Source organism: Choloepus didactylus, chromosome 20 (genome assembly GCF_015220235.1).
Source record: "Choloepus didactylus isolate mChoDid1 chromosome 20, mChoDid1.pri, whole genome shotgun sequence".
NCBI classification, from domain to species: Eukaryota; Metazoa; Chordata; class Mammalia; order Pilosa; family Megalonychidae; genus Choloepus; species Choloepus didactylus.
The window spans coordinates 6,668,986-6,741,074 of record NC_051326.1 but is presented as its reverse complement, the minus strand read 5'-3'; the positions used below and the strand labels follow the sequence as shown (position 1 = coordinate 6,741,074).

Below are 72,089 nucleotides of genomic sequence, written 5' to 3'. Positions count from 1 at the left end.
AGCATATTATGATAAATTACACTGCTTATGGTTTGAGAGGGAATACATGATCTTACGCCCCTTTCAATCTAAACATTCTTCTAAGTCTGAGGCCCATTGTGGTATTTAGTTGACTTTTTAATTAATAATTTGCATAGAACTATACATAAGACATTTCTTTGAATATAGGAAAGAAGTATAAATTGGAATCTCAAAGAAAATGAATACAAAAGGCAAGGTAGCATGGCACATCAGAGGAGCCACTGAACCAGGAGTTAAGACGTCAGAGTCCCAGTTATGCCTCGGCCTTGCTCCGTGCTGGAACGCTGGGCGTATCACCCAGCCTAGCTCTGCCTCTTCTTCCCCATTTGTAAGTTGAAGGGGTCAGACTAGGATAACCTCAAAGTCTTCTTCCCAATCCTAAAACTGAAAGAGTCTGGTAATAATTCAACAGAGGGCCAAACATACTCTTTGCACACATACTCGGTCCCTGAATATGAAAGCATAACATTTGTGCTATTGAATATGAACCACTTCAAAAGAGCTTAACTTTTATAACTGGGCAAAGAGATGTGTAATGAAGTAATTTTAACAAAGCTGAAAATGAGAATGAATTTGCATCCGATGAAGTAAATGAAGGGAAAGATTTTGATGACTTGCCAAAACTAAGGTTAAGCCAAGTTGTTCAATGAAAGTTTAGCAATATTTATTCAAGATAAAAGCTACAGGATTTGAACAAGATGTTCTAAATTTAATATCAAATGGAGACTTAAAATGGAAACTAATGTACTTACTCCCACAAGATGAAGAAATGAAAAAAATTGTAATTTCAATCAAAACAGTGTTAAGTAACCTATGGAAGTATTTCAGCTATTTATGACTAAAAAACTGGTAAGCATAATACATAGAACTATTTTTTGTAAAACAAGCTGAAAGGATAAAATATCCTTGCTTTCCCAAAATCAGGCCATAGAAACACTTCTATAATGTTCTTAGTACAATATACATTAATAGTGCTCTTGAATTATGTTGAAAATCTAACCAACCTTCCCACAACTTTGATTCCATGGGAAAGATGACTTAGTTTCTAAATAAAACTTAGTTTTAAATACACTATCTGATTATGGATCATTATTAAGTTGAGCACTAAAGGCTGAATGGGTGACCAGATGCATTTACCCCTCTGCCTTGTACCTACACACTAATGGAATTTTTCAAAACAAACAGTAAACTAAAAAGACTGCATTTTAGACTGGTACACTGTAGGCAAACAATCAAAAATGTGTTAGTAAATGAATATTTAGCGACATTTGAGTCAACTTAATGAAAATGCTAAAGTATTGTAAATAAAAATGAATAGTATAGAGTAACAACAATATTATACTCTGAGAGTACAGGTATTCTTTTGACAGTTTGTGTCATCTTTAAAAGCCCAGCTTATATTTTACCTTCTCCAAAAAGCTTTTATCATGCGCTGGTACCAAATAATGGAACCCAATACAGGGCTATCCAATGCCGAAGCATGTTCTTTTCACTATCCTCGTATTAAGCTTCCTTCCAGAGTGGGAAAAATCTCATATTTTATTCAGAAATCTCTGAATATATTCGATGAATATTTGCTTAGCATCTACATGCTCAGCTGCTCTACATAAACTGAGAAAGTATCGTCCCTGCCCCTAAGAAGCTCAGGGGTTAGTTCAGGGATGGAGACAGCAATGAGTGGCGAGGCAGAAAAGAAGGTGGGCAAGGAATAAGATACATACAGAAATGACTGATAAAATGTAGTGAGTGGTTTTGGAGAGCTTCAAACCAAATGCCTGGACAGAAGGTGGTGGACAGAGGCTGGGGATTGATGCAGGAGTACGGTCTTAGCATACTTGAATGAGGGAGAGAATCAGAAAGGTGTCATGGAAGCAAGGGAAGTGTGGACCTGGTTTTTATAGGCAACCCCACTCCTCCCACTTTCAGGGTGGGGGACAGTGCAATAAGGGGCACCTCGCTTCTGTTCCCACTACCATGTTCGAGGCACGTGCCCTCTAGGTGCATGGCCCAGCCTCTGGACGGCTGATCTGGGTAGGATACCCGAGCAGGCCCTGGAAGCAGACTTAGAGCCCTTTGGGTGCAAAATTCTGGAGTCCCAGTTCCTCAGAGCATGGTGGAGTATGGAGAATGAGTTAAGGCGCACGGGCTCTGGAAAGGCGCGTGCCCTCTGGCTGTATGGCCTTTGCACCCTGTGGGGTGAGGCCTGGCCACAGCAGGCCAGAGTGGGCCCTGGAAAACATGGGACCCAAGATTGGGGCCAGGGTTGCCCAGAAGTTTAGCTCTTAAAGTCACAATCAGAGAGCACTCAGCAGACAGTGTTGGGGTAGGAAGGAAGAGGCAGGGAGAAAGGAGGGCATTCTTGGCAGAGGGAAGGAAATCACCAAAACCTGAAGAGAAGAGTAGCAAAGGAAATGGTCAGGGGGTAATTGAAATGTGTATTAGAAGAAGAAGGCACACATTTTCTTTATTTTCTACAGGGTCTCCCTATTACTCCCTTCCTCCAAACTCTCCCTCCTGGAAACCTGAGCACTCATTCGCCTCCATGTTACCTTCCCCTGGAGGCCTTCGTCTTTCTGCGGCTTACAGGGCACGCTCACCATCTCACCTCTGGACCCTCAGATCACAGGGCTCTGTTCCCAATCCTCTTAGACCAGGCAGGGCACTCTTTCCTGTTAGAGTCACACACACACTGGTCTCCTCTCTCAGTCCTGGGGGCAATGACGGAGGCAGACTCGTCATTTTATGTCTGAAACCCAGCACAACGCCTGGTACACGATAGGCACGCAACACATGTGTTGCATAAAAGTGACCCAGAGAAAAAGCTGACAAAGAGCAAAGCCTATGAGTATGTGTTCTCGGTCAGCACTGCATAAACACCTCTTAAAACATCAACCCCCATTTTTTTTAGGATGAAGAACTAGAACTACCCAGGGCTCATTTATTCAGCACAGGAACTTGAGAACCCCTACTGGTAAAGAGATGAATCAATGGCAGCCCATGAGCTAAAGGAGCTTACAGTCTAGTAGAGGAGACGTTCAAATACATATTCACAACATCATGTGGCAAGTACCAGATTAGAATTAAGCACAGGGTTAATTCTATGGGAATACCAAAGAGGAAGTGGCTAGTCCCTCCAGGATGATGGTGGGGAGCTTGGTGGGGAGGGGGCAGCGGACGGTCAAGGATCGTGGTGGCCGACAGAGCTGGAACCAGGAGGATGGGGCCTCCCACGCTCTTTTGGATGTGAGTCCTAGCACGCAACCTAAACTGTTGATCCTAACTCTCCCGGCAATGTTTATTTGAACATTTCAGCATTTTGCTGAATAGCAGGTGATTAGGCATGAATTTACCGAGAAGGGATCAGTAGGTGGCACAGTTAGAAAACAGCCACCACCTGTAGTCAGTGGTCATTCCTACAAGGAGCAAGATGTGAAAAGGCGGCAGGAGGGATGGTTACAAGAAGTTTGCAACAGATTGGAATGCGAGTCAACAAAGTGCAAAGCGGAGGACAGGGAGCTGCCTCTGGGAGCTGCTCACCTGGAATAAACCCAGTTCTTCGGAAAGGCTCTCCAGGACACAGAGGTCTGCAGGCACCCGACACTCAGAACAAACCTTTTCTTCCCCCATGCTTGCAATCTTGGAAGCTGCCTGATTTACCATGCAATCAATCTGTGAGGCCATGACCCCTCCCTCTATCCCGGAATAAGCTGTTATGCAAAATGGTGCAAGTTGGCTCTGCATTGGGCCAAGGATTTGCTGTTTCTGTGGAATGCCAGGCATCTCCCTGAGGTTTGGTTTCATGCCTCTGGAAGAGGTGCATGTTCTCTCCGATAAGAAATGGGCCTGGAAGGACGGTCCTGAAAGAAGGCAGAGGGGGATGGATGATGCTTAGTAAGGCTTAGGGATCAGAGCAAGTTATTCTGAGTACTGGGAGTCATGGGGTGTTCCCGGCAGGGAGGAGAAGCCAAACCGATCTGGCAATTCTATGTAAGCTTATGGCAAACTGGCAAAAGAGATTTCAGAAAAGGGCACATGGATCTCCAAACTCCAGTAATTTGTTGTGATTTAATTTCTCGTTCTTAATATTTACTTTCATACCTAATTTTTATTCATAATTTTTGTATTTTTTTCTTAAGCTTCAGATCCCGCCATCCCCAAACCAGATCCTCCGCATAGAAGAAGATGAGACAGATGAATTTCTTACTCACAAATTGGACTTTGGAATGTCCAGACTCTAAGATGAAGGTCAGAGTTGTGGACATTAAATATGGGGTCTACTAAGGAGAGCGAGGAGACTGTTGGGAAGTGAAAAATTCAGGCAAAATGTGTTTTTGTCTCTGGAATTCCACAACATAGAGGCAGCGCTAATAGATCTGCACACTTAGCTGCCTTTGGAGTGTAGAGTCCTGGTCTCCTATACATGCTAAAAAATTCCACTACAGAGAAAGAAAAAATCATCAGCCAATTCTTAAAAAGCCAATATACCAGCTCTAAAAGATCTTTAATGGGAATTAAAAGACTTCTTTTATTTGCAACCTAATTCCCTATCTTATCCAAGCATTGCCTTTTTAAATCAGGTCAAGATGAGACCCAAAATACCTCACACCACAAGTTTACCAAAGTTTGTATGGCTCAATACCAGTTAATTATCCTCACTACACAATTACAGTACACACCATGCAAACCACCAGGCCTGAAAGCCCAAGCCACTAGATCTATGCGATGAAAACTGTAACACCTAATATCAATGCCAGTGGTTCCCAAAATCTCACTCCGCCTATGTAATTTTGGTCTCTAAGTACCAGTCCCCAACCACAACTCAAGTGTTCCTGGCCAATGAACTAACATTTGGGGTTTTAACTTGAAATAATCACACCTCTGTCCCCAATTTAAGTCCGCCCAGCGGACACAGTCTGCCCTGGAAATCTTTCCGCCTGGTAAAGAGGATACCCAACGGAATGGTCTCTGTGGGCAGCCAGATCTGAAAGAGGCAGAACACAGAAAGAGCTGAACCACACTTCCCACTTCCAAGCTCACCAGTCAGATAAGTCACTACTTTCCCCGAGAGCAGGAGGGGGTGCAACTAGGAAGGACACTGAAAGGTAAAGCACAGGGGGTGCAGGCGTCCATCTAACAAGCAGCTCCAACAAAAAAATACCACGTCTTAAAAATGTTTCAGTCTGCAGATCAAGTAAGTGCACTTCCAGAAATATATCCAAAGAACAAGTCTGTGATGCAGAACACTATGTACTGATATCCTCATTTTAACCTTAAGGAGGGAAAAAATCAAAACTGTAAGGTAAAAGAATTGTATGCCCCCATTTAAATGTTTTGTAAGTGTTTTTAATGACATGAAAAAGAAATTCATGTTGTACTGATAACTTTTTTTAGAAAGGCAACAATATTTTGTTACAAATGATCCCAACGTGTTTTTTAAAAAAGTAGTTCTCCCAAAATTATAAAATAGATCAGAAACATTATGGAAGTATTTTTATTATATTACTATGTATTTTACAGATGTTTTATAAGGAATATATGCTAGTAATATCATCAGGAAAAGGTTAATTTTTTTCAATTTCTTCAGCTTATCCAATCTGCTGTGTTTACTAAAAGTATTAATTTTATAAAATCAAAATGAATTTCATATTAATCACTCTTCAGCCACAAGTTAAATCTGTTTCTAAACCTGGGTAGCATGTTGTCACATAAATAATAAATGAGTATTCATATCTATATGGAATCCCAATATTTCCACGATATAGAAGAGAAATACATATCATGTCCTACTCTAATTCACCTAAAAAATTGGAACAATTATCAAATATATTTATTGATCCTAGCGACCCTACTCAATGATCAAATAAACTACTTTTGTGGAAAATACAGTGACATCAACTTTTATTTACTCATGATTAGGGTTGCCAGATAAAATACAGTATATCCAATCCATTTTGAATTTCAGATAAACATTGGAGATTTTTTCATTTTAATTATGTCCTATGCAATATTTAAGAGGGTCAAGGCAATATTTGGGACATAGTTTTACTTAAAAAAATGGTAAATATTTATCTGAAATTCAAATTTACTGGGCATCCTGCATTTTTATTTGCTCAATCGAGCAACTTATTCATGACGTCATTTTAGAAACCCACATTCTCTGCTCTGGATACCCATTACTCTAGTTCCAGCAAGGACTAGATAATTGCATTAACAGGAAGTCAGAGCTTTCTAATTCAGGGGGAAGCATTCCCAGGGAGGATGCATGAAAAGATCCCATGCTTCTTAAGCTTGCTATGTCCTCCACACTAGGATTGCCTTCGCAGACCCCTCCCTGGCCCCATCTTGGCTGCACAGTCCCAGATAAAACAAGAACAACAGGGAATCCAAGCGCCCTCATTTCCACACTAATACTAAATGAAATACGTGGGAGGCCCCAGTCCTCTGCCAGCTCTGCAAACAGCCAAGCAAGACGCTGCAGGCGCAGCTGCCCAGCATGGGCTGTGCAGCAGGGGTTCTCTAAAGCACAGAAAGTGGGAAGTGCCTGCTACCACTACAAGAAGCAAGGACAGCATCTGTCTTCCTTCATCTTACTCCAAAGACTCCCACTGCACATTGTGATGACAGTAAGAGGGAGAATGGACACGGAGAATGGTGCCGACAACGGATGCATTATTATTCCTTGGTTACTGTTCCATTGTTTACAAACAATAAATAAAAGTAGGGAGCAAAAGATGCAGTTACCCAAACCTTCTGCCTAATGGAGATGAGGCCTCCCTCCCCAAGGAGACTTTGGGAGCTGACTTTCTGGGTCCTTTGACAAATGCTGACCCCAAACCCAGATATAAATGTATTCATTGTTTGATACATTACTTCCAGAAGAGACCAAAAATAGAAACACACCAAAAACAGATATGCAAGTAATTTAGAAAATGATAATGCTATAAAGAAAAATAAAGCATCATATGGAAACAGCGAATTGTGGAAGGGAATTCTATTTTAGGTAATGTGGTTCGTGGAGGCTTCTCTGAGCAGCTGACATTTGAGAAGAGACCTGAAAGAATGGAAAAAAGAGTTGAGAGACTCTAGGAATATTGATTCCCAAGAGGAAATGGCCAGCAAAAAGGCCCTTAAAGACATCCCTGTAGCCTTCAGGAAACAGCAACGACGTTGTGTCTTGAGTGTAGGGAGCCACTGGGAGAGGAGGAGACAGATGACATCCAAGAGGCAGCCATACAGCAGATCATGTAGAATGCGGCAAGCTCATCTTTACCCTAAGGATGGGGCTCATCCATGGAAGGGTGGAAAGCAAGGGAATGCTAGGACATAACTTATCTCTTAGAATGATCACTCTGGCAACCACATGAAGAAGAGAATAGGGCAGGGGGATGACTCCTCTAATTCTACTTTTAGAATTAAGACTTAGCAAGTCCATACAGAGAGGCTGTTACAAAATCAAGAGATAATGGTAGACTGAAGTAAGACAATAGCAATAGAGAAGGTAAGGATTGGTGGGATTCTGAATATATTTTGAAGGTAGCATTGACAGACTGTGGATGTATTTGAAATGGCACGTTAAAGAAACTGGAGGATGGGTGGAGGTTGGCTTCAGGTTTTTTACTTGAGGGACTAAATGAATAGAGGGTCCTTCTACTGAGATGAAGAATGTTGGAGAAGCAGATTTTGGGGTGGAGATGGGTGCTGGATATCAAAAGTTCTATTTTCAACTTGAAATGTCAATTCAACACCCATATGCAAATGTTGTGTGACAAGTTGGATTTAGGAGTCTGGAGTTAAAGGCAGATATTAGACCTGAAGATACATAGATGGTATTTAAAGTCAGTCCCATGGATTCATACAGGGAATAAATACAGAAAGAGAGGAAGAGTTAGTGACAAATCCCTGGGCATTCCAACATTTATTAGCACAGACCAGGATCATGAAAAAGAGATTTAAAAGAAACAGCCGATGAGTTAAGAGGACACCATGCAAGGGTGAACCCAGGAGGTAAGTGAGGAAAACATTCCAAGAAGGGAGCGAACATCTGGCCAAATGCTGATGTTCAGCAGCATGGTTAGTTCCTGCTTGTCGATCACAAAAAGACCACAAGACTCAAGCTGAAAACTCACACCTCAAGGTTAGTTCACCCTGCAACTGTCCTGCAAGCACACAGTGAAGACAAGCACCTGCGTTCAACTATCTGAAATCCTGATTTGATGCATACCCAGAAAGCACCGTCATGCTTTCTATATAGTAATCTTGCAATTTAATTTGCTTTAAAACACTTACTTTTGGGCATTTAACTGCAAAGCCAATATTATCCTGGTGTCTGTTAAGCATATTTTTTAAACCTATCTTTTAAAATACCTTAACGCTTCGTTATTTATCACTTCCCCTGGAAGGCTGGGGAAGCCCTGTCTCAAGTTGTCTTCACCCAAACTGGATTTTTAATTAAAATTTTCTTACCTATCTAGGCGGATTGTCCCTGCTTCTCCAAGTGCCCTGTGGCTGGAAGTTTCCATTCAGCCAGCCCCAAGCATATCCCAAGAAATAATTCCCAACCATTAGGAAAAAGCCCTCCACTCATTGTCTCCAGTCTTTTTTTACTGCTACTGGCAAAGAGAGGCATTCTCCGTAAAGAACAACAACCATCTGAGTATGAACATCCTCAAGCAATTGTCTCCATCCACGGAGTACTTCTGAAAACGGCTGGCGCATCAGGCCCTCTCCGGCGAGAGGCTAAATGTCTGGGCTCTCGGTTCACACGGACCTCCACCATCTGCTCTGCCCACTGAACCCCTGTGAGTGTGAGAAAGGTTAGGCATTTAATTCATCTTCATTATCACTCGGTCTTGTGAGAGGACAGCATGGAAACTAAGATGACCCCGTGAGGCCTTTTCCCCTCACAGAATCACAGCTGGCTTAACCTACTGGCTATCCTGATCGGGAGAGGAAAATCCCACTGCTACATGTCCTAAAAGGACCATTCCCTTCTTTTCCACAGTGCTGGGGTGGGGGGTGGTCCTGGCACTGGGCTTGACTCAGGAAGGCTGACTGGGCCCCAGGAAGCTACTTGCCAGGAGTGGGGTGAGGAGTCTTGGACAAGGCCCAGCCTAGGCGCCATTTTCCTCACCTACCCCATAGGAATTCAACGCTGCCTACCCCCAGGCCTGCTGCAGGAAACTCATGGGATCCTGTGAGTGGAAAGAGCCTGCCACCTGTGTCGACCCTAAACAAAGCAAGTCAAACTGCTGTGAGCTCTACCTACCAAGGGCGGTGGCCGTCTCATGGTTGCCCCTCAGAGCAAGGGCAGAAATCATGATTGGAAGGTAATGCTTTCATTTTAATATAAGCATTTCAAAAATGGCATATCTGCACCAAAGAGATATGTGACTGGAAAAATAATTGCATACTGGTGTTTTAAGTTTATTCATTTGATACTACCCCTGAAGAAAAGCACAGTTCCTCTCTCCTTAAAAGCCCTTCTGATCAATAATGTGTTAACCGTAACTTCAAGGAGGTATTTAAATCAGCATGATTCTCAAGTCCCTTCTTTCCAGAGAAGTTTCACAGAGTAACTTTCTAACTATTGCTTTTGTCGGGCCAAATGAACTTGCTATGCTAGAAACACATTCCTGCAAAACTGTATTATAAGACACTGTCATCATAACAAAGTGGAGAAAAACAGAGCCGTTTTTATTAATAACAGCAGAACTCAATTTCATTGGTTTTAATTTACCATTTTCACATTTTGCTATGACATGATCCAGATATAAATTGTTTTGATGAGAAGCCATACACTAGGGACAAAAAAAGTTACAACTCTGCTTTTTTTAAAAAAAAGTTTTGCATAAATCAGTGAAGGACACACTAATAAAGATTGGTCTGGAACATTTCTCTTTATGACGATTGACTTATCAGCAATAGTCACTGCAGCAGAGTTGGAAATTACATAATTGCCAGAAACTGTAGATATTTGACTTGGCAAGAACCTTAGGTTTATCTGATTTATTTTTGTAAGAATTTGGCCCTGTGGATATTTAGAAATGTTTAATGAAAGAACAGTAGAATATAAATGAAACAAGCAAAAAATCCTCTTTTCAAAGGCCGCATTTAACTCCATCGTCACTGTTGTGATAACACAAATAAACCAACAACAAACCGGTGGTGATGGTGTTGGGCAAAAGTATGACTCTAAATTAAAACATTCTGAGCTACTACCATCTGGACATTTTCTCCCTTTGCATAATCATTCTCAACCGTTGTCTGCCTATTTATCAGTGGGTGCTGCACAACGTGACCCTGAGCCTTGAAACACATGCATCGAAATTAGGAACCCAGAGCCCCAAGGCCCATGTCCTGACCTGACTGCTCAATGTGGAGGCCACCCACTGTCGAGAGAGAAAGAGACAGAGTGTTGCTAATCCCAGACCCTGAGCTCCTCTGTATCCCCAGAGCCTGATCCCACGCTTGTTACAAACCCAATTCTCAATAAGTGTTTTGTTGCTGAATCAAAGCATATCCAAAAGGTGGACTGACAAAGATAAAATGAAATCAAGTCAAAGGAAGCAGCTGGATATAGTAAGAAGAGATTGAACGAGAAGACCTGGCTCTGGTTTCATCAACTTCCCGTGTGACTTTAGGAAAGTTATTTCTGCTTCATAGGCCTCGGTTTCCTCAACTGTAAAACAAGTTTGTTTTTCTTCAAGTTATTTGAAATATCACCTACTCAAACCCATAATTTTTTAAAGGCTCACTGACCCAACCAGAAATGCCACACTTCTTCTTCGATACAACAAACTGTTCATATTCCTCATTGTAGTTACTTTCATTGGTTGACTTATTTTGGTGATGCCCCTCAACATAATTCCCTCCATTAGCCGACTTTTTGTTTCCTCTTGATTTTACTACCTGCCATAACCTTGATATCACCCTGTTTTCTAATGGGCAGAATCATGTAGCAAAGAGTTCAAATTTTGAAGTCAGACCAACTAGTTTGGATTCTGGTTCCACTGTTTGATCAGAAAGTTTCTAAGTGTTTTTGCAATTTGCATCTGCAAAGTGAGATTCCTATTTCCTTCACCACTGAAGTGTCATAACTCTGAAATAAGATAAACATCTGACACCTAGCAGGTTCTCAATTCATGTTTCTACTTATAATTCATCTGTTGCTGGGCAGAGCCTATTTCCGAAATGTACATATGCCCCTTCTTTATAGCTTCAAATCCTGATGTCTGGCCTTGAATTAAATGAGTTAATATTTAAATGAGTTTAACAGATCCTGGATAGAGAAAAGGTTGGTCATTTCATCATTTAGTCATGCATCCTTCATTTCTTCCAAAACATTTATTGAGGCCTAAGATGAAGCGGGACAGCATTATGTTTCAGAGCACAAAATACAATCAAGAGGCACTTGATGTAGCAGGAGAGACAGACATATAAAGTGACAATTAAAATATGGCATGATACATCTGATAACAGAGAAATGCACATGATGTGATGGAAACATGAAGGGCAACTAAACTTGCTAGGAGCTGCCACCAATTTGGTAGTTTTGAAACTCTCTTGCCAACCCCCCTGAGGGACTGGGGGGAAATGCAGAAATATTAAACTTCCCCACTGCAGGAATCACTGATATTCTCACAAGCACTGGGGACTACCAATTTAGAAGGCTGATCCCTCAGTCTTGGGGCTTGCCTTTATGAAGCTTCTTACTTTAAAAGAGAGGCTAAGCCTACTTATAATTGTGCCTAAGAGTCACCCCCAGAGACCTCTTTTGTTACTCAGATGTGGCCTTTCTCTCCAAGCCAACTCTGCAGATGAATTCACTGTTCTCCCTGCTGCATGGAACATCACTCCCAGGCATGTAAATCTCCCTGGTAACATGGGACATGACTCTTGGAGATGAACCTGGACCCAGCATCATGGGATTGAGGAAGTCTTCTTGATCAAAAGAGGGAACAGAAATGAAACAAAATAACATTTCAGTGGCTGTGAGATTTCAAATAGAGTCAAGAGGTCACTTTGGAGGTTATTCTTATGCACTATATAGATACCCCTTTTTAGTTTTTAGTGTATTGTAATAGCTAGAAGGAAATACTTGAAACCATTGAACTGCAACCCAGTAGCCTTGATTTTTCAACACAATTGTATAACTAGGTAGCTTACACAGTGTGACTGTGTGATTGTGAAAACCCTGTGGCTCCCATTCCCTTTATCTAGTATATGGACAGATGAGAAGAAAAATGGGAACAAAAATTAAATGAATAATAGGGGGGATGGGAGGATGGGATATTTTGGGTGCTCTTTACTTGTATTTTTATTCTTGTTTTTAGTTTGTTTTTTTTCCTTTTTTAGAGTAATGAAAATGTTCAAAAATTGAAAGAAAAAAAAAAAAAAAAAAAACTCCTGCCTGAATTAGTGAAAGATGAATATAGCGCTGGAGGAAATATTAATATCTCCCTCTTGAGGCTATTTTTAAAAACAGAGTAAAGAATTAATTCCTCCACAGAAATACATGGAATGGAATTTTTGTTCAATGATTATTCCTAAAGAAAATCTAAATATTTTCACAGATTCTTATGTATATAAAAAGATTATTATAAACAAGTTCTACTTATATATGAAAACACACAGTATTTGTGGTTTGCTCATCACCATAAAAATATTCATGTACCAACTACTTCAAATGCCCACAGGAGCTTTATATACTCAAAGTTGATTCAGGTAGCATTGAAGTTTCTCACATTAGAATATTATTCAGACAATAATGAATAACAGTTATATAGAACAAGTATTTTCAATGTCCCAGTTATTAACTGACTAGCAAAATTAGGAAAATTATAATTCTATGACTATCATAAACACAGTGTTTCAACTCTATTCTCAAAAATTTTTATCAGTGAAAATGGCCTGAGGTCTCTTTAGAGCCTCTACATTTTATTTTTCATTATCTCTGAGGTGACAAAATAGTAGTTACAAACAAAGACTGGAGACAGATCTCTTTTGGTTTGAAGCCAAATTCTGCCACTTTTGAACTGTGTGACTGGGCAAGTTACTTGGCTTTTTTGAGCTGTGGTCTTCTCGTCAGTAAAATATGAATTTACTCTATTCATGTGGGTTTTGAGGATTAAATGTGATGAAGTATTAAAAGTATATAACTGAGCTCTCTGTGTACTAGAGTAGGCGCTCAATAAAACAGCAGACATTACTATCTGTTTAACAGAGCTCCCTGAACATTATGTTTTTATCTTTTCTTTAGTCATATCCATTTTCCCTGACAGGACAGTGTCCATGATGGTGGCAAAAATGCAATGGTGGAATCAGACCACTCATGAAACAATTGGAAATGCATGCATATTAAATTATTTTCTTTATTTATGATTTTTATTTCAGATTAGTTCATGTAGCTAGTTTACCAAAAAGAGATATGCTTTTGGCTTTTAAGTCTCTAAAACCTGTGTCCAAAACAGGTATGAAAACCTACAATATGCTAACCACTTGGGAAAGTTCAGAGAAATGTAGATTCTGAGGTGCCTCTAATTTTGCTTTAAAGGAGCAAAGCCTTACAGACATACATTCATTAGTAATGCAGCTAAGTTAAAATATATTCAATAACAAGAATATGCTGGCATATTCAATAACAAGAATTCAAAGAATTCTAATTTTTTAAGGGGATGAAGAAAGGATGCACTACCTCTTCCACTGGTGTGCCTAAAAACTAGATGGGAGGCAGATGGATGTGTTAGAGATTACTAATGTACATTAAGATAAATAAAATAAATAGAAGAAAGTGCAAAAGGCTGGCTTGGCTAAAGAAGGGACTACGCAAACCCTCCTGAAAGTATAGGTAGGATTTTCAGAGGAGGTGACAACTGAGCTGCGTCTTGAAGAATGAGTATGAGTCTCCCAGATTTAGAAAAGCAGAGGTTGCTTGGGAGGTAGAAGTGTGGAGAATGGAGAATAATTCAGGTTAAAGAACGAATGTGCATAACGTTATAGATACAAAAGAGCACACGTTCAGAAATGGTGACAATTTGGTGTGGTTTAACTGTAGGGAAGAGTAAGAAAAGGTACCAGAAAAGATAGGCAGTGCCAACTAAGGCACATCAATGTGATGTGAGACCTCAGGATATTGTAATCCCAGGGATATTTTATCCTGGGGAGTTGCAATGTCAAATTTCAACTTTAGTCTGGCAGCTGTGTGGAGCAGAAAAAATGCGGCAGGCAGGGAGGCAAGGAAGAAAGCTTTTAATTTGTTTAATAAAATGATATTGTGTGCAGTGGTATGGGTTAACAAGTATGAAACTATCTTATGTGTACTCTAAAGAAAAGAATCAGTATGTTGAGAGGAGCCAGAAGAAGGTAGTTACAAAGAGAAAAAGGGAGAAGATTTGAATGAACCGTGCAGTACTGGACTGGAATTGAAGATACCAGCATGAGTTCATGGTTTTTCATAGACAGATATAGAGACAAGTAGGTAGATACACAGCTATGGAAATAAAGGTAGGTGTGTTTGTATATGCGTGCATGTGTGACATAGCTCTGTCCATTGAAAGCGCCCAAAGGCAATGGCACACTAGCAGCAATGAGCACATACGGTGTCTATTTAGTATTGTCTAAATACCATTCTCCATGAAAAGGAAATATAGGTCTGGAGAAATGGCTGATTCCAGGGATGGAAAGATCATAAGACTGGAGATTCTGTTATTCAAGGAAATAAGGACATGCTCCAAGAATCATGCAGACACCTCAAAAGCCCACAGGAACCCTCTTACAGGGGCTCCCACTGGCCAAGTCTGGGGCAATTTGAGCATCAAAATAAGTAATGATAATAATGAATGATACCCCATCGAATAAAATACGAATCCATGAGTCCATGACAGAAATGAGTAAACATGGGGGAAGAGAAGGTGATTTGTTAAAGTAGAATGCCATCTAACAAATATAGAAGGAATAATAGAGCTAGAAAAGCAGTCAATGGAAGCTAAAACTATAAGTGAAAGTTTGGTGAGGATTGGATATTTATATAATCTCAATGTATCTCCCCACATTTACATATGAACTACAGAGGGAAAATCAGTAACTTTAGAATGGAGACAATTCAGTGAAGTCTTCAAACTACTAGCACCCATATTGGGATAAACTGACATCATGATCCTCCCAATAAGATGCACTGAGAAGGACAAAGAAAATTCAGTGGAATTGCTGCCCCAAAATGCACAACCTGAATATAACGATGTGGAAAATCAGACAAATCCAATTTGAGGGACAATCTATGGAATAATCAGCTCATATTTTTAAGAGAAAGGTCAAGGTCCAAAAGTCCAAAGCAATGTTAAACCGTACCAGAAATGGCAGACTAAAGAGACTTGACAACTGAAAGGATGCGTGATCTCGTGTTTCATCCAGAACAGGGAAAGAGAGAGAGACAGAGAGAGAGAGAGAAATGTGGCAAAATATAACCAATTGATGAATCTGGGTAAAGTGAACCCAAGAGGTCCTTTTACTGTTTACTTGTCTCTAAGCATCAAATTCTATTAAAAGTCAACCACATCACGTATTTACTCAATGAACATAATTTCTGCTCTCCATCAGCTCAGTCTTCAGGTAAAAATATTTAAATGACTTTCCGTGTCAATAAGCTTTTTTACTGGGCACAGTGGTGGAGTCAAATAAGAAGTGATTTGCCCCTGCTTGGGGAAGTCAGTGAACCTAGTGTAAAAATTCCTATAAAAGGTGATGAGAGCTGAAACTAGACAGCTATGGGAAGGAAGGGGCAGGTTCAAGAGAAGTTATAGAAGCTGAATCAACAGAACCTGAATGGTTGGGTGCCAGGATGGTGAATGGAGTGGAGGCTTTGCGTGATGCTCATGTTCCTGACCAGGTAACTAGGGTAGGAGACTCACGACAAGGAAAAGGTTTTGCAAGGAGATGGTAAGCTCGATCTGGGACATGTTGAGTTTTGGTGTCTTGGGACATCAGGGCACCACTGGTCCCTGGTTACTTAGTCTCTGTCACATTGTGACTACTTGAAAGTCACAATCTCATTCAAGCACAGGGTGAATGGAGGTAGGAGTGAGGGTCTAATTTTAGGGTTCTAAAAGTGCCGCCTCAAACCCTAGTCTACCCCAGTCACAGAGTCTTCCCAATTGAGGAAATAAGCTTCTACTCTCATTACTTCATTCCTTCAGGGAACATTTACTTCAAGCGCTGTAAACCACTGGGGATACAGTGATGAATAATTAATAGGCCCTGACCCCCAAGATTTTCGCAGAGTAGTGAGAAAGAAAAATACAAGAACAAATAATTATAACCCAGCCTGCCAGGTGTTAGGATAGAAGTGGCAAAGGGGCTAATGGAAGGGGACTGCAGAAAGACAATGGGCATGTGATGTGAAGGCCAGGCTGTTCGGAAGGGAGTCAAGTCAACTGATACTAATGAGTGATTGAAGATGCAGGGGTCTAGGATGAATTCCAGGATTTTCACCTGGGCTGCTGGGAAGGTAGTGTGGGCCCTTGGCAGCAATAAGAAAACAGGAGTAGAAGCAGGATGTTGCTTAATGGGTAGAGGAGGTAGGCAGGCAAGGAGACGAACTGGACAAGGAATGAAAGTCTATCAATCTTGAAGCCAAACTTAAAAACCCTGAAAAATATCCATTTTGTCCACACACAATTACCAGGAACACAGAATCCAAGCTGGACCAGGCTTTGGGCTCCAATCTGAGCTGTACTACACTAAGGGACATTCCAGACTGACCTACATTTTGCAACAATATCAGGGAGTGGGGGGCGTCTCTAGGAACAGAGCTGTTTGCTCATCAAACAGCAAACAGACATATTTTCTCACCACCAATGGGGCCACTGCCAGGAAATCACCCAGATCCCAAATAAAAAACAGGCCAAAGGAAAACAAAGAGACAAGACCCCCGGTTTCTTGCCAGTGTGGCCTGCAGTTCGGGGCAGGGTGCTTCCTGGGGGTCACAGGGCCCAGAATAAATCCTGCCCTGCGCCCCTGAAATATGTTTATGCAGGTGAAAGGGGAGGCAGGGACTGGGGAAGAGGCTGTTACTGAGCGCCTTCTCTGTGCCAGGCCCTGTGCTTGGGCCTTCCAGGATTTGTTTCCTTCTCTTCTACTTTGCAAATGAGGAAAACAGGCTTTGAGGTTAACAACTTGCAGAGATACATAGTAAGTGACAGGCCTGATACTCAAAGCCAAGCCTGCAGACCAGGGAACTGTTTCTTTTCACAGCAACGTGTCCCTGCCCCTCAGAGGGGCGCTGCCTGGGGCCCTGGCACCTGCAAGGCAAATTCCCAAACTGCCACCTCTAGGCAAGACTCACCTGGTGACGGTGGAGGGGAGGGTGACAAACCCTGCTTGTGTGTAGAGGGCTCTTCCCCCTCCCCCTCCCCCTCACCCCACTCTCATTACTTTATAGCTACCTAATAGAAAAAGTCCTTTTCCTAGCAAGTCAATCCACTCCTGAAGGTCAGGAGGGGTTTCCTCGTTTGCTCTGGCTTGGTTCTGGAGAGAAGCAGCGTGATACGGCACCAGGTGGCTTGAAGACAGCCCCTGTGCCATCAGAGCACGTCCCCTTACACACTGTAGCTCTGGGTGCAGGAACTCGTGGGGTGTGGGCATGAGGAGGTGGTCCGTGAGTCCTAGTTGGCACCTGCTCAACTGACTAGCAAGCAGCAGGAAGCTGGATCGTTTTCTCTTTCCTTGGATGAGGCCTAGCTAGCTGATCAATGAAGTGAGGAAGAGTCAGCTAAGGAGGGGAGTCTACAAAGTTTCTTTTAGGACACTCATAGCGGGAGTAGGGAAAGAAAAGTGTGCATTGTAAGGAAGGGGTGGCAGGCAGTTTTTGGCTAATTAGGGTTTGGTTAATGCTGGTACTTGTAGAACATTCCTGCTAATGGCTGCTACTAATGGGAAAAAAGGGATCGTTACTTAGGAAAGTACAGGGGGAGAAAAGGCCAACATAGAAACATTCTGGCTAAGCTGAAAGAAGAAACCCCCCAGGATATTCTTAAAAAGAGCAAGACGCCAATCTCTACCAGCACCAAGCTTCGTTCTCTTTGCGAAAAACTGGCCCTGGTTTTCTTTTTAGCCTGCCTGATTTTCAAGCCCCTTTGCCATCTTTCAGTTTATCTTTTCTCCTTGCTCAACACGCAGATTCCTTTTAAATGTCAGTTGTCTTCTAGATATATTTGTTATTACGAACTTATTGCGACCTGTGCTATGTAGCTTTCACTTGCACGACCTCATTCAAATTTTACAACAAAATTGTGAAATGTGTATGTGTTTAATTCCCACTTTACAAATATGAAGACTGACACTCAGAGGCTTAATCTATATAACAACTGATTGGCAGTTTGATTTCTCAAGGCTTTATACTTCAATCTTTTTTCCTTTGAGCCCTACTCCTGGTCCCCAAGATAATGTTTTAAAATTATTTTTTTAAATAAAATTGTTTTTTAACATACACATGCTATACACTTTTTTATCCTTACCCCATCCTCAAAACACATTCCATCCCAGGGTCCCATTTGCAGAGTTCTCTGGCCCTCTGAATCTGCTAACCCCTGAGCCACGTGGATGGTGAACAGAGACAAGAAATACGAACTTCAAAGATGACTTATTTTGCATTTGCACATTCTGAATGGCATGCCCTCCTCTCGGGGTACCCTTTCCAGAACTTGTACTTGGCAGCTTTGACCTATGTAAGCAGAATACTGATGAAACTATCATCTGGACAGAGCCTGGTATAGACACATTGGCCTCCAGTCATTATTCTGGACCAGGAATTTCCTGATCACTTTTGGCAAGAGTATTCTGCATGCACAGTGTTAACAGGATTAGCGGGAGAGGCTGCTACCTCAGCCTGCTGGGGGACTCGTAAGGCCACGGTTGCATGGTTAGGCCTCTGGTTCAGAAGCTGTCTAGATTTATCCGAGCCAATTCTTCAGCCTCTCTAATGAGCTATGCAGGATTCCAGTTTGACCTACTGTAGCTGGTTATAGAAGACCAGGCCACCCGGGAAGCTCCCTGACGAGGACGCAGGATCAAACAAAGAAACAAACATGATAAGCTCTAAGGGCAAGTAGGATGAGTTAAAATCTTAGTTCCATCAATTTTCAATTTTTGTGACTTTGGACAAGTTGCTTCATTCTACACTGCTTGGTAGATAAAAACTGTAAAATGGCATAAAATATGTATGGTGTCTAGCATATCCTCAAAAATATTAGTGCTTATTGTCCCCCTTTCTACAACCATGAAGACTTTAAGCCATCCATAGGGCAGCAGCATTCCAAAAAGGCAAAGTAAACACTGCAAGCCTCTGAAGTGAGAGAACCCTGGAACTTGGGGCTCTCAAACGCCTCCAGCATTCTACTGGATAAAGCAAGTCAGGGCAGGCCTAGTGCAAGGGGTGGGGAGGGTTCCAATGGAATGGCTAAAAAATATAATGCATGATTTGTACTCTGCCAGGCCCTTGCCGTGAACCAGGCACTCTGGGCCAAGAACACTGTATGTGTCACCCATTTAATTCTCACTTAAAAACCTTCAAACTAGGTCTCATAATACACACTTTATGGACACAAAAACCAAATTTGAGAGAAGTTAAGGAATCTGCCTAAGGTTAAACAAGTGGTTAGTAACAGGGCTGGTTTTGAACGCAGGCTTGTTGGATTCTAAAACCAACACTGACACTTCAGATCTATTCTTTGGAGTCCAACCATGATATAAGTCTCCATTTCTACAAAAAGGGGACTAAGAAGAATATACCACTTTATCCTCCCATTTACATTTCCTTTTACAGACTTTCCTTATAACCCCCTCTCACACACACACACAGTTCTCCCTATTATTAGCATTTTGTATTAGTGTGGTACCTTTGTTACAATTCATGAAACAATATTATTATATTAACTTTAGTGCACTGGTTACATTGTGTTGTACAGTTCTGTGGGTTTGTGTGTGTGTGTGTGTGTGTGTTTATATGTGTGGTAACCTATATACAACCTAAAATTTTCTTTGTATTCTCTTTTCCAGTATATAATTCAGTGGTGTTAATTACATATTCAAAGTTGTGCCTCCATTCCTATCATGCATTGCCAAAACATTTCCATCACCCCAAACAGAAACTCCATACCAATTAAACCTTAACTTCCCATTCCCCTCACCCTCTTGGACCCTGGTAATCTGTCCTCTACTTTCTGACTTAATGAATAGGCTTATTCTGATTATTTCATGTAAGTTAGATCATACAGTATATGTCCCTTTGCTTCTGGCTTATTTCACTCAATGATGGTTTCTTTAAGCTTCATTTTTATTGTAGCATGCATCAGCTCTTCATTCCTTTTTACAACTGAATAATATCCCATTGTATGTATATACCAAATTTTGTCTATCATTCATCTGTTGATGGACACAGTGGCTGCTTCCATCTTTTGGCAATTATGAATAATGCCATTATGAACATCAGTGTGTCACTATGAACATCAGTGTGCAAATATCTGCTCTAGTCTCTGCTTTCAATTTTGGGGTATATACCTAAAAATGAGGTTTCTGGGTCATATGGTAATTCTATACTTAACCCAAACTGTTTTCCACAGTGGCTGCACCACTTTACATTCCCATCAACAATAAGTGAACATTCCTACTTGTCCACATCCTCGCTAACACTTGTAATATTCCATTTTCTTAATAACAGACCTTCTAGTGGGTATGAGATGGTATCTCATTGTGGTTTTGATTTGCATGTCCCTGATTTGCATTTCTCTGCTTTTAGCAATTTGTGTATCTTCTTTGGAGACATGTCTATTCATATATTTCCCCCATATTTTAATTGGGTTGTTTGTCTTTTTCTTATTGAGTTGTAGTTCTTTATAAATTCTGGATATTAAGCCCTTATCTGATATATGGTTTCTAATATTTTCTCCAATTCTCTATGTTGTCTTTTTTACTTCATAAAAGTCTTTTAATGCATAAAAGTTTTCAATTTTGATGAGGTCTCATTGATCCATTTTTTTCTTTTGTTGCTCATGTTTTGGGGATAAGGTCTAAGAAACTGCCTCCTAACAAAATGCCCTGAAGATGATCCCCTTTGTTTTTTCCTAGTAGTTATAAAGTTTTAGTTCTTATATTCAGATCTTTGATCAATTTGAGTCAATTTAGTATATGATGTGAGGTAGGGGTCCACCTCCAATCTTTTGCATAGGGCTATCCAGTTCTTCCAGAACCATGTGTTGAAGAAACTATTCTTTCCCCACTGAGTGGACTTAGCACTTTCTCAAAGACAAGTTGGCCAAAGGTGAGAGGGTTGATTTCTGAACCATCAGTTAGATTCAATTGGTCTATAACTGTCCATGCTGTCTTGATTGCTGTAGCTTTGTAACAAGTTTTAAAATAAGGAAGTGTGAATCCTCCAATTTAGTTCTTTATCAAGATGGGTTTTGGCAATTAGGGACTGCTTACCCTTCTATATATGTTTTTTTTTTTTTATCTTCATTTTATTGGGATATATTCACATACCACACAGTCATACAAAACAAATAGTACATTCGATTGTTCACAGTACCATTACATAGTTGTACATTCATAAATCAATCCCTGACACCTTCATTAGTACACACACAAAAATAACAAGAATAATAATTAAAGTGAAAAAGAGCAATTGAAGTAAAAAAGAACACTGGGTACCTTTGTCTGTTTGTTTGTTTCCTTCCCCTATTTTTCTACTCATCCATCCATAAACTAGACAAAGGGGAGTGTGGTCCTTATGGCTTTCCCAATCCCATTGTCACCCCTCATAAGCTACATTTTTATACAATTGTCTTCGAGATACATGGGTTCTGGGTTGTAGTTTGATAGTTTCAGGTATCTACCACCAGCTACCCCAATTCATTAGAACCTAAAAAGGGTTGTCTAAATTGTGCATAAGAGTGCCCACCAGAGTGACCTCTCAGCTCCTTTTGGAATCTCTCTGCCACTGTAGCTTATTTCATTTCCTTTCACAGCCCCCTTTTGGCCAAGAAGATGTTCTCCGTCCCACGATGCCAGGTCTACATTCCTCCCCGGGTGTCATATTCCACGTTGCCAGGGAGATTCACTCCCCTGGGTGTCTGATCCCACGTAGTGGGGAGGGCAGTGATTTCACCTTTCAAGTTGGCTTAGCTAGAGAGAGAGGGCCACATCTGAGCAACAAAGAGGCATTTGGGAGGAGGCTCTTAGGCACAATTATAGGGAGGCCTAGCCTCTCCTTTGCAGCAACCATCTTCCCAAGAGTAAAACCTATGGTAGAGGGCTCAACCCATCAAACCACCAGTCCCCTATGTCTGTGGCCATGTTAGCAACCATCGAGGTGGAGTAGGCCAATACCCCTGCATTCTCCACAGGCTCCTCAAGGGGGCTCTACATATTTTTTTCTTGTTTTATTTTTTAACTTTTGTTTTTTAAATCAACTGTATGAAAAAAAAAATAAAAAAATAAAAAAAAAACATACAACAAAAGAACATTTCAAAGAGACCATAACAAGGGAGTAAGAAAAAGACAACCAACCTAAGATAACTGCTTTACTGCCAACCTGTTCCTACTTTACCCCAAGAAAGTTACCTAATATAGCAACATTTCTGTGAACTTGTTCCTACTATATCCATCAGAAATTAACAGACCATAGTCATTCCTGGGCATCCCCAGAACGTTAAATAGCTTATCTGTTCTTCTTGGATTATTGTTCCCCCTTCCTTAATTGCTCTCTATTGCTAGTTCCCCTACATTCTACATTATAAACCATTTGTTTTACATTTTTCAAAGTTCACATTAGTGGTAGCATATAATACTTCTCTTTTTGTGCCTGGCTTATTTCGCTCAGCATTAAGTCTTCAAGGTTCATCCATGTTGTCATATGTTTCATGAGATCATTCTTTCTTATTGCCGTGTAGTATTCCATCATGTGTATATACTATATTTTACTTATCCACTCATCTGTTGAAGAACATTTGGGTTGTTTCCATCTCTTGGAGATTGTGAATAATGCTGCTATGAACATTGGTGTGCAGATATCTGTTCATGTCACTGCTTTCCAATCTTCCGGGTATATACCTAGAAGTGCAATCACTGGATCGAATGGTAACTCTATATCTAGTTTTCTAAGGAACTGCCAGACTGACTTCCAGAGTGGCTGAACCATTATACAGTCCCACCAAAAATGAATAAGACTTCCAATTTCTCCACATCCCCTCCAGCATTTGTAGTTTCCTGTTTGTTTAATGGCAGCCATTCTAATTGGTGTGAGATGGTATCTCATTGTGGTCTTAATTTGTATCTCTCTAATAGCTAGTGAAGCTGAACATTTTTTCATGTGTTTCTTGGCCATTTGTATTTCCTCTTCAGAGAACTGTCTTTTCATATCTTTTGCCCATTTTATAATTGGGCTGTCTGAACTACTGTCATTGAGTTGTAGGATTTCTTTATATATACAAGATATCAGTCTTTTGTCAGATACATGGTTTCCAAAAATTTTTTCCCATTGAGTTGGCTGCCTCTTTACCTTTTTGAGAAATTCCTTTGAGGTGCAGAAACTTCTAAGCTTGAGGAGTTCCCATTTATCTATTTTTTTTGTTGCTTGTGCTTTGGGTGTAAAGTCTAGGAAGTGGCCGCCTAATACAAGGTCTTGAAGATGTTTTCCTACATTATCTTCTAGGAGTTTTATGGTACTTTCTTTTATATTGAGATCTTTCATCCATTTTGAGTTAATTTTTGTGTAGGGTGTGAGGTAGGGGTCCTCTTTCATTCTTTTGGATATGGATATCCAACTCTCCCAGCCCCATTTGTTGAAAAGACCATTATGACTCAGTTCAGTGACTTTGGGGGCCTTATCAAAGATCAGTCGGCCATAGATCTGGGGGTCTATCTCCGAATTCTCAATTTGATTCCATTGATCTATATGTCTATCTTTGTGCCAGTACACTGCCACTGGAATCAAATTGATTCTCAATTTGATTCCATTGATCTATATGTCTATCTTTGTGCCAGTACACTGCCACTGCAGTTCTCCCTTCTCCTTTCCAGAGCTGACAGCCCCTCCTCCCACGGGACTGAGCCTGGCAGGGAGGGGTGCAGGTCCCCTGGCCACAAAAACTTACAGATTTCGCTGATCTCAGCAGTTCCACGTTTTCATGAGTGTTGTATGAAGTATGCCCAAAGTCATATTGCTCTGTGGTGTCCAGTCCACGCAGGTTCTGGCTTTCTACCTAGTTTCCTGGAGGAGTAACTAAAACATACAGCTCACCAGTCCGCCATCTTGCCCCGCCTCCCTTCTATATATGTTTGATGAATGATTTTTCCATTTCTGCAAAGAAATCTGTTGGAATTTTGTTTGGAATTGCATTGAATCTGTATTTTACTTTGGATAGAATTGTTATCTTAACAAAATTTAGTCTTCTAATCCATGAACATGGAATGACCTTCCATTTATTTAGGTCTTCTTTAACTTTTTTCAGCAATATAGAATTTTCCGTTTGCAAGTCCTTTACTTCCTTGAAAAAATTTATCCCTGGATATGTGATTCTTTTAGTTGCTATTGTAAATGGAATTTGTTTCCTGATTTCCTCTTTGGATTGTTCATTACTCATGTAAAGAAACACCACTGATTTTTGCATGTTGATCTTGTACCCTGCCACTTTGCTGGATGTATTTATTAGTTCTGATAGTGTTGTAGATTTTTCAGGATCCTCTTTATATAGGATCATGCTATCTGCAAATAAGAGAGTTTTACTTCTTCCTTTCCTATACATATGCTTTTTATTACTTTCTCTTACCTAATCACTCTGGCTAGAACTTCCAGTTTGATGTTCAATAGCAATGGTGACAGTGGGCCCCCTTGATTTGTTCCTGTTCTTATGGTAAAAGTTTTCAGTCTTCCACTATTGAGTATGATGTAGTGTGGGTTTGTCATATACGACCCTTATTATATTTAGGATGCTTCCTTCTATTCCTACTTTGTAGGACTATTCCAAAGAAAACATCCTGAGTATGTAAACTCTCTATTTAGGGGTCAAAATACTCCTAGGACCCTTCCATGTCTCTCTTGACAAATGTAGATTCAGGGGGCTGCAGGGAAAAGTCCACTACTCCTCCAAAAATATCCAAACACAGGAATCCAGGAGACTTGGCACCAGGCTCACATGCTTCTTCCCACATCATACTTCCCAGCCCAGATTCCAAAAAAACAGGATACATCTTCAAATCAGACTTCCCCAGTTAGCCCATATTCCCTGAGGTATATAATGGTAGTCACTGACAGGCAAGCCTTTGTTTTATTCATTCAACTCTCTATTTTGAAGGTTCAACCAGATAAAGTCAGATAAATGAGTGTAGTAGGCAAAATTCTAAGATGACCCCGTTTTAGTTTCCTGGCTGCTAAAACAAATATCATGCAGTGGGTTGGCTTAAACAAAGGGAAGTTGTTGACTAACAAGTTTGAGGCTAAGAGAAATCCAAAATCAAGACACCATCAAGGTAATGCTTCCTCCTAGAAAACTGTGGCTGGCCATCCTTGGTCCCTGATTTTTCTGTCACATGACAATGCACACAGCATTCTCTCCTGGCTTCTCCGGGTTGTGTTGAATTCTGGCTTTCTCCCTCTCTGTGGCCTCCCCTATAAGGCTTTCAGTAATACGATTAAGACTCATCCTGACTGATTTAGGCCATACCTTAACTGAAGTCACCTCATCACAACATCTTATTTACAATGGGCTCACACCTACAGGAATGGATTAAGATTAAGAGCATGTTTTTATGAGGTATGTAGCTCCAAGCCACCACCCGTGCCAGTGAATCTCACCATTGTATAAGTCCCTTCCCTGTGAGTAAGATGGAAATCACCCCCATCATTACTAGACTATACATAGCAAACGGGATTTTGCAGATGTAATTAAGTCCACTAATCAGTTGATTCTGAGTTAATCAAAAGGAAGATTATCTGAGTGGAACAAACCTAATCACGTGAGTCCTTTAAAAGCAGCATTTTCTCTGGCTGGTTCCAGAAGAAGTCAGAGAGATTCAAAGCATGAGAGAGATTCAACACAAAGAGATGCTCCATTGCTGAGAAGAAGGGGATATCAGGAAGGGACTGGAGAATAGCCTTTAGGAGCAGAGAGTAGAGCCCAGTTGACAGGCTGCAAGAAAAAAAGGACCTCAGTCCTACAACCGCAAGGAAGTGAATTCTGCCAACAACCTGAGTGAGCTTGGAGGCAGGTTCTTCCCCAGAGCCTATGGATAAGAGCCTAGCCCAGCAGACCCCTTGGGAAACCAGATGAGCCTGCCCAGATGCCTGACCTACAGAAACCGTGAGATAATAAATGGATGTTGTTTTAGGCTGCTAATTTTGTGGTAATTTGGTATGCACCAATAGAAAACTAAGCATACAGTAAGTGGATTCAAATGATAAGTAGAAATTATTAGGAAATCTTTTACCTCCTTCACAGTCCACTCCGTGAGTCTCAACAAAGGTGTACCTGCATTGACTAACCTTAGACTCTATATTCCCCAAACTACTGACCCTGTGACATGGACATTGCCCACTGCTATTATGCTAAATTGTGAAAGACAGTCTTGATTTGAAACAGCTCATTAGACCACATATCCCCATTTTCAATCCATAAGTCAGGTGAGTGCCACAATAGGGTATCCAGTTGGGAAGGCATTGGTCCTGTGCCCGGAGATTTTGACTAAACCTGTCTGTGGTGGTGGCTTGGGCAATTGGATTTTTTTAATTCCCCAGATAATTTTAATGTGTAGCTAAGGATGTGAACCTCTGGCTTAGACAGTTTCTTCCCAATTGAGGCAGCCAGAAGAAGACGCTGCTGTTGCTCACCAACTTCTGCCAGCCTAATTAAGCAGACCTGGTCCTGCTAAGCATGAGTGAGGCTCCACCATGAGAACGTGGGGTCTGATGGGCCCATCTTGAAGGCTGTTTTACTGACAATGGCCTTTGCCTACAACAGGTAAGTTTCAAGGTTGGGGAGGACGATTTAAAATGGTCCACAAGGAATTAACAGACTAGGTAAAGCTTAATTGTGAGTATGAAGAATTCTTGATTACTCTTAGTGAGTAATCAGCTTCATCTGGGAACTTTCTAGACATTCAAATGCTTGGGTCCCCTTCCCCCAGAACTACTGAATCAGAAACACTAAGGGTAAAGTCCATTTATCTATGTGTTTTTTTAAACTATATTTTTATGTTGAGATAATTACAGATTCACATGCAGTTGTAAGAAACAATACAGAGAGATTACATTCCCCTTTATAAAATCTTCCCCAGTGGTAACATTTACAAAACTACAGTACAATATTGAGCCAGGACACCGGCACGGATACAGTCAAGATAAAAATTCCATCACCACAAGGGTCTCTCCTGCTGCCCTTGAGAGCTGCATGGACTTCTCTCCCACACCCACACCTACCCCCTCCGTAACCCCGAAAACCACTGCTCTGTTCTTCATTTCTGCAAATTTGTCATTTCAATAATATTATATAGTTGAAATCAAATAGTACGTAACCTTTGGAGATTGGCTTTTTTCACTCAGCAGCTAATCTCCGGAGATTCACTCAGGTTACTGTGCGTATCAATGACTTGTTCTTTTTACTGGTGAATCGTATTCCATGGTATGCATGTGCCACTTATTTAACCCATTGCAGTCTTGTTTACACATGCTCTCCTGGTACCTCTGATGCATGCTCAAGCTTCAGGACCACTGCTCCCTAGACTAAGGCTCAAGAAGACAGACCAGAGGTGCAGCACTTCTCTACGGTCCCCCTGACCCTCACTGACCTCATGGGTCTTCTCAAAGGCACAGGAAAGTGGCCTTTTTTCATCTCTGCCATACCTTTAACACACGACTCTGTATCTTCCTTATTACTCTTTAGTAAAGATGAATTTCATAAGGGCTTAATGTATTCATTCAATAAACATTTCTGAGGTACCACCTAGTAAGTGTGCTAGACACAAGGAAAACAGCAGTGGGAAAGCAGTACAGATGTCTGCACTCAAAGAGCCTGTGTTCCAGTGGGGGCAGGGGAGACAAACAATAACTAAACACTAAATAAATAAAATTTGAGGTACACAAAAATGCTATAAATAAAGCTGGGTAAGTGCTAGACAGTGATGGAAATGGGGATGCCATTCTCGAAGCTATCAGAGAAGGCCTCCCTGATGAAATGGCATGAGAGCAGAGATGTAACTGAGGAGAGCGTGTAAACATGCAAATATGCTGCACACTCCAGCAGATGGAGCAGCAAGTTTAAAAGTCTTGGGACAGGGATGCCTTGACCCATGTGCATGGAGGCAGTGAGTGAAGGAGAGAGTAGACAGGAAATGAGAGCAGAGAGATATCATGGAAAGGACTTTGGAATCTGTTCACACCTGTTTGTGTATTTTTGGAAGGTGTTGAAGGGTTTTGAGCACGGCCTAACTTATGTTTTTGAACACTTGTTTGTGCTGTTGTCTCTAGAACACAGCTAACAAAGGAGGACGTAGGGAGGGCAGTTAGCGGGCTATTGCAGAGGTCCGGGTGCAGGTGATCAGGACATATTTTGTCCTGATTTGGGACATATTTTGAAGCTATACCAGATGGGATCTGCCAAAGAATTCAATGAAGGGTCTGTGAGAAAGAGTTTAGGATGACTCTAACATTTATGGCTTAAAAACATGAATGAATGAGGTGTCCTTTTATGAGATGGCAAACACTGAGAGGAAACCAGGTTCGAAGGGTTGGAGTCAAGTTCTGTTTCGGAAATGCTAAATTGGAGATGCTGTTAATCATCCAACTATCCTTGAATATACTAGTCATTACGGAAAGATTTTGTACTAAGGAACGTGGACATTAGCTGAAGAAAATATTACTTAAAATAGCAAAAGTTGGAGATACCCCAAATATCCAACAGTAGGAAAATGATTATGAAAATTATAGTGTATCCCTTTTTAAATATTATGGAGTCATTAAAAAGTTTGATTACTCAAACCAAATAATAGCATGGAGAATACTTACATTCAATATTATGTAGGAAGAGGGAGGATACTGAATTTTATATACCGCATAATTATACTAATATTTTAAAAGGAGGAGGAGTTAAACTTTAGACAAATGGATGGGAAAAAAGGGAAGAAATGTACCATAATTCTGATAATTGTTATGTTAGTGTAGTGAGTTCACAAGCGTCTTCTTTTTCTAACTCTAATTTTTACTAAATTTGATTGTCTTTTAATCTATTTGCATAAATAATAAATATTTTATATTAGTAAATGCTGCTGACATTCTGACATTTTAGGGGCTTTTATATCTTTAGATTCTGGGAAAAAAGCTATGAAAGCCATAAAGCCATTTTCAACAAAATTTATTTCTACAGATCAGGGTGGAGCAGGTTGGCCAGGGTCAAGAAAAAGAAGTTTTTTGGTCTCAGGGTGCAAAGATGTCTAGTTGTACTACTCAATCTGTATCTTACATTATGAAAATGTAAAAACTTTTTAATGACTCCATAATATTTAAAAAGGGATACACTATAATTTTCATAATCACTTTCCTTCTGAGAGAAGGAAGAAGATGGCAGCATAGAGAGGAATGGAAGCTAGTTTGTCCCCCTGGAACAACTAATAAAAAAACAGGAACAACTAATAAATAATCTGGAATAACTGTGAAGGGACAAACGTGGCTGTCCACTCATCATACACCAACCTGAATTGGGAAGAATGCCTGAGATCGCAGCATAAAATCTGTAAGTAAAACTGCAGATCCAAGCTGGGAGCCCCCTCCCCCCATGGCCCAAATTGCAAAGCCTTGCAGTGCTAGAGAGCAGCTCTCTCCCAACAAGTGACTATAGCTCAGCTGAGCTCCAACTGGGGTTTAATTAACAAATGTGGACTGCTCAATACAAACTACGAATCCCTAACAAGCAGACAGAAGTTTTTGGTGATGACTGACCTTGGAGAGCCAGATGGTGGTCACGGACTGGCCCTGAAGGGGGCTTTCTGTCCCTTTTTCAGCTCAGTGGAGAAAGCCTCAGCCATTTTCAGTTCCTGGTGCTCTCACCAGACAAGGGTGAAGATAGCACAGGCAGAGAGTCTATTCAAATGTAAATGACCTCACCCTAGGGGGTGTATCTTTCCTAAGAGGAATAAGGTGGTGCTGAGTTCTACTACTCACCTTCCATTCAGAACCAGACCCCAGAGCCTGGGGGAAAACAGCCACAGGCCACACCTCCTTGTACCAGTCTGGAGTGACAGGCTGACAGGTGCCACCTGCTGGGCAGAAAAGCACAGTGACTTGAGGCCTCACAGCGTGCACCAATATTCTAAGACACCCTCAGGGAAACTGAATACTATTCCCTCCTTCCAAGACCTGAGCCCATCCTGGTCTGGGAAAACCCAATTGGGATAAGCAAGGAAATCAGATGCCTAGACAACAGAAAACTACAACCTACACTAAGAAAAACGAAGTTACGGCCCAGTCAAAGGAACAAACTTACACTTCAACTGAGATACAAAAATTGAAACAACTAATACTAAATCAATTCAAAAAGTTTAGGGAAGATATGGCAAAAAAGATGAAGTATATAATGAAAACACTGGGCGTACATAAGGTAGAAATCAAAAGTTTGGAAAAACAACTGGCAGAATCTATGGAAATGAAAGACACAACATAAGAGATGAAAGACACAATGGAAACATACAACAGAAGATCTCAAGAGGCAGAAGAAAACACTCAGGAACTGGAGGACAAGGCACCTGAAAGCCTACACACAAAAGAACAGATAGAGAAAAGAATGGAAAAATACCAGCAACATCTCCAGGTACTTAAGGATAAGATGAAATGCAGGAATGCACATGTCATTGGTGTCCCAGAAGGAGAAGAGAAGGGAAAGGGGGAAGAAGCAATAATAGAGGAAATAATCAATGAAAATTTCCCATCTCTTATGAAAGACATAAAATTATGGATCCAAGAAGCACAGCATACCCCAAACAGAATAGATCTGAATAGGCCAATGCCAAGACACTTAATAATCAGATTATCAAACGTAAAAGATAAAAAGAGAATCCTGAAAGCAGAAAGAGAAAAGAAATCCATCACATACAAAGGAAGCTTGATAAGACTATGTATGGATTTCTCAATAGAAACCACAGAGGCAAGAAGGAAGTGGGGTGATATATTTAAGATACTGAAAGAGAAAAACCACCAAACAAGAATCCTGTATCTGGCAAAACTGCCCCTCAAACATGAAGGAGAGCTTAAAATATTCTCTGACAAACAGACAATGACATAGTTTGTGAACAAGATACCTGCTCTACAAGAAACACTACAGGAAGCACTGCAGACAGAAAGGAAAAGACAGGAGCGAGAGGTTTGGAAACAATTTGGGGAGATAGTAGCATAGCAATGTAAGTACATTGAACAAAGATGACTGTGAGCATGATTGAAAAAGGAAGGTTAGGACCATGTGGGACACCAAGACAAAAGATAAAGACTGGGACTGTATAACTCAGTGAAAGCCACAGCACTCAACAATTGTGATAAAATGTACAAATATGTTTTTACATGAGGGAGAACGAGTAATGTCAACCTGGCAAAGTGTTAAAAATAGGGTTGTACTGGGGAAAAAAATGCAATCAATGCCGACTAGAGACTATAGTTAACAGAAACTTTGTATTATGCTTCCTTTAATGTAACAAAGGCAATATACCACAGCTAAATGCATATAAGAGAGGGACATAAGGGAGGGTTATGGGACTCATGGCTTTGGTGATGTTGTCTGACTCTTTTATCCTACGTTAGTTTAATCCTATCTTTCTTTTTGATGCTTTTTAGCTGACATTTTTTTTCCCTTCTTTTTCTTTTTCTTTTGTCTCTCTACCTTATTTGACTCTTACTGTTTCTTTGTGGAAGAAATGGAGATGTACTTATATGGATAGCAGTAATGGTGCTGAATACATAAATACATAACTATACAGAGGAAAAAAAAGCTTCTGAGAAAACAAAACATGAGTAATTCTTTAATTTCACTCTCAGCACTCAGACAGAACACATATAGTTATATATTTACATCTCAAAATTATATAATTCAAAACACTCAGGCTCCTATTCTGTGCTAAACTTTGTACTATGGGCGAAGACCCATAATACAAATACCCATAAATAAGAACTTACCAAAAGTAAATAAGTAAATAAACTTATTAAATAAACTTACTAAATAAACTTACTGACAGTAAATAAGAACTCACTAAATAAATAAATGCTGAATTAGGTGAAGGAGTCATAGAAGGACCAGAAATGAGCTAGGAATAGAAAACTGCTTCTTATTCAGTTATGCTTTGTGTACTTCAGAAGGTTGTGCTAAGTGTATGGTGCATTTTTCCCACCAAAAATAGAATGCAATAAACATCTTCAAATTCAATTAAAAGTTGAATTAAAGAAAAAAAAAAGTCAGAAACCAAAGACTCTTTCAGTCCCTCATCTCTGCAGAATCTCCCTTCTATGTTTTCGTAGAAGACAAGCCTCAGAGCTCTACAGCTTCGGAACCACCTGCGACTCCAACGTCTGCCCCTTCTCACCCTGCCCTCCGTGCTCTGTCCGCCCTCTCAGGCTGCAGTTGAGCAGAAAGGAAGAATCACCAGACTGACACTGGATTGTTTATAGATATATATGAACAACAATTTTCTTAAAAAAAACTTTCTGCACCTGCAACTAGATTGCAGTGGGTTTAAACTAAAGATTCTATATTTGAACTCTGTAGTATGCCTTTAGATAAAATTATCAATAGAAATAATAGCTAATATTTATTAAATACTTCCTACATCCCAGGCACTGTCTTATTCAAGCACCACAGCAACCTTCTGAGGTTGACACCATTTTTATGTGCATTTTATAAACGGGGAGATGGAGATAAAGGAGACTTGAACAACTTGCCCATGATCACAACCAGATATGGGAACAAAAGGATGCAAATGAGGCAGCCTCCCCAGAGCCTGCATGTTTTACCGTTTAGAAGATGCCTTAGAGAACTTTGATTAAAACTGTCAAAAACTCTTCCTGATACTCAAACTTATTTAACTCTTCCCATGAGGAGAGGCCAGAAATTGGACTAAGTCCACGATGGTTTCATCAACTGGGTCTACCACAGCACATGCCTCTTACGTAAAGCTTGGATGAAGGTTAAAGCAGAATGGTAAAATGCAGAACGCCCTTGGATTCTGCAAATGAGTCAGGGGCTGGTTTTTACATATTTTCCTGTGTACACAGAGAGACAGATATATGTTTTAAAGGGCTAAAGATGGGGCAAACACCAGGAAAAGCTCTTTGGCAGGGTCTTCCTCAATGGGCCCTGCCGTTGTGAAAGAAACACCAAACATTTCTGGTACTTCCTCACTAAAGCTAACCTCCATGTCTAGAACAAAATCTCAGCTGTCAAAACCACGCTCCAGATTTGAGGAAACCCTTCCAACATCTGTCAGGAAGAAGAATAATAAATGAGTGGGTCCAAAAATGAGTTTGCCATTCATTTTGACAGCACAAGAAAATGAACAGTCACAAATGAGGTAGATGAGATGAGGGACATAGCAATGTTTTAAGAGTTTTAAAAAGAAGGAAGTAGTAATATGGACATTGCTACATATTATACATTTGAACATTGTTTAGACATCACTTCCTAAAATCAGAGACATTGGTTGCAAGTAGGATGGACTCAAGTATGAAGCGATAGTATTGGCTTTTTACAAAAAAAAGCACAGTCATGTATTTAGAGTCAGTTTGTTACTATGGGATCACACATGATGTCATAAATTCGGCATTCTAAATGCCAAACCAGACTGTTCAGGGGAAGTAACAAGAAATGGGGCCTGGGTGAAGAAAAACTACATAACAACAAAGGAATTTCAAAAGTGACAGAAATGAGTCAAACATCCCTAAAACAGAAAAAAAAGGTGAGTGAATTTGAATGCCCTAGAACCCTGGCTTAGAGCTGAAGAAATGTAGATACAGATCCATCATTTACTTCTGAGAAGGCTCTGCCAACAAGCAAACAATTTGAGGTAATGGCTACATGTAGCGGAAAAGGGAAGGAGAAGAAAAGGAAATGAAGAGTGTGGAGAAAAAGGTGTTTAAACCATCTACAAAAGCCAATCCAATAAGTCGGCAGTTACTGAGCACATGCTCATAGGTTAGTGGTAAGAGGTGAAGGCACAGTTGCTGTCTCTGAAGAATGCACAGCCTAGGAGGACAGAGAATTCATAAGCAAAGTCCAGCTCAGTGTTCATTAGAAGTGTACCAAAGACACAGGAACACAGAGGAATGTTGAACGCTGGGAACTTCCCCCAGGACACGCTCAGCTGGGTTTTAGAGGAAACTAAAGGAATGCAGAGGTTACAAGGGAAATCCAAGTTATGTGGTATATGTAGAGCACAGAGAAAAACTGAAAAGAGTGGAGGGCATGCAATTTGGAGGTAGACAGGAGTACATCGCAGAGTTCCTTGTCTATCTAACAAAGTGGATGAAGAATGTATCCAGGAAACAAATGTATTTAGATTTATATTCTATAAATACCACTCTATATAGGTGGGTGGATCTGGATGTGTGGGTGGGGAGGATTTGGGACCCTGAAACCTGTTCAAAGCCTGTATTCTAAGAATGTGGGCCCATGATGGTCTGAGGCCTGGGACGAGGCAAGGGTAATAGAGATGGAGAAGAAAGACTGGATTTAAGAGGTCTTTTGGAATTAGAAGTGTCAGGATTTTATGATGATTGGTGTCTGGGGTAGATGGAAGGATTTTAGGATTAGTTTAAGGATCACACAGCTATGCCAATCTCTGCAGTCACAGAATCAATCATTCATCTCACACTGATCAGGTTTTCCTTAGGTGCAAGGAACTGAGCATAAAGAGATGGAGAGAGTGTCCCAGGGGACTCTGTTCTAACCTAGAAGCTGAGCTCCTTAAACAAATAAATAACACAGATCTTCATTACAGCTACTGAATTAACTTGAAACAGTACAGTGTCCTTAAGAACCTCCCCCAATTGAAAGTGAAAACATAAATATTTGAATAGGTTTTCAAAAAGTGAATTAGCTTTTTATTGTCCTCTCCTACACTGTCTTCCCTATAAGTTTGTTGATAAGAAACCCCCTTTTCACTCTAGATGTTATAAGAAATTAGATGATAAGAATAGAAGCTTCCAGAGCACATGCCTGTCAATAAACCTGTACAGGATTAAGGGCTTTGATTTTAAAAATCAGACTGATATTGATGAGGCTTATATCGACAGAAAATTGGAGCTATAATTTGGAAAAAAATGAAGAAGAAAATTTTCAATTCACATGGCAAAAGAAAAGTTCCATAAGCAGCAATCTTCAGAAAAACAGAAAAAGAAAAAAAAATTCTACATGAACAACTTCACATTTAAAAACAAGCCCTTATGCCCCTTGGAAAATTCTCCCATAAAAATAATAGTGTTTCCATGTTATCATGTTTTAATAAGTACTTCATGTCTCAAATCTTTGATCCAACAAATTTCTATATTGTAAAAAGAAGGACACCTGTTTCTATAGCTCCCTCATATTTGTTATTTTCACTCATGCTTATTAGAACAGGGGAAAAAGTGACTAAAATTCATATATATATTTTTATATTGGCAAAGAGACAAATTCAACTCTTCATTTATCCTTTTATTCCCAAACCCAAGGTTTCTAATGCCCCGTGATAAAAAGTAATAATAATAATAAACATTCTTTGTCTCCATATTAAGAATGAGGATGGAATGAGGTACTCAAAAGAGAGTCTAGAAGCACAGAAAAGCAAAGAGTCTGAGAAATCTGGAGGAGTTCACCTCGGCACTCAGGTGAGCTGCCACCTGTGAGGTTGGTGGAGAGCAAAAGCATAATGCAAGAAACCAGGGGGCAGCGGGGTTCTGGGGGAGAAGACTCAGCCGTGGAGAGCTGTGTGAAGGGCTGCCCGCTGCCCTCGTGAAGAGGTTTAGGAAAATCTAGGAGATGCTGGTCGCTGCCTTCCCCTCCAGTCCACATGCCTCATGTCCACATAAAAACGTGGCCTAGAGAGTAGCCATTTCCTCTGCTCAGCCCATGGGAGGAGACTGGTCTTTGGTCAAATCAGGGAGGGAGAGAAAGGGATTCTGGCCATCGCGTTGACCAATTTCTGCACAATCTTTCAGATGAGGCGTGCAGTCAACCCGACTCACTCGCTGAGATGTTGCCCCATGCGGGGTCCCTGGCCGTGTAGACGCTGCCTTTGTGCAGCTGAGGGAACAGCCCTTCTCGGCCCCTACCGCCCAATACGCATTTATATTCACTTGTGCCTGTTGTGGGAGCAGGGCCAGCAGATGACCATGATCAGGGTGAGCAGAGAATGCACGACCGATTTTCCATGTTTGAGGGGAGCTACAGGAAATTGGGGAGAGGGGGAGGAAACAGGGAGTAAAATCCATTCCACTTGCCTCTCCATGATCTCCCCGTTCTTGAACCACCTGAAGGGAAGGCTAGAGGTCTTCGTTTCTTCTGATGCAACAGCCTTGGAGCCCTGCTGCAACCTGGCTTATGGACCAGCTGCCCTCATATTTGTCATCTGGTCAAAAATGGTGGATGTGATTGTTTAGCATCAGTTAACAGGCTTCTGCCTAAGGGAAGAAGTGGGAAGAAGGGAGGAATGATGGCCAACTGTGTTAAGTTGCATACCAGAGAAGTCACAGATGAAAAGAGGAGATGACCAGATTTATTTCTTGGTTTTGGATGTTCCTCTGTGCACCACACAGAACTTAAGAAGGGACCAGAGCTAGAATAGTATGTACACAAGGGCCAAGATTAAATAAAGGGTCACAGAGGCCAGGAACTTTCTCAATGGGCCCTGCCATTTCTAGCCTACGTTTGGGCACTTGGATGGAAGGAGTGGGTGGTGGGGTGTTACACCATCAAGCCTCTTTTCTTCTTGACAGGGATCACAAGAATTAGCAGTGCCAAAGACAGACTCTCAAGGGTACCTTGAGAGAAATCAATGGTCCCGAACATCTCGAAGCCCATCCACCAGGGCTCCATCCATGGATGAACCCAGAAGTAGGAACGCAAGTGTTAAGGTAGAGATGGAGAGGAAAGGGAGTAGATGATAAATGAATAATAATGGTTAAGATTCATAGACGTTTCCTATGTGCCAGGCTGTGTTCTACATACTTTACATATTTCAGCTAATTTACCCTTACTAGAACCCCCCCAAAAACTCTATTCTACAGTTGACAAGACCAAAAGACATAATAACCTGCCTAAGGTTTCATGTTAATAAATGGCAGTGCTAGGATTAAAATCTAGGGTCCTTAGTTCTGGAAGCCCCTAATTATTACACTCTATGCTCTTTAATTCATTCATCCTCACTGTTACTGAGTACCTATGGCTCTCAGAGAGAAGAGGGGATGGAAAGAACACCCTAACAGAAAAAACTGCTGAAGAGTGTCAGTTTACGTGCTACTTTGAGCCCTTAACTAGGCTTGGCCACATATGAGAAAAAATTTACTTTTGAGATAATGTTTTCGAAAGTAGACAGCAATGCAGGCCCACCCTTGGGAGAAGAGGTGCCCCTGCCTGATCCATCTATTCCTTTCCCTCTCTGCCAGGTTTGGCTCAATAATCCAGCCAAGAATTTTCCTTTTGAGCCACATGTGAGACAAGCATAAAAACTGAAGTAATATATGGACACTCGATAATTTACTGTATACCTTAGTAAGGAGCTCCTTTCTCTAGAGTGGTGCCTTCTATGTGGGAAGATGATTCTCTCCAAGCGAATTCCCACTGGAACGTGAAGCTCTGCAGTGCAGGCAACCGGGAGACTTTGCGTTCTCCAGCTCCTGAGTCTTCCAAGCAATCCCTGCATGACTCCCGTGGCAAATGTGAAGAGAAATGTCCCTGAGGTTCTGCGTAGAGTCTTCTGGGGAGGACATCCAGTGCAATGTCCTCAACAAGTTACCCAGAGACCAAGCCAGTAAAGCCCATTCCTCAAGCCCTCTGCCCTTCCTGGGGGGCTCTGACCCCGCAGGTAGACGGCAGGAAAGGGGCCGAACTTGGCAAACTCTGTGCCAGCTGCCTGGAGACAAGGAGGATGTGTCCCATGTACTCAGAAAGAGGGGGAGCAGGGGAAAATAAAGGCAGACGGGCTCTGGGTCCATGTGACAGAAACACCAAATCCTTGGCGCCCAGAAATGCCTCAGCCCCCCGAACCCTACCCAAAGGAAAGCAGAGCGAAACCAGGATGCCTCCAGGGCTAGGAAGGGAGCAGAGGCTGGCAGGATGAGGGGACAGCGCTGGAGCCCGGCCCTTGGCAGGGGCTGGGCCGGGATGGGATTGGGGCCGGGGACTCCCCCGGGGCGGGCCCCGATTTCCCGCGCCGGCCTTCTCGCTGCAGCTCCCTAACAGCTCGGCCACCTCCCGGACTTCGTCCGCCTCCCCGAGCCAGCACGAGCGCGACGTGCCGCAGCCGCTGTCGGCGCAGCCGTCCCCGCCGGTGCCGCGGGAGTCGCGGCCGCCCACGCCCCCGGAGCCCGAGCCCAGCCCCCGGCGCGGCAGCAAGCAGCAGGAGCCGCCCGCGGCGCTGCGGGATCCCCGTCGAGCGGAAGCCCCAGGCGCCGCCGCGCAGAGCGCACCACTCGCTCGCCGCCTACCAGGACCGCGCCTGCATGTCGGAGAACCAGCGGCGGGACGACGACGCCTGCTGCGCCTCGGGGAAGATGCTGTACGAGAAGACGCCGAGCGGCTCGCGCCCCCGGCCGCCCCCCGCGTCTGCCCGGGCGGCGACCCCACTCTCCCGCCCCTCGGCCGCCTCGCGGGAGCCCCTGGGCGGCCAGGCCTCCAAGCAGTGCCCTCCTCGTTTCCTGCCCCGACGAGCCCCCACCCCGCTCCCGGGCTGCGTGGGGACTGGCTCCCCGGGCACGCACCCCTGTCTTCTCTGCTCCCCTCTCTGCAGCCCAGGCCCGAGCACGCCATAACCGTGGCGCTCTCCTCGCGGGCCCTCTTCAGCATGGTGGACGGCAGGAAAATCTACGAGGAAGAGGGCCTGGAAAAGTACGTGGAACACCAGCTCGACAACGAAAACGTCGTCCTGACCCCCGGGCCCGCCTTCCGCTTTGTCAAGGTACTCTGCGGCCGTCCTCAGCCGCCCAGGGCCCGGGGCCGCGCAGGGGCCAGGCAGCCCTCCAGTCTGGCCCGGTTCCCTTGTGTCTGCCAGCCCCCCTGCCCGGCCTGCCCCTTTCCCGTTGGCTCCAGGACCCTTTGTGCTTCCACAGTGACTTCCAAACGGTCGAAGAAGAGGCTCCAGACCCGAGCCCTAGATTTGGGATGTCAGGCAGAAGCCTTTGCATCCTCCCTGGGAGGAGCGGCGAGAAGCAGTAATGAGTTTCCAGTTTTGAAAAGTAGAAATAAAATGCTTCATTGAAGTGAGATGAAATTCATTTGCGCTCCTCTGGCCCCAACACATACTGTACTCAGAAAACCAAGATGCTCTTGGGACTTAGGGGCATGGTTTTTATAGCAAGGCAAGGGGCTCTGAACCTTATACGGAAACATATAATATTTATAACTCTGATCCCCTATACAACCTATACAAATATTGCTCAATAACATCATAAATATGCAAAGATAAATGATATACCCCTATGAATTGCAGTTAGAAAGTACTTAATGTGGCATAGCAGAAGCATGGTAAGAAATTGTCAACATATTCTAAAATTCCAGACAAAGTATAAGAGTAAGCCTCATCCTTCTCTCTGCTTCTTGCCCAGAGATAACAACCCAAATATTGTTAACAACTACCAAAAAAACTACCTGTTTACTCAGTAAACATTAATTGAGGTCCTAGGCTTGGGAGACTTAAAATATAAAAATGAATGGCATAACTGCCTTTTGGAGCCATAATCTTTCAGTGAAGAGTGGCTCGTAGCTTGAGCTTGACACTAACAAGATCTGCAGCTTCCCCATGGCCACCTTTTCTGGCCCTCTCCCCACACATTCTCATTTGTAACCTGCAGGCCCTGCAGCACGTCAACGCCAGGCTCTGTGAGCTGTACCCCGATGAGCAGGATTTATTTGATATTGTGCTGATGACTAATAACCACGCCCAAGTGGGAGTGCGGCTTATAAACAGCGTCAATTACTATGGTAAGTAAAATAAATACCACGTGGAAGCCCTGCTCGCTGCTCTGGAAGAGGGAGGCCGCGTTATTTTGCTAACTGTGGCCGAACCAATGCAGTGGCTTTGATATGGACACCCCCTTCTGCGTGAGGAATGTTTATTTGGCTATGTCAGAACGAGAGAGGCCATGTGCAATTTTAACTTGAGCGCAGAGTTGGGGTCCAGTGCTCTGGACTTAACTTGTCATGTGTGAATTTCAAAGTCTTAATCCGAGGTCCTGCCGTCTGTTTCTCTGTTTTATGTTTTTCACTTCTGAACTTGACTTCAAGGAGCCGTCAACCCAAAGGCTTTCTCTGTGTGATCAAAATACTTGCTCACCACAGATATATGTTAAAAGTTTAAAGGTTTTCACCTCTCCTTTCTACCCTTAGAATCTGATTTTCCCTGTCTTTTCTCTTTCCCCACATATCAAATCCATACTTACAGCAGCAAAATTGCCTTTATTCCTTTACATGGAAAATGTAATTGGCTCTAGTCTCTTCATAGAATTCCCATCAGTGTGTTGGAGACTCTTAAGAGAAAGTCCTCCATTTTTACTATGATGGAATTCCCTGATATCTTATGTGGTGTTCTGTTAGCCTGCTTTTTAAAGGCATACCCAGTCTTTTGGAGACAAGTCAGAATAAGCCCATTTTGTTGTTCAAGGTTTAAATTGTGTATATTTTTAAAATAATCAACATATATTCCAAGTTATAGTTCTGTATTTTACTATTCTAATTGTAAAGCTAGTGTCTTGACTGATACATATATTAAAATAAAACTTTACCTTTTAAAAGTGCATCTTTATAGTGCTTTGGAAGTGAAAAGAGAATGCACATAAAGGCCTTAGTATAGATGGCTGTCATGGAGCAATCACTCAATAAATTGTAGTGGTTATTTTTAAGAACACAGCTTTGTTTGATTTGGTAGCTCCATCTGTCCCTCACCACATTGAGCTAGTACTGTGAGGTATCACATTTTTCTCCTCAGTAATTCTGCTGATGAACGGATTGAGTTCTGCCTTCTCATGCAGCCGTTTTCAAGGAGTAACCACATCTCATCTGAAGAATTGGTTACTTCCCTTCTTTGTAATATTGTATGATAATTATCTCTTTATATGCCTATCTCCTCACTAAGCTGTGATCTTCTTGAGAAAAGGGACAATGTTTTCATCATCTCTGAAGTCCCAGTGGCACCAAATAAGCTCTGGATCATTTAATCAATATTATCTGTCAAGTAAGGGTCTGTAAAGAGTGTACTCTGTGTCATTTATCTTGGCTTAAGTGAAAAAGGGAGACTCATTTTGTTAATAATAAAGCAGACATTCCTATTCCTTTGTTTTGTTTGGAAATTTTTTTTTATAAAGTTAATTAAAAAAAAAAAACAGACATTTCCACCCCTACTGTGTGTAATATTCTCTTGGTATACACAGATCATGAACAACTGACTATACTCGATACTCTGCTTTATCTCATGTACTTATTTCCAATTTAGCATGTATCTAAAAACACTTTGAATAGGTACATGATATTTTATCATATGCATAGTGTTATAGTTTATTCTCACAGTGTTGGACAATGTTTTGCTTTTCTAAATAACCCTGCACTGGTTGTTCTGTACATAGATATTTAGTGGATTTTCAGAATATTCCTTTAAATGGAAATATTCCTAAAAATGGAACCCTTGGTAAAATGGTATAAATATTCCTAAAAATGGAACCCTTAGTAAAATGGTGTAAACTTGTTAAAAAGTTCTTGATAAATATTTTCAAATTACTTTTTAGACAGCTTCTACCAATTTACACTTCCATCCTTAGTGTAGGTGGGTGTCTGTATTACAAATCTTTTACCAACAGCCAGTGTTTTCTTATTATGCTAATTTTATCAGCATTTAATGGTATACTGTTTAGTCTGCTATTAATTGCATTTAAAAGTTCAACTCAGGAAAGTGACCATTTTAGACTTTTTGTTACTGTATTCAGAAAATAGTTTAAATCTTAACACTGCTTCATGTTATTATTGAATTGTTAACTGAAGAAATGGAGAAATAGGACCTTAAAATTGGCCTATATCTTAACTGGCCCTTTCAACAAATGAGAGGACTGTAATGCAAGGAAAAGAGCAATTCAAGTCTAGTCTAGACAAGAGCCAAGCACAGTTTCACGTCTCCCCCGAGCATGGGAGCCAAGCCTTTAGCTCTCAGTTGCCTTTTATGTAATGGAGATAATAATGCCTGTCATGCAGGTGTTGGGAGACTAAATTGTCACAGTCTTTGTGGGTGACTTTACAAGCTACAATGCATCAAACATACTGGCTGTTACGTAAAATATCTGATACAGTTTTTAACATTGGTGCGACGAAGGTAATCCTGAAGCCTTGTTTTAGGCCCTCAGTTATTCCTAAAATGACTTTAATTGGCCCCACAGATTTAGGGTATATTGTTTTTAGTCTCTGACATAACAAAGTGTTTCTTGCCTGATAATAGGCTTACTAATTGACCGCTTCTGTCTGACTGGTGGAAAAAGCCCCATTGGCTATCTGAAGGCATATCTTACCAACTTGTATCTTTCTGCGGATTCTGAAAAAGTACAAGAAGCAATACGAGAAGGTATTAACCTGGTGTTATCCCTCTGGTTATTCGAGAGATTTGCTGTAGTGTACATACACAGTGGGCTCCACATACAATTATGTGGCTTCTTTACATGTTAGGTTTTCTGTTAAGATGTTTCCACAGCTGGCAGTGCTGAAGTTTGCCCTTTAGAACTTTGGTTCCTAGAAGTGGCCATTCTCAGTGATTGTCCCCCACCATTTTGCACTTTCCCATCCCTTATAGAAACAGAGAGTGCACAGACAACTGTTTTGAGATGTGTGGCTGTGCAGGGAGTTGAGTGATCAAGTAATAGCTAGAGAGGAAATGTAGCTGGGAGCATTGTTAATATTTTTGGTGGGAGCAACCAAAACTCATGGCCCTGAGAAGAGTTAATACTCTTCATCAATGCCCGTGGTCTGCCAGGGATCGCCTCTGCAACAATGTTTGATGGAAACAAAGACATGGCTTACTGTGACACGCAGCTCCGCGTGGCCTTTGATGGGGATGCCGTCCTCTTCTCGGACGAGTCGGAGCACAGCACCAAGGAGCAAGCGATGGACAGATGCTATCAACACGAAGCACTATTTGACAATAAACTTCTTGCTCAGGTAGGTCCAGTGAGCTCTAGTGTTGATCTACTTGCCTTCTAACTATTGTGTGCTTTTGGCCTTTCAAAATATTTTTACTTGAACTAATCCTTCTCAACATCTTATCCTTTACAGTTTTCTCCTTTACTTTCATGAACTTCCCATTTTGAAGCCTCTGCTGTTGACAGTGTTTTTATGTTCGCATTCTTTTATCTATCCTTTCTGAAATGCTTCTATGATCTTCCATATTGAGTTCACCATCTCCAAATTATGAGTAAAAGAGGGAACATGGAATACCAATAAGTCATTTCCACATAATAGTTTCTCACATTAGTAAGGTCATTTCAAATAGGTCAGTAAACATTCGTTGAACCTCTGCCCATGACCTAAAATTCAATAATAAAGGCATTGCCTAATTGAGAAAATCTTCAAAATGGAGAGCTTGCCCTGAACCAAATAAGGATCCTCAAACAAGTGCAAACTAAGAATACCCAATCAAACTGAAGCTAAATATTTAAGTCTTTTCAGATCAGTCCATGTTCATAATATGAACATGAGCAAAACCTACAACTTTGGACTCAAAGGAAATTTGAAGCACCACAATATTCACTAAACTGAATCTGAAATGATACTTCATTCAGTTTTATTCCATGACTCTTCCCAAGGAATTTAATCCAATTTGTCCTTTTATCTTGGCTTTCCTTGAACTTAAAATAAATTTAATTATCGTTATTTTGACCTACATTTATAAAAGCACGCTAAACTAACTGGAAGCTGAAAGGTCTTACTACTTCGTTGTCTTACATTATAACAAGTGTATGTGTGTGTAAGTTCATTTCTCCTTCCTACATAGCTCCTTTAGAAGCTTTGACCTTGGGTTATGAAGTAGTCCAATATTAACAAACTTTATTATTCAGAGGAAAATTCTTTGTTGTATTTTATATCTGTCTACACTGCTGAAATTCAGAACCCATTTTATAGTAGCCTTTCACTGATGTTGAAATGTGGAAGATCTCCAAAAAAAGGACACTTAAAAAAGGGAAGAAAAAAAAAAAAAACTTTAAAAAAGAATTACTTCAAAACAATGTTAAAATACTCTTTTCTCATCTCAAGTAAATAATCAAATTTTTTAAAGTATTTTGCTTACATCGTTTCTTTTTTTTCCATGTTTTAAATCATTTTTTTTTTTTTGTTTGTTTGTTTGATTAAACTCCCTCTTGAAGTTGTGAAGTTCAATGCTAGTTGTCCCAGAAATACCCAACAAATTCCTAGTAAGCATTTTTGCTTTTATATGTAGTCCCTCTGCCACTGGATGCAAATGCTGCTGTTTACATGGAAAGGGTAGCTTTTCAATAAAGGCCAAGAGACTTGGCCAGGTGTGTCGCACAGTTGAGAGAGAAGTTACGAAGCACGATCCTACTGAGCCCTTCTCAAGCAGAGTTGGTGGTAGGGACTGCAGTGTGGTCATGACAACATTCCAGTCCTCTCAAATGGGAAGATTAATTTGCAGTCCTCGGTGCAGTTTATGAGCCTGCAATGTGGTTTAGTGACAAGTCACTGCTGCCTTCTGAATTGAATCTCATTTTTTCTGTGTGGCCTCGGTGCATGTTTTTTTAAGTCAGAGTAGTTGAGATATAATTTACATGTAGTAAAATTTGTCCTTTTTAGTGTATAGTTCCAAGAGTTTTGGCAAACACATAGTGTTGGGAAATACCACCAAAATCAAGATACTCAACAGTTTCATGAAATCACAAAATTCCTTCATGCCCCTTTGTAGTCATCTTAGTCCCCTATCTCCAGACCCTTTCAGCCACTAACCTGATTTCTGTTCCTACAATTTTGCCTTTTAGGATGTCATATAAACGAAATCATACAGCAGATAGTCTATTGAATCTGACTTTTTCACTTGGCATAATGCATTTGAGATTCATTCATGTTGTGCCTTGTGTCAGTCATTGTTCCTTTTTTTTGCTGAGTAGACTTCTGTTATTATGGATATACCACAATTTTCTTATCCATTCACTTGTTGAAGGCATTGGCATTTCTCTTGTATACATATTTGGGAATGGGATTGCTGGATCACATGGCAACTATGTCTAACATTATAAGAAACTGCCAAACTATTTTCCAAAGTGACCGTACCACTTTGCAGTCCAACAACATTGTATGCAAATTTCTTTTGCTCTGCATCTTCTCAAGCATATGGTATTGTCGAGATTTTTTTAAGCTATTCTTGTGGTTATGTAATGCTATTTCATTGGTGGTTTTAATTTGCATTTTCCTACGACTAATGATGTTGAGCATCTTTTCATGTACTTATTTCCCACCATATATCTTCTTTGGTTAAGTGTCTGTTCAAATCTTTTGCCCATATTTATTGGGTTGTTTTCATTTTTTTTATTGAAGTTTGAGAGATATTTAGATATTCTGGATACAAGCCCTTTATCAGATACGTATTTTCCAAATATTTCTCTCAGTCTTTGGCTCATTCTTTCATTCTTTGACATGTCCTTCAAAGAAGAGAAATTTTAATTTTAATGAAGTCCAATTTCTCAGTTTGTTTCTTTGTGAATTGTACTTTTGGTATCATATCTAGGAAATTTTTGCCCAACCCCAGGTCACAAAGATGCTCTTTTCTGTTTTTGCACAGAAGTTTTCTGTATTACATATGTTTTATGTACCATTATATGTATTATTATGTATTATATGTATTAATATTATGTACTATTATATTAGGATTGTGGTGTTTGAGTTCATTTTTGTATGTACTGAAGTTCATTTTGTCACACTTGGATATCCTAATTCTTCCAGCACTGTTTGTTGAAGAGAATCACTTTCTATTCTGTTCGTTTAATATATTTATCCACCCTATTACCAATATCACACTGTCTTGATTATCGTAGTTTTATAGAAAATCTTGACATCAGGTGGTATGAGTCCTCCAACTATGTCATTTTTCAGTATTGTTTTGACTATTCCAATTCCTTTGCATTTTCATAGAAATTTAAGAAGCAGATTGTTTATTTATGCAAAAAAAGAAATTCCTGCTGGAATTTTTATCGGAATTGTGTTGGATTTATAGCGAAATATGGGAATAATAGTCCACAAGTTCCACAAGTTGGGAACCCAATGAAAGTTCTGATGAATTCCCCACAAAAAACTGGCTGGCTGAAGTAGAGATAGAAAGTCTTCTGACTGCTAAAATCATCAGTTCTTCCATTAAGGCCTTCACTTGACTGGATAAGACTCCTCTCATTGCTGAAGGTGGTATTCTTTGTTGACTGTGTATGTAGTCAGCCATAAATGCAATCATCTAATTATTTAAATCCACAAAATATCCTCAGAGGAGTAGTCAAGCTGCTGTTTGCTTGACCAGACAACTGGACAGCATAGCTTAGTAATGAGATGAACTTACGTTATCACACCCTCTTTTTTATCCTTTCCATCTCTTATGAAATTATCCTTTCCATCTCTTATGAATTATCCATACATGTTGTACATCTTTTCAATAGAGTTTTTAAGATATTAATCAGTTTTTAATTCCCAGTCTTACAACATCTGGGTCATCACTATGTCTATTTCTGTTACTTTCTGTTTACATTGGGTTTATCTTTTTGGATTGGTTTGTTTTCTGATTGGGGTGTGTGTGTATGTTGTGTGTGTGCGTGTGTGCATGTGTGTGTGTGTGCGCGCGCGCGGTCTGGTAAGTCTCACAACATGCCCATCATGTTGTGTAGGTGGTAGAGACATTGGTAAACAGTATCTTTGCCTGGCAATGGGCATGCTGCTTCTGCTGGCCATTAGCATGATGGGTTGTATCAATCTAGTCAGGATATGAACGATTTTTTTTGTTTTGGTGTTTCTATGGTTACCTTCAGGGCACCACAGGTTTCAAACCCTTTGGGTATTAACCTTGTTCTTAGGGTGAAGCTTGGTTTGGGAGGGTTTTTCTCAAAGTTCCTGCCCTCGTTCGCTTTGGGTCTTCCCTGGGTGTCATGCTTGCCTCCGAGATCATCTTGATGCCCTTCTCCCTCGCCTACCTCTTGCTTCTTGGTCTGTGCCTGCTGACCTAATGATGGGGTCCTGGTTTCATCCAAATCTAAGGCAGGCCCTTTTTCTCTCTAGGTCTTAGGGAAGGAGTTTTCTCAGTGGTCTTGTTCTTCCCCCCAATCATAGGACATTTCCAATTACCTGGGCCGGGACAGCCTCCTGTCCCTCATGAGTAGACAGTGGTTTCCTTTCCCCTTGCCCCAGGAGAAGTGAGTCTTTTCTTGAGCTCTAGGAGCAACAGGGATTGCAGCCTTTCATCCATCATTTAAGACTTTTATTTCTTGGGAAGAGGGACCAGGTGGGATTTTAATCTTTTCCAAGAGTGGCAGCTGCTTACTTCCTCTAGGCCTGCACTGAGAACACTTCCATCCATCTCCCACTCTGCCTGTAGTCCTTTTCGTAAGCACCTAGTAAGATGCATGGAAAGGAGCCGGCAAGGGAGTATGTGCTCTTGGGTCTGTGGCTTCCACGGGTTCTGTGCTCTCTCACTATCCTGCACGTGGTCTTTATCAACTTGGTCTTTTTGTTTTGTTTTGTTTGTAAAAAAAAAAAAAAAAAAAAAGCTGGGTTCTTCATAATTGCTTATATAGTTTCTGGCATTTTTTTTCTTTCCATGCCCTGCCAAAGGTAAGCCAGTTCTTGCATCGCTTCTGTCCTTGAAGGTGCCTGTGTTTCCTCAGATTCCATGCAAGTCCACTGCCTCATGACCTCAGCTTTCTGATGGTTCAAGAAAAACGATGATTTTGTAGATTATATGGCTTTTTCTTGTTAGACTGTTGACAGTCTTTCCAGCTTTCTACATCTCTGGCCGATTCCAAATGTTTTAAACAATGCAACTCTGCAAAAAAAGTTTTCACAATCATTCTTAATCTTTATATATTTTATTTATAAATATATACTCATGCTACTGTACAAACCTATAAGTTATAAAGCTTAACTGAAAATAGAAACAATATAGGAATAGATGTATGCCTGGTTTGAATATGGTGACATAAACTTAGCATTCCATCTTTCTTCCCCTGGAACTTATTCAAAGTAGCAAGGAAAACCATGTTCCACTCTGTTTCAAAGCCAAACTGTGATCAGGGTGGCTCTTGTCAAAGTCACTATATTCTTTTCACTGCTGTCAAAAAAATAAAGCAAAATAAGAAAGGTAAAACTTGCACATATGGATATGCCTCTCACCTTTAGGAAATGGGAAGTGACTTTTTATTTGCTTTTTGTGATACATACAATCTCCAAGAAAGCAGAACTAACCAAATGGTCACACAGGCGAGACATGCTTGTAGAAGCATTTGTTTCCACGATAGCAGAGAAGGAAGCCTTTGAATTGTGAAAACAATCTAGCTTTAAAATACTTCCCTTGACCTTCCCCAGAAACCCTCAAATTGTTTCAAGGGAAACCAATCTACTTCAGTGATGATTAATAAAAGGAGGAGAATATATGCAAAAATACTGTGAGAAAAAGGCAAATAAGGGAGAACAGAATTTCATAGGAGATGGAGACCTCTCACAAGAAAAAGTTTTGACAGTGCAGATGAAAATTCTGAGTAAGAATTTGACATGGCTTTTAAAAACTTAATGCAGAAACATCATGAATAAATGCAAGATTCAGGTAAAATATGGCAAAATGCAAAATATAGATCTTTGGAAAACAGTAGAATTGAAAACTAAAATTTTAGAAAAATGACAGACATAAATCACAGGTAAAGAAAATCCAACATATCCATAATTGCAATTCCTGGGTGTGCCTGTTTGTATATATTATATCCCCCAGAAAAAGCTGTATTCTTTAAGGCAGTCTTGTGGGGGCAGATGTATTAGTGTCGATTAGGTTAGAACCTATTGGTCAGTATTTCCATGGAGGTGTGGCCACGCCCATTCAGTGTGGGCCTTGACTGGTTTACTGGAGCCTTATAGAAGTTCAGACAGAAGGAGCTCATAGCTAGCTGGAGCTGAGAAAGACATTTTGAAGATGGCCATTGGGAGCTGATGCAGACATTTTGGAGAACACCATTTTGAAACACAACCTGGGAGCAAGCAAACACCAGCCACGTGCCTTCCCAGCTTACACAGGTTTCCCAGATGTCAATGGCCTTTCTCCAGTGAAGGTACCCTTTGTTGATGCCTTACCTTGGACACATTATGGACTTAAGACTATAAATTTATAACCAAATAAACCCCTTTTTATAAAAGCCAATCCATTTCTGGTGTTTTGCATTCCAGCAGTATTAGCAAAACAGAACTGAGTATTAAAAAAAAAAAAAAACACTGAAGTATGTTCCAGGTGAAATATAAAGATGTACATTTATATAAAAATATAAATCAAGAAAACATTCTTAAATTATTAGAAGATTTTAGTGCTTATTAAAAAATTAAGGCTATATTGTGTGACAGGAAAAATAGAATCAAAATGAGCATCTCACTGAGACATGGGCTAGTAAAATTACTTGACCTCAAAGATTAAGAAAAAATTCTTTGGGCAGCCTGGCCACAAAGACCAAGCTGGCATTCCCTGGAGACCTGCTGGAGAGCAGGACAAAGTGGCTGACGTTCACAGCCAGGTGACTCCCTACAGACACCTGTTGTGCAACCTGCTGCACAGCACTGTGGCCACCACCAAGATAGCTGCTGAGCAGTACCTGTTACTTGCCACTGTCCAGGACAAGATGGACAGGATCAAGGAGTGGGCCACAGAACCGAGCAGTTCTGCCATGTTCTGGGCCAGCTGCAGCTGCCTGAGAGCGTGTAACCAAAAGGACAAGGGCACTTTGAGGAGAGCAGAGACGGTTGGAGCTCCTTCAGGTTCCCATCTCAAGAGAGTTGACGTGCCCTAGACATGGGGGATGGCAATCCCAGATTCTTCCCAGGCCCAATGCCCCAAACTGCACATGGATTTGTACATATCTGTAGGGCAGGAAGTGGGCCAGTCCCTCCTCAGAGGAGCTTTTGCAGAACTGGTCTTCTGAGAGCAGAAGCCAAGGAGCGGGCAGGTGGTGCCCCCTGAGAGTGCCCTGCGGACCTGGAGTGTGCCTGACATGGGGGCCCAGGCAGGGCCTGGGCTAGGGATATGGCAGGTCCCTCGACCAAGGGGTTTTGCTGTGACCCTTTGGGCTGACCTCAGCCCCTGTGAGGGAGCTGTGTCCCCCTGACAGGGAAAGTGCATCTGCAGAATGTTTAAACAACTATTTTTCAGATTGATTTTCCAAACATTTGACTAATAGTCTACATTTAAATAAAAATTTAAAAAAAATTAAATGGGAAAGAAAAAAAAGCTGTTTTTTCTGACCTTTCTACATATCAGAAGAACCATACACGAAGCAAAGAAAGACATACACACACAACTCTTTAAAAACTATAAATGTGGAAAATTAACCATAATGTAACACAATCAGTATCAAGTATATTTGTAATATTAATAAATGTAAATGGGATAAAACTCAACTATTGTTTTTTTTTAAAAAAAAAAATAAGACTTTCAGATGGGATCAGAAAGCAAAATCCAATTCCATGCTCTGTACAAGAGATACACCTAAAACAAAGGGTTGCAAATAAAAGCATGTGCAAAGATATACGAAACAACTGTAAATATCAGAAAGTTTGAATCCAGGCCCTAAAACCATTGCACTAGTCGAAGGAGTACACCTTATAAAGCTAAAACATGCAAATCACAATAATAGTGCTTTAGGTGACCAACTGGGTTTATTCAGAGGGGCATCTACACCAGCTGGCCACAGATAGTCCCAGTTAACACCTGTTACCTTGGTTTAATTGTTCCACATTAGTATATGTGTGTTTAGATGATAAATTACATGGTCACCCTAGGTTTATTCCAGGAATTGAAGGTGGTTGCGTATCAGGAAATACATTAGCATAAACATAGGGAGTTTCAGCATGACTTATGCAGCATTATACCCTTTAATAAGCTCTTATAAGCCTCTGCTTTTTCAGAGTTCCGCTCCTTTGGCTCACCCCTGTAACATATGTTCCTCTCACAGGGTCCCCTGAAAGACTTTCTGGAAAATTTAGGCAGACTGCAAAAGAAGTTTTATGCCAAAGACGAACGGTTACTCTGCCCTATCAGGACCTACCTGGTGACGGCCAGGAGTGCAGCCAGCTCAGGCGCCCACGTGCTGAAAACCTTCCGCCGCTGGGGTCTGGAGATAGACGAGGCTCTCTTCCTTGCCGGAGCCCCCAAAGGCCCCATCTTGGTGAAGATCCGGCCCCACATCTTCTTTGATGACCAGATGTTCCACATTGAAGGGCCACAGAAGTTCGGTGCCATCACAGCTCATGTACCTTATGGTCAAAAACTCATCCCTTAGGGACGGGGAGGAAAAATAAAGCCCTGACAGCCTGGTATTATGGAAGCTACTACTTTTGCAGTAATAAGACAGATATTTCAGAAGACTGGACCTCACAGCCTACTCGTCTGGAAACGTTTTCTCTAAGCTACTTCTCTGCAGGCTTCAGGACTGTGAGTGCCATTGCCCCTTTCTTTGTGTAAGTCCTGATGAAGACTCTTCAGGATATGCATATAACTCAAACGCTCAAATGTTTGGGGGCTATTTTATAGGTTTACTTAGTTTTATAAACATGGCTCAGTTTTGGATGTGGTTAGGTGAAATGAATAGTGGTCTCCAAAGGGGGAAGTAGTAGCTTTTATTCTGTGGCCTCTATGATCAGCTTTTTAATCAATGCAAAATGAGAATGTCACTGTGCTTACATGGGTGTACTAATTTTGACACAACGCACTCAGAAAAAAATCAGCTGGTTGTCCATACAGAGCATTTTGCATCTAAGAGCTCCAGGCCAGACGTCCAGGAGGAGGATCCTTGGAGGCTTTCTTGGTGGGTTAAGTGCTTCCGGACCACAGAGCTCAAGTCTCTGGATTTGGGCCAGGCAGCATTGCCCACATTTATATGTGGTGCAGGGGAGAAATTTGTCCACTACTTCAAAATGTGACACAAAAGTGTCTTCCCTCATGTCTTGAACATTCATTGTTATTCTGCTGTGATGCTTTGTTTTCAACAAATATTAATTACGAACCACATCTCCCACATGTTATGCACAGTGAGCTGGTTATTTTCATGTTACCTCATTGTATCATCAAGCCAAACCTTTGTGACACAGTATTATTGTTACCTTTCTTTTGTCAATGAAGAAACTAAGATTCAAAGAGATTAAGCAGCTTTTCTAAGAATGTGCAGCTAATAAATGGTAGGCTAGAATTCAAATTCAGATCTGGTTTAATTCAAAAACTGTAAGCTTCTTTCCTGGGTGTAATATTGCCTTCTGAACCAATGTTCTTATTAATTCTGTGGTGTTAGAACCCATACTGAATATATCAGTCATTCCACCAGGCTCTGTGCTTAAGCTGTACAGCAGTCACCTGCCTAGGGACCCCTCCTCTCTCCCCCACATGCTCTCCTGCTCCCTTTTCCCTATCTCCACCTCTACCCCACTCACACATGCAGATGTCACTCCTGACTCTAGTCGAGAGAAGGCCACAACTGGCATACATCTTTTGATCTGCTCCCTAATTTGCTGTAAACCAGTCCAAAATGTATCAATTGTGACATTTTTTGAGTACCTGCTGTTTTCAGGCACTTTCCTATGTGAAGACCACAATAGGGACTCAGACACAATCCCAGCCTTTAGGAAATTTAAAACCTTAGCAATCCAGTAGAGGAGGTCAAATGTGCAAACTCAAATAGCCAACACCAGAGATGTCTGTCCTTGGTGCCAAACGAGGGTCACAGGCAAGACTAAGGAAGGAGAGAGCTGATGGATTCTGAGAGGTCAGGAATTGGAGAGAGCTTGGTGGGCTTTGAAGAATAGGCAAAATGTGAGTGGGTAGAAGGGGGAAGAGAGGAAACAGAGAGATGTGCTGGGCCCTCAGGGAATCACAGTAGCCAACTGGGGACTGAGTGGAACAGAGGCCCAACTGCCAAGAATCCTGACCCTGGCCTTGTCCAGTCCCCAGTGACAGAGCTCTTTCCTACCTCCGAGCTCCACTTTCAGCACTTTTAAGAAATTTTCTTCTGCCATCACACCCTTTTCCCTTTGTGTTATGACTATTAGTTACATGTCATACCCTTCTTAAATGGAAGGGAGGGGAGGTTTATCAAAATCATCTAGGAGGTTTATCTCAAACAATACAAGTTGTGCCTCTTCCCCTCATCCTAAAGATTCTGAAATTTGGGGGTGGGAGGGAAGACTTGTGTACCAGCCGTAAGCACCCCAAGGACAGGAGTGGTGCCCCATTTCTGTGTAGCTCCCACGGGGCCTGGCACATGGTAAGATATTGGTGTGTGTCTGTTGGATGGGTGAGTATATGAATGAACAGCATCTAAAAGGTACGAAGTTTGCAGCTTAAAGATGGGCCCTTGTGGCAAAAGCCCCTGACATTTATGAAGCATTTTGCAATTTACAAAGTACTTTCCCTTCCATTACTACCTTTCGTCTTCCCACCTGGGAGGGGGCACTTTATGAATGGAAGGGCCCAAGCCGGGGTCTGCTCAGAAGTCCATGTTTACACAACTCCAAGATTTTCCCACTGTACCTCTGCCAATGTCAAATAAGACCATCTGACTCTGCCTTTTTCTATAAGGACGATGTCAAATGGTCTTATTGAGTGGTTCTTGAAGTGTGGTCCCCAGATGAGCAGCAGCAGCAGCAGCAGACTCACTGGAAACTTGGTAGAAATGCAAATTTTCAGTCCCCATTGCAGACGTATTGAGTTAGAAACACTGGCAGCCCCACAGCCCCTTTTTTTTAAGCAAGCCCTCTGGCGATTCTGATGCACGCTAAAGTTTGGGAACCACTGGTCCACTCTACTTCTAGCTGATTCATAGTAAGTTAGTTCTTAGTCTCATCTCTGAAACAAAAAGGCCCTTCTTCATTTTTAGCCGGACTAGAGGGTGAAAGTAAGTAACCTGAGGCATGGCAAGCCCCCCCTTAAAGGAACACACACGTAGCCAGCCCCTAAGTGTGGCCTTTGCAAACCGACCTATAAAGATATTTGCAAGTTCAAATTCTTCACTAGGCATTCCCACAGGGAACGCCACTACGGTCCGGATCCTATGGTCAGCGTGAAAACTCGGCTCCTGTGGTCAGTCTCCATCCTAGGGCTGCGAGCTGGCTCCGCGGAGGGCACCGTGACCCGAGCGCCGTCCTCTCCTAACCAATCAAAACAGGTGTCTTCAGAAGGAAACTACAAGTCCCAGCATGCCCCACCGCCGGGCCGGCGAGGGCCGACTGACGGCGCCCCAGAGTTCCCGGCTAACCCGGTGTGGCCTCTGCCCGGGAAGCGCCTCAGGGCCTCGGGAACCCCGCGTATGGGCCGGTGGGCCCTCTGGGCCGGCGCAACGATGGCGGTGGCGACCGCGGTGGCGCTCCTGGCCGCGCTGGGTGGGGTACTGTGGCTGGCGGCCCGGCGGCTCGCGGGCTCCAGGGCCCGGCCGCTCCACGGCGGCGGGGACGCCGCGCTTATGCGCGGGAAGACCGTGCTCATCACCGGCGCCAACAGCGGCCTGGGCCGCGCCACCGCCGCCGAGCTGCTGCGCCTGGGCGCGCGGGTGATCATGGGCTGCCGGGACCGCGGGCGCGCCCAGGAGGCGGCCGCGCAGCTGCGCCGCGAGCTCCGCCAGGACGGGGACCCCGGGCCGAGCCCCGACGCCGGCGCGCTGGGGGAGCTGGTCGTCAAGGAGGTGGACCTCGCCTCCCTGCGCTCCGTGCGCGCCTTCTGCCAGGAGGTGCTCCAGGTGTGGGCCCGGGCGCGCGCGGCGGGGCGGGCCGAGAGGCCGGGACTGGGCCGCGAAGGGGCCGCCCGTGCAGCCAGGGAGGTGTGACCTGGGAGTGACCACGGCGGGGAGTAGAAAAGCAAAAACCACCTTGAGGCGACTTGGGAGTTGCAGGCCTGAAAAACCCGGGCATGCCTGCAGCTGTGGCGGGCTGGGTTCCAGGCCACCGCAAATAAGCGAGTCACGCGAAATTTTTTGTTTTTCCAGCGCATATGCAGCTTGTGTTTACACTGTTCACTGGTCTGTTAAGTGTGCAATAGCATTATGTCTAAAAAACAATGTACTTACCTTAATTAAAACGTGACACAAATGAGCACGTGCTCTTGGCAAAATGGAGGGGATAGACTTGCTCGAGGCGGGGTTGCCACAAACCTTCAATTTGTAAAAACATGCAGTATCTGCAGTGTGCAATAAAACAAGAGGTGCGTGGTAAACAGAACTGGGAGGCTCCTGCCCTCTAAGAGTCTTGAGAAAGAGATGGGCCCAAGAGGAAAATAAGCCCTATTCTGAAGTACATTTCATTTTATGAGAGGATGCTCCAGATGTAGATCCACCAGGTCTCTAAATTGCTCTTCTGGTCTCAGAAGTCAGTTTGCACCAAACTTTATCTTTTCTCACGGAGCCTGGACCTGGGGAGAGGTCACTGGTTGCTTGGCAAGGACCTGGGTGGGTACCGATGTGTGCCCCCTTTACCCACTTCTGGATCTGGCTTGTGCCAGGAGTGGACTCAGGGACTCCATTCTCGACTTCCTTAACCAGACCCTGGCTGATTTCCAATTAGACTGGTCAATCTCTAAACCCGGGACAACATTTATGGAGGATTTTTTTTTATGTGGCCATGGCTGTGCCGAGCATTTCAGACACTTTATTTTAGTTTCAATGAAATTAAAGTACGGTTGGCTATTTATCTTTGAATCTTCACAGTATCTCTATGAGGTAGGGATTAATATCCCCATTTACATTATGAGGAAGCTGAGGCATAGGTAAACTAAGTAACTTGCCCATGTTCTGTCTCCAAAGCCCTTGCTCTTAACCCATATTCTCTACTGCGGCTGCCTGGCGGGGCGGTACTAGGACTCCTAAAACAGTTGGTATCTGCGGAAGTGGATGTCTTCTGTTGCCATCGAGATAGAAGGGCTTCTTACCCAGGTAACTTGCAACAGGGCACTCAGAAGAGGGAGAGTTAAAATTAGCATAGGAAAGGTGCCTGGAGGAAATGGAGTCTCTTGAAAATGGATCAGGGAACCCTTAGTGAATAGTAATTTTTCCTGGTGTCCTTAGGTCAAAAGAATTATCTGCCAGTTCATTTATTAAGTAGTTAGGTTCAAACAGTTATGTTATGTACTAGGAACTTAGTAGCTGTTTGAAAAAATAATACACATAATTGAAAGAAAAAATATTTTTATTTCATTCTTATATAACCATAATTACTTACTAGTGGGAAGTATGTGCTTTTGGTCACTGCATCAACTTTTAAACTTTGGAATCAGATTGGACACTGACACTCTTACTTCCTATTTCACATTGATTTTTAGAGTGTTACTTGCTTTTTATACAGCAACTGCTGAAAACGCAATGCTGCAAAGATATGAGATCATCAAAAGGAATATAGCACAATATAGTGTTGAAGCTGTGAACCCCCTGGAGGTAATAGTTTTTGTGGTGTTAAGCAGAGTATCACTGGGTTTCCCTCAAATATTTAAAATATTCCCGCAGCACCTTGGGTTTCTTTTTGTTGCTAGTCTTTCATTGTGGAGCAATACAGAGAGGTTAAGAAAATAAGAACTTGTACTAATATATAAGAGATTTTGGAAGGACTAGAAGTAGGCCTTTCTGTTCTTCATTAAAATGAAGTTGGGGCTGGGTCGCTGTCTCCTTGTTGATACCTATGCTACTTTGGAAATATGGGGCAGAACCATTTAAAAGGTATTTAGATAAAGGGATAATACGTAAGGTATCCTTGCTTCTAAGTTTTTTTCTAAGTCCCTACCTGATTCGGGGGTTCAGTGGCTATGAGAAGGGAAAAAAAAAATGGAAGTGTAGATTTCACACAGATTGGCATTTTTGGTATTTATGCCATTTATCTCCTAGAATGTTAGAAAATAGTAAATGAGTCTTAAAATAATACAAGCCCAGCAAAGAATGATGGTTCAGAAATGATTAATTCAGGAAACGCTTCCAAGGGATTAGTGTAAAAGAACACTCCTCTCTTTCCCCTCACCAGTGAACTCTTGCCTTCTTTTTGAAGTTCACTATTGGAAAAGCCAAAGGTGCTTAGACAGACGAAATGAGAGATAGTTAATCTTCTGACAGGTAGACTTTGATAACAGTTGTGAAATTTAACACATTTTTCTTTTCGCTTGTACTTGGCAAAAGGGCCAATGAAATTTGAAATGTAACCTCAAATTAATTTAATTGTGGGTCATCGCTGTGTCTTTACACCTGGAACGTGTTACATATTTCTTTTTCTCTGCCCATCCAAAGAGATGTAGAGGAGCCAGAAAGAGCTGGATAGGCCAACTTATGATTTAGGGAATGAAAAAGACTTCCCTATGAGGACGCTCTGAATTTTAGGGTTTTAATCTGGAAAGAGGCAGGGAGATACGCTCAAAGTACAAAATTCTCACTATACGGATCTCCTAAGTTGGGGTCCCTTGAAGCATGAAAGAGGTCTTTTCAAATAAAAAAAGCACTGAATAGATTCTAGAGTTACAGTAGAAGTTAAAGGCGTTTGTTGCTAATTCCACCTCCATCCCGGTTATTCTCCATTGCTGTTATTGTGAGCTGTTATGATCTGCTGGGTTGTTTCTGACATTTTTACAGGGCCTGTTTAAATATTTTTTTCTTAATCTTTCTTTGAGTTGTTAATGATGTTCTCACTATTCTTCGTTTGCTTTCCTGGCCTCTATTGCTTGTCCCAATTTTAAGGAAATAACTTGAAGAGTCTCTCCCCATGGTGCCATTTACCTTCAGGGAACTTCGGAATAAAGCATTCTTAATTTTGCCCGTGGTGTTGATACTATTAGCGCTGGGAATAAATGGTGCTGACCTGTCTTCTGCTATACATGGACTCTAACTCGCGTGGACTGTCTAGCAATGGTTTGAAAATCCCAGTTAGAGATAAGGCAGGCTGGATTACTAATTTAGAGAAGTTGCATCGGAGTCAAAAATGCCATCTTGCAACTTTGGTTTTGCCACTTAAGAGCACTGCTTCATTGGGCAAATCACCCAACTTCTGTGCTTTGGTTCTTAGACAGTTTGGGGAGGAGTAAATGAGAGAACACGTGAAGAGCACTGGAGACCAGGCCAGGCCTCTATTAAGAATTCAGGTTTTTGTGTTTTTTTTTTCTCTTAGAATTGAACTCATTGAGCCAATTAATAGAATTTAGTAGCTTGCAATATTTTTTTTTAATTTTATCATAGATACATTTATTATGATTTTTGTATGATCTGAGTAGTACATATGTCCCAAATTAGTATTTCCCTAGTTCAAATGAATTTAAGGAGAGAAATCTGAAATCAGAGGAGCTCTCATCCCACAAATTGACTGTATTTGTGTTTTAAGAAAAGTCTTAGTCCTGATCAGATTGTTTAGTAAACTTGCTAGTGAAATTTGTGTCGTTACTTGTAACTATCATTAAGTTACAGAAGCTAAAGACCAGAAATGAAGTCTTAAATTCGGTTTCTAAATCTCCTACTGGCAGATTACCTTCTACATGATTTTAATAAATGAGAAAAAGGCTATTGAGTGAAAAATCATGTATATCAGTACTTTCTCAGAAGCACCCAAAAAGGAATCCTACACCCAGTAATTAAAACCAAAATTGTTGATGTTTCAAATAGTTTTCTGATCCACAGACTAACAGTTGACATTAAAAGCTGCCAGTCTTAAGTGCCTTTTTTATTAAAACCTATTTACATCAATAGAAAAAGCAGTTAAAGGACTGTGTTCTGATAAAAATGTTTCATGCAGTGTAGGATCTCACAGCTTTCCTAAGCAATTCATGAATGGGGTAGCATCCTATTCAGAAAGGAGAAGGGGGCTACAGGGAGGGGGTGGAAGGTAGAAGCTTAGATACGACGAATGCAGAAGCAAATGAGGAAATGTTCTGATTGGCTGACGTTAAGTTTCCACTTTAATTAGGGAGGTCTTGCAAAGTAGGAAGCAAGTGGTTGTTTAGGAATGAGGAAGTTAGTGGGCCATAACTGATGGGCTGTATTTAAATTTGATTTTCTGGGCAAGCCAGGCATTTACAAAAAATAGAAACTAGCTCAGGTTTTTGGTTTTGCTGACATGGGGTTTAGCATGGGCGCCTCCGTTCATAATGCTACTGCTCTCTTTCTGACATTTCAAGGAAGAACCCAGGCTGGATGTCTTGATCAACAACGCAGGGATCTTCCAGTGTCCTTACATGAAGACTGAAGATGGATTTGAGATGCAATTTGGGGTGAACCATCTGGGCCACTTCCTACTCACCAATCTTCTCCTTGGGCTCCTCAAAAGTTCAGCTCCTAGCAGGATTGTGGTAGTGTCTTCCAAACTTTATAAATATGGAGATATCAACTTTGAAGACTTGAATAGTGAACAAAGCTATAATAAAAGCTTTTGTTATAGTCGGAGCAAACTGGCTAACATTCTTTTCACCAGAGAACTTGCCCGCCGCTTAGAAGGCACAAACGTTACTGTAAATGTATTACATCCTGGTATTGTACGAACGAATCTTGGGAGGCACATAAGCATTCCACTGTTGGTCAAACCGCTTTTCAATTTGGTTTCATGGGCTTTTTTCAAAACTCCTCTAGAAGGTGCCCAGACTTCTATTTATTTAGCCTCTTCACCCGAGGTAGAAGGTGTGTCGGGAAAATACTTCGGGGATTGTAAAGAGGAAGAACTATTGCCCAAAGCTATGGACGAGTCTGTTGCAAGAAAACTCTGGGATATCAGTGAAGTGATGGTTGGCATATTAAAATAGGGGCAAGTGGTAAAAGAGCTATTTATAAAGCTGAATGTCAGTTGTATCTGCGACCAGGAGTAGTGTGGCTTGATCACTTTGTCTTTGAGAAAGCAAAAAAGCAATTTTGTTTTTGCAGTTGTACTGCAAAAAGATTTATGAGGATATCGTGAAATTACTGAAAAGTTATTTTTCCAGTAATATAAAATTTCAGAAAATGTGTTTTAAACATGAACAATACACAATATATTTTAAAAATTAGAAATAAACTAGCATGGATTACAAGTATTTTTCACATGTCTTTGAGTTTCATGGCAAAAATGTTAAATATTGTTACTGTAATGCTGGTTTCTGTGTGGAAATAATATGCCTGGAGTGCAAGCACAATTCTTGCTTGGAATAAATTTACTGATGCAAATTCTTCATTGTGTATTTCTTTATAAGCTTCATTGAATGCAGTCCTTTATCATCTCATTATCATTAGCTTCTACTGATTTTGTTATCTTCAGTCTCTTCTTTCTACAAGTCATGCACCCTGCTTTGAGAGGTAATACTTCACAAACCTAAATCTGATTGTGTCATTTCCCTGCTTAAAAAACTTTGGTCATTTACAGTAACCCATAACAGTGAGTTTCAGACTTTATTGTATTTTTTTTAGGCTGCAGAATTCTTTCTCCAAAAGAAACTTTTATGCAAATGTAGAGGCAGAATGTGCAGAAAACAAGTCATAGCAATGTGGCAGAGGTGGCGTCTCTTAAGGCTATTCCTGAAGGGATTTTGTGGAGTAGTTTATAAACCACTTCCGTTTAGATTAGTTTAAACTCTTTAGTATACATTTGAGACTCTCTACACTCTGGCCACAGACATACTTTGTACTCTTATATTATAGCACTGTCCAATAGAACTCTATGCAGTGATGGAAATAATTCTGTATGCACTGCCCAATATGGTAGACGTGAGACACATGGTTATCACATACTTGAAATGTGTCCAGTGCAACTGAGGAACTGAATTTCTAATTTAATGTAAATAATTTAAATGCAAATAGGCACATATGGCCAGGGGCTAGTCTCTTGGACAGCACAGCTCTAATCATTTCAGAGTATAACCCAGTGCTCAATATAGACCAGTCGTCCACTAACTTACCTCTCTGGGTCTTAGCTTAGATTACTCTTTTAATCTGAAATAGCTTTCTCCCCTTCACTGGTGATACTACTTACCCTTTAAGGATTGCCTCAAGTGACTTCCTTTCTCCAGTCCCTGTAGTCTGAACCAATTCTCTCTTTCCACGTTGTTTTCATTTCTTGGTAGCTTTACTAGGAGCTTATTGCACTAATTATTTGTTCACAGGACCAGTTAGACAATTAGAACCAGAATTCTCCAAGGATAGGAACTGTCTTAATAATTTTCCTCCGTTAAGAATCAAGTATACTACCTAGCATACAGTAAACATTCAGTCACTAATGAGTGGCGTGTGTGCAATATAATTGAGTCCAGATAGGAATATTGTAGGCCTCTATGTTAAAGCATCAGAACTACTGTCTTAATTTTAATTATCTGTTTTAGCCATCTCATATTGGGAAAAGGAATTATGACAGTAAGGGGTAGGCTGAACTCACTGATCTTACTAACTTTTTAAGGCCATCTGTAATATCTGGTTACCAGTATCAGTTCTTTTCAAGAATGGCAGGATCTTGGCAGATCATACAGCAGTTCTGTTTTCTGTTAGAACATTGGGTTGTGATACAAGAAACACTGTTTGTATCATCACAGGTGTGTCTGCAGGTGTAGAGGTATAGCTGCATTATATTCTTTGAAACATTTTTTAGAAAGTAATCCTACAAAGAGACCTGCTAAACCTAGAAATATGGGCAGGAAATACACCAGAATGCAACTAGGAAAAATGAAAGCTAATAAATCTGTCCTACACCTTGACTTCATTAAAAAGGAAACTTTTTTTTTTTCCATTTAATACCATCTTTTCTGGCTGCATTTTGATACATGATGCTTTTCAGAAGATCTGGACCTTCTTGTAAGGGTTGAGCCTTTCAGAGTTCTTGTTTGTGGCACCATAATAAAATAGGATATATTAATTTATCATGATGAGAAACTAGAAACTGATCTGGAACACCAACTATTAAGGTAAATGAGCTGCCATTTGGAAGATGTCATTCTCACCCCGGTGTTTGATGGAAGGGAGGACTAATAGCTACAGTATGACTGGTTAGATTTCCAAGATTGTTTAACCCACTGCTCTCTCCTTTCTGCCTTCTGCTGACTCACTTCTAACCATTCCACTGGGCAAAAAAATAAGTAAATGGCATCTCTGCTACTTGAGACTTAACTCTCACCTTCACTTAATTGACTTCTATTTGAAACTTGTTCTGAGAATGAGTGAGATTGCTGGCCCTCTGCCCCAACTTCACTTTTATGGAGTAGGATTCTAAGGAACATTTACTTGAAAAAGGGTTTTCACTGCTTGAAAACACCATATTAACATCACTTAACCTCTCTGGGTCTCAGTTTTCTTGGCTAATGCCTACTTTCAAGGATGGCTCTATGAGTAAAAGTGATGAGTGCTCAGCAAAGTGCCTGGCCATATAGGCGCTCATCCGGTGTCCCTTCCTTGGTGCACCTAGTTATGACTAGAGATAGTAACAGTCATGGTAATTAGTAATAGGTAATGGTTAGGTGAGTACAAATGAAAACAAAACCCTAACCCAGGGGTCAGCAAACTTTTTTGTAAAGGACCAACTGTAAATATTTAAGGTTTCGTGGGCCACATACAGTCTTTGTTACCTTTTGATTTTTAAACAATCCTTTAGAAATGTGAAAACCATTCTTAGCTCATGAACATGCACGCTGTGCATTAGGACTCTTCCAAACCCAAGGCTTTATTGGCTAATGGACAGCATCGGTTCTCTAATGAATTGGGGACAATGTTCCTACTTATTTGTCTTTAAGACACTGTATAGCAGTAGTCTTCATGTGTACTGTAACTCCTATTTCTTAATAGGCTATTTTCCCATATCATTTCTAATCTTGTAAGACAATTTGCTTGGAGGCCCAGGAAGCCTAGAGAGTGTATTTTTAAAATCTATTTCCAGCTAAGGATTCTGGTGTGAGGAATAGTATTTATCAGCCTTCAACAACTCCCTCCCCCCAGAAACCTGCTGGGTCTGGCCAGAGATCTGAGAGAACCTATATTTGAATATTTAATTGCTTCCAAATGTTCTAGAGAACACTGAAGAGAGAACATGTTACTAATCACCCATCAGGAGCTTGGCCCCCACAGACAGCTTCAGATGTTTCCCAAACCTTCTCTGGACAATGGGGAGTTAAATTAGTTACAGGTTAACACAGAGGAAGAGCGTTTATTCCTAGAGGAAAGTTAGATGGAGCCCTCAGTTTTTATGCAGAGAGTAAGGGTTTCTGCTGAGACAGTAGACACTCTCTTAACCAGCCACCATCTAACAGATTTGCAGCAATGAACTGATTCTCTTTTCTTCTAGTAAAGTCTACCGGCTGATGCCCGTGGCGCATGCCTGCTCAGGGCCAGTGGGCTACCCCGAGCATACCCCTGGCCCCCTTGCTCCACCGGTTCTGTTGAACCTAACCAATCCTGTGTGTGCGTTAGCTGTGCTTGTTATTAGCCATAATGCAAGTCGTTAACCATAATACAAGCCCATGAAGTGTGAGTACAAGGAGAAAGAATTTCTACGAAAAGTAAGCTGAGTACTTTGTAAAGACTAAACAAAGGCAAATCACTAGAAATTTGCTGTTGAATAAAATTTCAAAACAACTGTCAAATACCAAAAATAGAAATTTTGTTAAAATCTAAAAAGTGTCTGTATTTAGTGCTTTGCAAGTGATTTTACACTTTGATTCCATTTTAAAGATGGAAAAACTGGAAATCATAGACTACACTATTTAAATAGGTATAATTTAAGAAGGTTGATTCGAATTTCAAGTGGACCCATACTCAAAAAACAAGATCAGTCACACAATTCTTCATTTCCGTTATAGATTCTGACTTAAGAAAAAGATTTGTACCTGGTAACATTTTTTTTTTCTAGCATACTTCAGAAATCTATATAGTTATCCAGCTATGGGCACAGCAGAATTGGTTCTAAATCCTTCTAAAGCCCCCCACCCCGTTTTTTGCTGCTACGAGAGCTTACATGAATTGAATTCTGTCGCACGAGGCTTCCTGAACCTGGCGCAGTTGAGTGAATGAATAAGTAGAATTTTACGTTTTAAATAGATTCATAGGATTTTATCTGTTCAGACCTGCAGTATGAGCACTTATGTGTTTTGAAATTATACACATGATTTGAGGAAATTCTGAGCACAAAGAAATATATAATCATTATTAGTTTGTGAAAAAAAGCAAGTTTCTGCCACCAACCCATGAAAGCACAGGAAATGGCTTCATGCAGTAGGTGTTGGAGTCTGAGCATTCTGTTGACAGAAGCGGGTTCTGCCCAGGGGTTTTGTGTTAATGTAACCAAACACTTGAGAGCTGCAGCCTAGCAAGCTCAAGTCCACCCACCTCAGAGTTTATCTTTAGCTCATCTGGAAGAGTTTATTTTAAACATTGAACATTGTTTGCTGCTGTTGGAATGAAAGTGAGAGAGTTACAAGCTTTCTTCCACTGCCATCTGGCAGATTTACTGATGGATCGGGTTCTTTAATCCACATACCCCTGTGTGTGGGAGCTATTGTCTTTGTTGATCATGCAGCTGGCTTGGCTGAACTTTAAAAAGCTCACACAAAGCTATCAGAGTCATCCTATAGATAAATGAAGTTGGGGGTGTTGCAGAAGTCACTGCAGCCTTTTGGGGAAGGGCTTGAGAAGGCTTGAATTTATATTTTCATTCTTCTCTGAATGCACTTTTTTTTTCACGTGCTGGTTCTCTTTGTGAACTGGAAAAGAAGATAACAACATTTGGATATTAGAAAGAAATAACCGAAGCCATAAAGAGTTACTATGCTTAAATAAGAAAGAGAGTAGAGAGGAAAGAAACCACCAATTTGGAGGATCTATATCTCATTACATTAACTGTGGAGATTGAAAAATCAAGAAGTGTGATTTCTTAACATGACAGCAAGGACTGTGTGTGCTCTGCCATCTCTTCACTCCGCATAAGACATGGATGTTCAATGATACACAGATAACATTCTGAATCATTACTTGTAGCATACTCGGGTTTAGTACTAAACAGATCTCAATTTAGTACTACACAGTTCATTACACTAAGTAAAATAACTCACAACCCACTCTGGTGCGGAGTGTTGATCATGTCCACACATGCACATATCCACACATGGTTTGGGTGTTCTTTTTTATTTATTTTCTTACTTTTTATGAAAAATAGTTTTTAATATATTTTTTCTTCAATTTGGAGTGCTCAAAAATTGATTGTGGCAATGAATGCACAACTATATGATGATACCGTGTACCGCAGATTGTATGCTTTGGATGGATTTTATTGTGAGTATATCTCAATATAATTGCATCAAAAAGAAGAGATACATTCAAACTCTAGGATATGTGCAATAGAGGATACCTCACATAAAACTTATATTACATTTATAGCAACAGAGGAACACAATTGAACCTGAACTACATCGGATATAGTTGATTGGCATTCAGCTTCCTATATCTACAGAAGGTCTTTTTTACCTTGCAATCAGGAAAGTTCAAAAAAAATAAAGCAAAAAAAACCCATAAAATCTATTGGATGAAAACTGGCTTCCACTGAAGAGAAGTCCTTCAAATAAGATTTTGCAGGCAGAATTGAGAGGGAGGCCTTCTCCATATTGTTCTTGGCTATTTTCTGCTAGCAAGAAAGGTCATGGAAACATAGTCGGGGTTATTTGTCCATATGGTTGGTTGGTTTTTTCACAGCAAGAGGCACTAGAGCAGGCACCACATTTCTGCGTCCTTTCACCTCTTACTGGGTGTTGCAAGGAGGTTGCGTAGGGGTGGCATACCGCTCCATGTCCTGTTCTGTGGGGGACAGCTAGGGTGCCATGTGTTTTAACTCAGTATTTTCAGCAGCATTCCCCAGGTTTCCCACCTTCCTAATCATGACAGAAGCCGTAGTAGCTTCCTCTAGCAGGTCAGTTCTGAAGCTTTTTTGGAATCATTCTTGTTATTATAGCCTATCCCATTCTTTAGCTCTTCCCACTATTTTGTAGACACTGAATTTACTATATTGTATTCCTTTATCTTTAAAATATCTGACATGGTTTCTGTTTCCTTAAAAGAAAATAGACTAAGGGGGCGACATGGCAGCATAGAGAGGAGTGGAATTTAGTCAGTCACCTGGAACAACTAATAACCAGGAACAACTAGTAAATAATTTGGAATAACTGCTGGGGTACAACTGTGACTGTCCACACATCATACACCAACCTGAATTGGGAGGAATGCCTGAGATTGCAGCATAAAATCTGTAAGTAAAAACTGTGGAACCACACCTACAGCCCCCTGCCCCCATGGCAGGCTGAGCTGCAAAACCTTGCCTTGGTAGAAAGCAGCACTCTCTGAGCAAGTAAATATTGCTCAACTGAGATGCAACTGGGGTTTTAATTAACAAATGGGGACTGCTGAATACAAACAACAAACCCCCAACAAGCAGACAGAGGCTTGTAGTGGTGACTGACCTTAAAGAACCAGAAGACTCATCTGTTCCAGGAAGGGGAGCCCAGAAGACCGGGTGTTACCTCTGGCTGACTAGTGAAACTGGGGGGCTGTGTACTGGCTCTAAAAGGGGGCTTTCTGTCCCTTTTTCTCTCTTAACCTGAGGGGCTCAGCGGAGAGAGCCACAGCCATTTTCAGTTCACAGTGCTATGCCAAGACAGAGGTGGAGATAACAGAGTCAGGAGACAACAATTCAAATGCAGGTGATAGCTCCTTAGGGGATGTATCTTCCCTAAGAGTAAGGAGATGGGGCCCAGCTTTCCCTTCAGAACCAGACCCCAGAGCCTGGGGGAAAACAGCCAAAACAGAAACCAAAGAGGCCACACCTACTTATACCAGTTGGGAGTGACAGGCTGACAGGAGCCACCTGCTGGGCAAGTTAGGAAAAGCACAGCAGCTAGAGACCTCAGAGGAAAATCTGTCAATCTCTAAGACACACCTGCAGGGAGACTTGAAACTGAATATAGCCCCACTCTGAGATCTGAACCCATTCTTGTGTTGGGAAATCTGATTGGGGTAACCAAGGAAACCAGATGCCTAGACAAAAGAAACATCAATCTACACTCGGAAAAACAAAGATATGGCCCAGTCAAAGGAACAGACTTACACCTCAATCAAGATACAGTTGAGATATTTTTTCACTTTAATGGAACAATCTATTAAAGATTTTCAAAGAAAGATGCTAAATCAAATAAAAAACCAAATCAATGAGTTTAGGGAAGATATGGCAAAAGAGATAAAGGCTATAAAGAAAACACTAGGTAGAAATTGAAAGTTTGAAAAAACAACTGGTAGAATCTACGGAAATGAAAGGCACAACACAAGAGATGAAAAACACAATGGAGACATAAAACAGCAGATCTCAAGAGGCAGAAGAAAACACTCAGGAACTGAAGAAAAAGACACCTGATATCCCACACGCAGAAGAACAGATAGGGAAAAGAATAGAAAAATATGAGCAATGTCTCAGGGCACTTCATGTATGAATGTCATGGGTGTCCCAGAAGGAGAAGGGAGAAGGGGCAGAAGCAGTAATGGAGGAAATAATCAATGAAAATTTCCCATCTCTTATGAAAGACACAAAATTACAGATCCAAGAAGTGCAGCATACCCCAAACAGAATAGATCTGAATAGACCTGCACCAAGACATTAATACTCAGATTATCAAACATCAAAGACAAAGAGAGGATCCTGAAAGCAGCAAGAGAAAAGCGATCCATCACATACAAAGGAAGCTTGATAAGACTATGTGCGGATATCTCAGTAGAAACCATGGAGGCAAGAAAGAAGTGGGGTGATATATTTAAAATACTGAAATAGAAAAATTGCCAACCAAGAATCCTATATCCGGCAAACTGTCCTTCAAATATGAGGGAGAGTTTAAAATATCCTCAGGCAAACAGACAATGAGAGAGTTAGTGAACAAGATATCTGCTCTACAGGAAATGCTAAAGAGAGCACTACAGACAAATAAGAAAAGACAGGAGTGAGAGGTTTGGAATACAATTTTGGGTGATGGTGGTGTGGTGGTGTGGGTGCACTGGGCAAAGATGACTGTGGGTGTGGTTGGGAGGGGGATCTGGGAGCATGTGGGACACCACAAGGGAGGGGGAGAGATGGAGACTGGGACTGTATGGCTCGTTGAAACTGGGAGTGCTCAGCAGTTGTGATTAAATGTACAAATGTGTTTTTTCATGGGGGAGAGCAAGTGGATGTCAACCTTGCATGATGTTGAAAATAGGGTGGTATTGGGAAAGGGAACACGGTCAATGCAGACTGGAGACTGTGGTTAGTGGGGACATTGTATTATATATACTTCCTTTGATGTGGCAAGGGCAGTGTACCAAGGCTGGGTGCCTATAGGAGGGGAACATGGGGGAAGGGTGTGGGATTGGTGAGTTGTCTGACTCTTTTATTCTACTTTAGGTTAACTCTGTCTTTCCTTTTGTTGCTTTTTAGCTATCATTTCTTTTTCTTTTGTATCTCTACCTTCTTTGACTCTTCCTCCTCCTTTGTGAAAGAAATGGAGATGTCCTTATAGAGATAGTGGTGATGGTGGTGAATATATAAATATATGACTATATAGGGAACCACTGATTGTTTACTTAGGATGGAAACTATGGTGGGCGCACAAAACCGTCTTAAAAAAAATGGGTTCATGAAGAAACCTTGAAGACACTACCTTGAGTGAGATAAGTCAGACACATAAGGACAAATATTGCAGGGTCTCACTGATATGAACTAGTTATAATATGTAAACTCATAGACATGAAATATATAGGACAAGGCTAAAGAATGGGGAGCAGTTGCTTATTATGAGCAGAATGTTCAACTAGGTTGAACTTGAGTGTTTGGAAATGGACAGAGGTGATGGTAGCATGTTATTGTGAGAATAACTAACAGTGCTGATGGTGTGTGAATGTGGTAGAAAGGGGAAGCTTAGAGTCAGGTATGTCACCAGAAGGAAAGTTGGAAGTTAAAAGATGGGAATGTATAAAACAGTGAATCTTATGGTAGACAGTGCCCATGATTAACTGTACAAATATTAGAAATCTCTTTCATGAACTAGAATAAATGTATGACACTATAACTAGAAGTTAATAATAGAAGGGTATATAGGGAAAAAATATACCTGTTGCAAACTATGTACTACAGTTAGTAGTGCTTTAACATTCTTTCATCAACAGTAACAAATGTACTATATCAATACTATGAGTCAGTAATGGAGGGGGTGGTGTTTAGGGGTATGGGAGGATTTGAGCTTTCTTTTTTTGTCTTTATTTGTTTTCTGGAGTAATGAAAATATTCTAAAAATTGAAAAAAAATTGTGGTGATGAATGCACGGCTGTATGGTGGTACCATTGGCAATTAATTGTGCACTTTGGATCTTTGGATAATTGTATGAATGTGAACAATCTAAATAAAATTAAATTAGAAAAAAAAAAAACATGAGCAAAGGAAAAGCTGCAGCTTAGTGAAGGAAAGATAGATACCCAATGAGAGAAATAGACTTTAAACTTTTGTCATTCTTCACATACATTCACACAGAAGATTTAACAAAAGCAACCCCCATGAGATGGGTGTTACTGTTTCCATAAAGGAGAGCAGGAATGTTGCTTGTCCACAATCACAGATTTCATTAATGATAAAGTAAGGACTGAAACCTAGCCTTTTAAACTCCTGGGTTCAGAAAAATATCTACCAAAGTCCCAACTTAGAAGCAGAGTTTAAGAAAGATTAGAATTCTCATAAGGTTAAACATAGAGTTACCATTTGAACCAGAAATTCCCTTCTAAGAGAAATGAAAATATATATCCACATAGAAACTTGTACACAAATGTTCATAGCAGTGTTATTCAGAATAGTAAAAAAAAAATAGAAACAACCCAAATGTACATCAAGGCATAATGGCTAAATAAAATGTAGTATATCCACACAATGAAATATTATTCAGCCATAAAAAGCAATAAAATATGGATATATGCTATAACATGGATAAACCTTGAAAACATTATGCTGAGTGAAAGAAGCCAGTTACAAAAGGCTGCATATTGTAAGATTCCATTTATATGAAATGTCTAGAAAAGGTAAACCCATAGTCACAGAAAGTAGATTAGTGGTTGCCTAGGGCTGGGGTTGGGGGAAGTCGGAGATAAATGGGAACTGACTACTAATGGGTATGGGGTTTCTTTCTGGAGTGAGGAAAAATATTCTAAAATTGATTTGGGTGATGGCTACACAACTTGAATATATAAAAGTTATTGAATTTACACTTTAAATGGGCGAATTGTATGAATGTGAATTATATCTCAATAAACTATTATACATGTGAAAAAATAGAAAAGAAAATAGACTCACAGGATTAATGACTAGAGAGGAGAAAAGTAAATTGGTAAATACAAACCACCTTGCAGATGACTAAGTCACGGCATATACAGAAGGCACAGACAAAGAATTTGAGTATTATGCCTTGAAAGGGATGGGGGTAATGGAAGAGAAGTGGCTGGTTGGTCCTTCCCCTGGCCACCAACATGGCATTTCTTTGGTGGAGTCAAAATAGTACAATGTTTGGGCTTTGGCTTTGAGCCTCAGATATTTGAATTTATCAAAATATCAGTTGACAATGAGAAACCGCCAAACGAAATGGAAACCTCTGTTCTTTGAGTAGCATATTCTGCCTGAAAGAAGGCATCCATCTGGGTCCAAATTATAATCAGAATCTTGGTTAGTTTCCATGGATCCAGAGCAGGGGAAATTAATTCTGAGGTTGAATATTTGATGATATTAGCAGTTATAGCTACATTAGGTGTCTCCATAAACAAGAGATTTATGCTTTGGATATGGCCCTTGAAATGGGACTTATAATTGTATGCTCTGTTGTTGTTAACTATGCTATCTTTTTTTAATATGTATTTATCATCTACATATTGATACATTTGGCTTAGGAAATATTTAGTTTATAGTGTGCCTCACAGAGAGGTAGAAGGAGCTGAGTGAATTAGCCACACTCAAAGGCACGGATAAGGGTAGAGAAACACATATTCCTACTTAGACTGATGGCCGAAAGAGTATCTGTGACAGTCATATAGATATGCAATTTCTGGTGAACGGGTTAATTTATCACAGTTGTTTCTCATTTAGGAAATAAATACTAGGCTTCCTTCAGCAGTCAGGGTGATAAAGATTGTAGAATGACTTGTGATGTATAATCCTGCATCAGTGTTTTGTATGGTGTGAATGGATTAGAAAGATAATAATAACTGAATCCTTGGCTATCCTAGGAATATTTATTTCTATTTAATCACTGCAAATAAATCAGAGAAGTAGATGTAAGAGGGAAACAGACTTGATGTGAGTTATCACGTACAAGATTATGAGCTCATTGCCGGCAGGGATGTATCTTGAATCATTTCTTCATCCTGCTGACATCTAGCATGGGGCTAGCATATATGTTACACACAAATACTAGGTTGGTTAATTAATTAATTAACGATCATCCTGTTAATGGCCAGGGTGGATGGAGCTGAGCTGGTGTAGAGGTTGGTCTCTTCCTACACTCTAGAAAATGAGCTCAATCTTCCCAGGGAGAACAGAGCCCTTCTGGCTTGCTAAGGTAATGCTGGGTTCTCCTGACCCTCTTACTCAACACACAAAATGATAAATATGAAAGATGAG

General features: G+C 41.1%; 2 protein-coding genes across 2 annotated transcripts; both read left to right on the top strand.

Annotated features, from left to right (window-relative positions):
* Positions 1-33,933: 33,933 nt before the first annotated feature.
* On the top strand, positions 33,934-51,772 carry LOC119516401 (cytosolic 5'-nucleotidase 1B-like). Its single transcript, XM_037812761.1, has 10 exons — positions 33,934-33,990; positions 35,807-35,899; positions 37,007-37,144; positions 38,461-38,670; positions 38,720-38,832; positions 39,024-39,186; positions 40,079-40,208; positions 42,706-42,828; positions 43,234-43,418; positions 51,446-51,772. Exons 1-10 carry the CDS (start codon positions 33,958-33,960, stop codon positions 51,770-51,772), a joined length of 1,515 nt encoding a protein of 504 aa, XP_037668689.1. The 5' UTR covers positions 33,934-33,957.
* Positions 51,773-54,725: 2,953 nt separating this feature from the next.
* LOC119516707 (retinol dehydrogenase 14) lies at positions 54,726-60,622 on the top strand. The gene is made up of 2 exons (XM_037813132.1): positions 54,726-55,213; positions 59,608-60,622. Exons 1-2 carry the CDS (start codon positions 54,788-54,790, stop codon positions 60,223-60,225), a joined length of 1,044 nt encoding a protein of 347 aa, XP_037669060.1. The 5' UTR covers positions 54,726-54,787; the 3' UTR covers positions 60,226-60,622.
* Positions 60,623-72,089: the final 11,467 nt, after the last annotated feature.

Excerpts from the sequence above, each read along its gene's own strand:
- LOC119516401 (XM_037812761.1), top strand. The coding sequence starts at position 33,958 with ATGAGTCAAACATCCCTAAAACAGAAAAAAAAG. Across the intron at positions 39,187-40,078 it reads CCGCCTTCCGCTTTGTCAAG|GCCCTGCAGCACGTCAACGC; the intron begins GTACTCTGCGGC and ends TGTAACCTGCAG. Across the intron at positions 42,829-43,233 it reads ACAAGAAGCAATACGAGAAG|GGATCGCCTCTGCAACAATG; the intron begins GTATTAACCTGG and ends GTGGTCTGCCAG.
- LOC119516707 (XM_037813132.1), top strand. The coding sequence starts at position 54,788 with ATGGGCCGGTGGGCCCTCTGGGCCGGCGCAACGATGGCGGTGGCGACC. Across the intron at positions 55,214-59,607 it reads TCTGCCAGGAGGTGCTCCAG|GAAGAACCCAGGCTGGATGT; the intron begins GTGTGGGCCCGG and ends TGACATTTCAAG.